Genomic DNA, 72,089 nt, shown 5'->3' with positions numbered 1-72,089 from the left:
TAGGTTGATGTTAGATACTGTGGTTTTTCTGAAAAGCTCTTGTTTTGTAATTGCAAGTTGCAACCACTTACTAGGTTTTCCTCACTTTATACAAAGACTGGGTGAAAGAGAAGATGATTTCATCATCTTTATACTAAATGACTATTAAATTACTCCACGGAGTGGTTACAGTATGTGATAGATTTACCCTTTCAGCCCACCATTTGAAAGCTTTTGTCTTCCTGGTCTCTGTTTGCCCGATTAATTTCTGAACTTAATAAAAGTCAATTAACTGTTGCTTTGGGAAGCAGGGAGAAATCTACTATTCCTTGTGAGCTGTGGTGGGTATTTTTGCAAGCCAGTCAGATGTTCTGGGTGAAGAACTGCCCATACAGCATCCTCTCAGTGCCTTGTTTGATAACTGCAGTATGAGAACATCCTTGAAGATGTCCACCTGTAGCTCCAGGCTCTGTCCTTGGGAATGGACTGGACAGAAGTGGCTGTTACCACTGGAGAATGAGCAGGATCCTGAGTAAGGAAACAGTCCCACCTGAATAAAAAGGGGAATGTCACAGAGAAGGAGAGAATCTGTGTGAGAACAACCTGCAGCCTTTCACTTTGAGAACTTAAAAATGTCCTTGGGAGGGGAAATATTTGTGGTAAGGAAAGAGCTTTCAACTTGCCAGATTAGGTTGTTATGAAAATGAAAGGAGAAAAGTGTGTGTGTGTAAGCCTGTGTTTAGACAGTTTTAGTCATGTGTGCATGTGGAGGTGGCTTCCGTGTTAACTCGTAACAGTGATGATAGCCCAGCTGTGGTACGAGGACCAGGAGGCACCCTGTGCACCAGTTAAACATGCCCCTTCACATGCTTACACTCAGAGTATGGAGCCCCTCATGCAGATATTTCTGCAAGAACCATACCAGGGTTTCCATCCAGATCTCTCCCCATGTCCCCTTTGCTACAGCACAAGGAACAGACATCCTGCCTCACCATGTGAGGGAGGTTCCACCTTATCCTTTTATAGGAGATCTGCAAAAGGACAATATGATGTGCAAACAACAGAAGAGAAGTCAAGGCACAGCTTTCTGTTATTCACCCTTCCTGAGTGTTTGTGGGAAAGGAGTGGTGCTTATGCTTCCTAGAAAGCTAAATATGTAGGGCTGCTGCTGAAATTGCATGCTGCCTTTGCATAATTTTAAGGTTTTCCCTAAGCACAGAGCTATAGTTATTTGCTGTTATGCTGTCCAGGAGTTTTCATTTAGCAACTTCCTTTAAATTACGACTATGTCTTACTTAAATAGGCTCGCTTTACAAAATTATATTTTAATCTTGGACCCAGCCTTTGTACTGCTTGTACCATTAAAAGTTTTCTTAGCTGCTTAGACCATTAAAGTCTCCTTTAACTTTGGACCCATGGAGGAGCATCACACCAGAAGGCATCTGTGTAAACCTGTTGTCTGTGGAGCTTTAGTCAGAGGTCCTCTTTCACAGCAGGTTAGACTGATGAAGTCTAGACTGATCAAATAGATGGCACGGGGTTTTGTGTGTGTGGGTGGGTGGGCAATGATGTGGGGGCAGTCGATCCTGCCTTGGGGCAGTTTGATGGGCTCTTAAGGACCCTCCTGGACTATTTTTTACGGTTCTTCAGTTCTGCTTTAAAATTCTAATTTTTTTTAATCTCCCCCAAAGCCTGTAAATTCTTAAATTAAGGAGAGTTCTGTTGGCAGGACTGTTTTAACGTAGTGCTGGTCTGCAAGGTACATAAATGGGAATGGTGAGGAGGTTGGGATGTCTCTAGCACACAGGTATGGTAGAGGAAATCAGAAATCCTAGAAGGATTGGACATATTTGCACTCTGGTCTGTATGCTCATACTTTATAGATCAGCTGCCGCGGGGAAGGCAGTGCTGGCTGCCCAGCACACTTCTGAAATACACAGTTCTCTGATGGGGCCAAGGACAGAATTCTGCTAGAGATGTGTCTGGATGAGGCTTTCCCATACAGCCACAGGGCTCTTTGGTATTTTTGTATATGGTTCTATATATAACTCCCTATATATGGCCAGACAGAGTGTGTTCTGCAGAGTGGTGATAACATGTGCCCTCTGTGGCTTCCCAGTTGCTATAGATAGCTTCCAACACAGACCATGGAAACAGCTACTACCACCAAACTTCTCTGATGGCTCCTTGCCTCTAACATTTGTTCTCAGAGTAAATAAACTCCAGCTTCAAGCAACTTCCTCTTGCAAAATGAGGAGTAGCTGGTACGAGTGCGGACTGCGATGGTGGACTTCTAAAGAAAAGGTGTAAGCTATGGTAGTGATTTGAGCTTCCCCAGCCACATGCCAAAGCCTGTCCCCTTCCCCTCTGCTGCCCCAGGCTTATCCTCGTTTTTATTAAACCCAGATACAAGGGAACAGCAAAGGCCTGTGTTGTATCCTGCTCTGCCTGAGATCCACACCCCTTCCCACTGAGGGGTGTTCCTGGCTCTGAGAACAAGTTGGGAATGGTGGGGAATGGGTGAGAAAGCTGCTGTAGCAGCTGCAGGGCACTCCTGTGCTCACTGGCCCTTTGCACAGGATCCAGGTGGGCCTTGCAGAGCCCCATGCATAGCAGGAGGTAGCTTCCAAACACATTTCTCCTCCTGCTCCCAGGTGCCCCTAACTCTGCATCTCTCTTACCACCCGCCCATAATCCCTCTTGGCTGTTGCAGACTTTCTTACCTCCCGTGACTCCAAGTCATGGCCCAGGAGCCACAGAACAGGGAGGCTTCACAGGTCCCTGCACAAGGCAAAGGCGACCGCACTGCCTTTGGCAGCAGCAGAAACCTGAGTAAACGTGCAGACCAGCATTTGAGATGTTACGCAGTGTCTGGCCCGCAGGGAGGGCAGTTTTTTAAGCTGAGGACTCCACAGGCTATGAAGATCAACAGTTCCCACGATCTCCTTTCTATAAAAGGCAGTTAAAGTCTGCAGCAGCTGTTGATCTGATAGCCAGTCTGGACTGGATCTCCCTCCCAACCCCTTGCTGGCTGCCCAGGCTATTCCAGCTACACACAGATAACTTCTGCCATCAGAATAAGCTGAGCCTTCTGGTGCTTGTTGATGCTGGTGAGATTTGGAACAGACAAGAATGTTGAAGAAAGTATTTTTTCTTTTTTTTTTGGCCTTTCAAAAATAAGTGCTTGGATATCAGTCACTGCAGTGAAGGTCTGTGCACTACAAACCCTGGCAATGGAAGAGTCAGACACTTCAGATGTGCTTTGCCTTGTGGTCTCAGACAGCTCTAGCCTGCACACTTCTAGTCATCTGCTAGTGTCAGTCAGGAACAGGTTGTTCTTGATTGCTTTAAAATAAATAAATAAAATCAAACCAGGCTAAAATGTCGTTTTGCCAATATAGTTTATTTCAGCCACCCCAGCTCTACATGAAAACAGTAAAAAGGTAATAAATAATGCAATATTCCTACATAGTAGAGGCAGGGTTTGTCTTGTCTTTAAGCAGCTTGAAACCCTTGGCTAACAAGTTATTTGGGGAGGACTCTGGGAGGAGCCACCATTGGCAGACCAGCATGCGTTTGGTTTTCCCCTCCTTCACAGCAGGGCAGAGCAAGCATGCATCCATGAAGCTGGTGTGTTATAGCTGAATCAGAGGGAAATCCATTCCACTCAGACTGCTGCATCAGGCAGCCCGTTTTAAGTGCTGAGGAGAACTGCTGAAGTTGCCAAGAGACCTGTAGAAGTCAAAGGAAGGAAAAGCAACTTGCATGGAAAACAAGATTTCCTTTCCTAGAAACTCCAGAACAGTGCATAAGTGCTTGTCTGCCCATGTTAAGACCTGGACTCGCATTATCAGGGAACGTGCTTCTGCATATCCTCTGTGTGATAAAAGTGACCAGGTTCACGCAGCAAGGTTTGTATGAGCTCACTCTGCACTGCAGCGTGTGTGGTACAGGAATGTCTTCCAGAGCAACAGCCAAGCACTCAGGGATGCAAGTCTCTTACAGATCACCCTGTGGCTGACTGCACCCTGTAGTGCTCAGCTTCACTTGGCATTGCAATAGATTTGAGGAACCAGCCAGAACCATGATTTGGGGGGGTGGCCCCAAACAGTGCTCTTGCTCCTCCCCAGATCCTTGGCAAACCTTGGCATTTATCTGACATCCAGGACAAATTGCTGTCCCAGGTCCTATCCGTGTTCCACGCAATGGGACCAGGAGCATGAGTGTCACCGTACTTCAGCTTTTTAACAGTACAAGTAGCAATTAGCTTTATTATGACTTCAAATAAACTCACCTAAGTGACATTTTTGGCCTTTTGCTCTGCACTGCACATCCCTTTATCTACATAAGCCAACTTTGTTTAAGCCACTGGTTCTGTGAGGGGTCACCAGCATCTTTGTCAACCTTCAGGGAGGGAAGGCGACACAGGAGCCCCCCATCATCAACCCGGTGCTGCCAGTACCCCAACAGCGCGACCCCTGCCTATGTGCTGATCCCAACCAGACACTGGTGCGAGAGGCAGGTGCTTGGTGTTGGGGTCTCGAGAGCCTAAGGCAGCCAGAGGGAACACAGGGACAGGGCAGGCTCATCCTGGTGTGGTGTGAGGCCAGGGGAGCGACAGTGGCCCGGCTTGCGCAGAGACCTCCGCTCTCTGCAAACTCAGTCTGCAGGGAGCTTAATCCACTTTCAGTGGGGATTAAGAACTGTATTAACCCGTGGGTAAATGCCAGGGGAGAATTGCATTGCAGGAACATGGGGCATGCCATTTTGAAAAAGGAAAGTTAACTCAAACCTAATCCTGGTGTGGTTAAGCTGAAAGAAAAGTGCAGGAGCCCAGCTGATGCATTTAAACCTTGAAGACCTAAATTAGACAAGCTTTGAAGAGAGGCATAATACTCTCGGAAGGCCAGCTGAGTCTGAAAAGCTTTCAGGTCTATGCCGTCTTCTTCAGAGTCCTCACTGTCACAGACACAGCTCATCTGCAAAACACACAAAATCACTAAAACATGCATCGCTGCAGTTGCATGCAGATCTCAGTAGCACTCAGCTTTCCCTTATCTTTCCCTCATTTGCATGTCTCTGATTTCTTCATTAGACACATTCTTTTAAGCAAATGAATTTAATCAGTAAATTAAGAGACTCAAGCCTGCTGTCTTTTGCTCAATCAATATTTGTTACAACTCTGGACACCCAAATTTCTCTTTATATTGTCAAACTTGATTAACTGTAATTGTAGCAAAAAATGGCAATTACATTATATATTAATGATATGCATCATTATGTACTTTAGCTGATTCCTTATAAATATCTAATAACATACTCAATATATTAAATATTTATAGTAGTCTACCTACTTAACCCATATTTCTTAAATGAGCTTATTCTCAGGGGCATGTGATATTGTATTAATATCACATGGGACAGGATAGCAGGAAATCATACATAAAGAATGTTTTACACAGCACAGTTGCAGTTTTCACTCTGTAGTTTATTTTGTGTGCTTGTGCCTCCCAAATACTGCGTGGATATGTTTACAGTATTTGGACGGAAGTCTTTAAATGAAGCAAGACGAGAAGCATAGAGGTAGGTATCTCTCGTGTCAAAAAGGTCTGCACATACTAGTACAAAAGTGTGGCTCCAAAATATAGTAGCATTGAAATTCCCCTTTTAATTTTACTACATTTGCCTTTGCCCAAGGGCCTAGAGCCAGGAATAAGGGAAATGTGAGGTACAGGCTGCGGGTGGGACTCTTTCTTCTGGACATCACCAGTGAATGATGTTGACTTAGCTACAAAGCAGCGGCACAAATGCTCCAGTATCTCATGTTGATTGCTGGCTGTTTGCCATATTTAGTGTTACAGGTTTAGTGACCTTTTTGGTTTTGCCAGTACTTATTAGAACAAAGTATTACAAAAATAAATAAAACCTGCTTCAGTCTGTGGTGACGGGGCTTAAAATTTTTGTCTCCAAGGAAGACTAGAGACATTTAGGAAGTAAAAATCAAATTCTCCAACAGAAAGTGAGGATGTGAATTGGCAGCTGCATTACAGAAGGACATCTGGGGATCCCAGGGAATCACAGGCTAAATCTGAATCCTGAGTGGGATTTATTAACACGAGTGTGAGGGAGGAGGTGTGGAAGTTTGTCTGCTTGAGATGGTCTTGGTGGAATCTCAGCTGAACGTGGAGTAGACACAGAAGCATAGGGTTCCCTGACTACTCACCAAAAGACTCCAGATAGTTGTGCTCCGTTTTCTTCCCCAGAGCTGCACAGATGGGACTGGGAAATTTAAAAAAAATTAAATCTCCCTGTGGTGCCTAAAGAACTAGAAGGAATGGGGTTTATTGCAGGGAGAGGTTTAGATCTGCATGCAGCTACTGTGAACTTTGAAATATGGTTTGGTATCATTTGTCCTGGTTGTAAAACCTTTACAGGCATCAGAAGGTCTCATCTATTTCACAGTAATCTTTGTTTTCCTGCTAGTGACAGTTCCAATTTACATCACTCCCAGCAGAAGGAAGCAGTTTATATAAAATTCATAAACTATTTACACGAATTCTCTTTAGAATTGCTTAAATTGGATGCAGGCCTCTGAACACTGCTAGAAGAATAAAAGCAGGTCACAGTCCTTACCAGAGGCATGCACCCATGGGTGTGCATTCAAGTGGCAGGTTTTTTCATGGTTTCAAGCATTTGTTCAAATGTACAATTTAACAATAAAGGAGTTCATACTGAATACTGGCACAGTTTTCCACCACCTTTAATATCTTTCTTGCCATCGCCATTGCTCTGGCATTGCAGTTGTTAGTGACATCGGAGTCCTCTGAGATGGAAGTACACAGTACACAGATCCATTTCCCCATGCATACTGTAAAATGGAAGCACACCTTCTCTCCTCCGCGCTGAATTACTTGTGCTAGCCCTTCCTGTATCCTACCTGCAGCTGGTTTCAAACACTCTTTAAGTGGACTTCCTCAGGTGGTGATGACCAACACATTCAAGCATGGTATACAGGTGCACACTGGGAAAAGACAGGGGAGCCGCACTCAGGAAGCTAAAGAGCTGCCAAGGGCGCATGCCTGAGTGGATTCCCCATGTAATGGAAATGAGAAAACACCTTACCATCCTAGGGGACCAGAAAAAAAAGAACATCTGAGTAGGCTCCACTGCTCAGATTTAGTTCAGAAGTAGAAACTAAGGCAGAGAAGGAGATCAACCAGAAAATCTAGAGCTGTCACTGCTGTCCTGGGAGAATCAACACAATTCACAGGTCAGGAAACATGAATTTCATGTATATTTTAATTTCTATAGTGATGTGCCAAGACAGAGCTCTGTGTTGCATGACATTTCAAGATTTGCAATACAGGGCCAGATTTTCCACTGGTATAAAATTATACAAGTGAGTTTATATCAGTGGATAATCTAGCCCAGGATCCTTGCATTTTTGAAGGTATACTTGAAGTTTAAGTTATAAAAAGCAAATTAAATCCTTCTCATGATACATTTTAACGTAATATGACATGCTCTGATACTGATAATTTCATAACAACTGAAGGTTTTAATTCATTTTGAGACATCCCAGTTCCAAAGAAAGGAACCAACCTGAAAGACAAAATGATGAAAAGCATGAAAAGCAAATTCATATCTGCAACTGATGCGGAACAGGTGAGGAGCTCCCAGCTATTTGTGAGATGCAGCCTACCTCGGTAAAGGTTGTGTAAAACACAGCAATGGGTTACCGCGAGCGGTCAAAGTCCCTGGGCCACCAGCTGCAACACGAAGCTTCTCCATCTGTCTCTGGCTTTCCAAGTGCACATTCCCCTGTCAGCCTGCAGCCACTCAAGACAAAGGCTAGTACAAACTTTCTTCCATGCACGGAAATGTCAACAGGATCCCTCAGAATGGCTACAGGAATCGATACACACTGCAGAGAATAGTCCCAAATTCCTGGCTAGTCTGGATCACGGAGACAGCTCGTGTTAGTGATACTGAACCGTCTGCAACACTCTGCCCAGCCTTGCAGGACTCTGCAGAAATAAACCGTTCTGTGGGGCTGATCCCAGACAGCACTGGCATACAGGGGCCAGGATCATCCCAGCAAGAGCTGCCTGGGAGGATGCCATTGCTGAAGCTGTGAAATCAATGTGAAAATGTTTTGTGGCATCCTCCTGCTTGCCTGTCACTGGCAGCTGCCCAAACCTGGAGTGCTAACAGAGCTAAAGCTGAAACAAGTCTGCTCTGAGAAAAGAGCATGAAAGAACCATGAGCTGCTTCTGTCTTCTCCGTTATCCTTCTTGCCCTGGCTGACTTCCTGACTTGAGCTACATTTACATTTCTTTACATAAACAGAGCACCCTAATGAGAACAACAGCACTCCCTCCTCTGGCGGACAACGCAAGTCAGCTGTGACTGGGGTGTTGATCAATTTATGGAAGCAGGACATGAGGAGGTGAAGGGAGTGGAATCAAGGATCATCCTTTCTGTCCCAAGTCCTCAAATTTCAGCCCAGGCTGGCCATAATCTACAGCATGTAGCAGAAATGGAAATACAAAATCACATCGGTGCAGCAAAAATTCATAAGATGGCAGCCAGAAATTCAGAGCATGCAGTTCAAAATACTGGTGGGTCTCATGGCCAAAGAATGCAAGATAAAAGTGCCTCTTCAGAGCAGGCACATGGTGCATGGACCAGAGGAGACCCTTGTCTCACAGGCTGTGGGAGACAGTTGTTGGAGGCCATTTAACATGAACGTAACAAAATGCAGTGGGATTCAGGTACAGACATGCCTCCAGCTGAAAGGGTGCTAGTGAAGTAAACCACTGCATGTTGTCTTCTTATGCTGTGGAACAGAAAGGGTTTTAAGTTCCTTGGCTTTTCACACAGCCTGTCATTACTGAGCAGTAAGGTCAAACATATGTTTGCTGCTTGGCACTCTTTATTCATTTGGAGATTCACAGTGATATTGTGGTATGAGCTTCCTTGACATGGGAGCACTGCTGTTGCTCAGGCCACCACCAGCACCATGTCCTACAGTTGACTACTGGACTTGAGTAGCTTGGGAGAACTGAGGAGCTCCTTCAGGCTGTCCCTTGTCCAGCGCTGCTCTCTGACAGCGCTCAATACTAACCCAAAGAAATGACAGTAGCAAATATTTCCTTCATGAGTGCCATTTGGTGAGCTGGGATTAGATCAGAGAAGCAAAACATCTCACATTGAGTTAAATTATGTATCAAGAATCTCTCAGATGCGTGAGTAATGACAGCTGACTGTCCTCTGTGCCACTGCCCATTGTTTGCCTTAAAGCAATATGTGGAACACTGAAAGCCTGCCTATATCCCAATAACAAGCTATTTGATTAATGAGTCATCTGATATATATAATTGTACAGTATTTAGTAACAGAAAAGTCTGGTAGCTATTCATGAGTTCCATTTCCTGAGAAAGAAATGGTATATTGTTTCAGTGAGTAACCTGCAGAGAGAAACTGGGATAACATTACTACTGTATCAGTATGCTTAGGAAATACAGCCTCTGAGGGGACACACTATACTGTCATAAAACACCCTTTGATATGTTTTCACCACACAGGGGTGATGTGCTCCATGGGCTACCTGATAGCTGCAGCGGAAGGGTGGCTTGTCCTCTTCCACCCCTCAGTTTGGGAGGGAGATGGTAAGAGGGCAGTCGATTGACCACTCACTTCTCTCACTCCCCCAGTCCTGGGCGCGGCTGGGACCTTTGGCTTTGGGGCAACCTGAGACCAGAGGAGGAAGAAATGAACCCTCTGCTGGCTGAAGTGACTTGTGGTACCTCCAGCAGAAGCTGTTGCGGTGGTGTGGAGACAGACACAAAGCAGGGGTGCGATGTCCGTAACATCTCGGACACCATTCCCCAGCCTCATTGCCCACTGTTTCTGAGTGGAGTTTTGCAGGCTCTCTCCTGGTACCTGGACCTCTTGCCTGGTGCGAACGTTTTGGTGGGCCCTGAGGGTTGCCAGGGTTCCTCAAGCAGCACAGTGTACTTGAATTGCTGTGACCAGTTTTTCTGCCACAGTTGTGTACAGGCATATTGTATCTGCCTCATCTTGAGTGGCAGCATCAGGCGTAGGCTGCAGAAAAACAGATAAGGAAAGTTTTCTTCCTGAGTTACCCCACAGGCATGCTACTGGCCACATACAAACATATGAAACAGACTGTGCACACAATTATGTACATTACATTAGAAGGTGCTCTTCACTGTAGATATTTTTAGATACAATTTTTCATCTAAATAGAAGTTTGGAATTTAAGAAAACCAGATGGAGCCTGGGGACAAATGCATCATGCTATGCCTCAGCACGCATCCCGCTTCAAGCTGTGCTTTTAAGTGTCTTTGAGAAGAGCCATACCCTACCTTGAGTGCTGCCCTGGGCAGACCTGGGCACGGCATCAGCCCCGTGCCATGGGCTCAGCAAGGACCTGGAGTACTTTATACAGTAACACTCAGATCTGGTGAGACCACAGGTGGGTACAACCTCGTCAGCTTTAACCTGGGTCTCACGGCTGCAGCATCTGAGTAGAAGAGACGATATTTCTGAGCACCTCAACATGCCCTGACGGTTCGTCAGTGCTGCTGGGTGGGAGGTTTCCACAGGCGTCCACGCTCTCGTGAGCACCCTCCGCGGGGGCGGGAGCGGAGGCGAGTAGATCAGAGGCGACCAGAGGAGATCACCGCAGGCTCCGGCGCTGCGGGAGCGGCGGAGCGGGGCCATGGCGCTGACATCGAACTGCAGCCGCTTCGGCTACCTCTTGGACCTGCTGAAGCGGGACAAGGTAGGGGCGGCGCGGCCGTGGAGCAGCCCGTGCGGGGACGCAGGGGTGGCCGGCGGGGGTCCCCGGCGGCGGCGCGTCGGTGGGATGCGCTCAGGCACCCCCCGTGCAGCTCCGGGCGGCAGCGGCCGCCGGGGCGGCGCCTCGAGGGGAGGGTCGGTTCCCTCTCCGAATTTTGGTGAGGGCGGAACTTGGCTCGTCTTTAGAGCTGGTGTGCTCGAGAGGCTCGCCTGGTCTTTGACGCGCACCTCCCGGGCTGTCGGATGAAAAAGTTAAAAATTACATGCGAAGTGTCACTCAGCCCAGTTAGGCAGAGCTGGGCATCTGGCGTTTTTGCAACCTTCTGCTCTGTGCGTAACAGTTTGCCCTTCTGCTAGTCGATGGATGTGGTGCCCTAACACAGGCTGCGCCCATGGCAGGCTGATACCAGGGGCTTTTTCTGTTTTCCATAGCTGGACCGGCTGCGGGCAATACTGGAGTGAGAAGTGGCACCGCCAGGAAGTGATTCAGAGTTTGCAAATACTTTGAGGGAAACTAGCATGTGCCTTTCGTGTAAAAAGGCAGGGGTGGGGAGGAACCAGTCGTCTTGTATTGGTGAGCTGCTGATTTATGTAAAAAAAAAAAAAGGGAGCACTTCTCCTCTCCCCCCAAAAGCTCTGCTATGTCCAGTTTAACAAAAAATGAAGTAGTCCCTGTATTTTTAAACATAAAAATAAGTATGGTAAACAAAGGGCTTATTTGAAAGGCTGTTTATTCCAAATGCATCATGAAGACCTTGAAGTTCATCTCCAGAGGCTGCCTTGGCATCTTGTTTTTTGTGCCCACGCTTCCTCCACCTCCCTCTCTCCCAGTCCTTCTTCTAAGTGTTGTGGATAATCCTTCAGAGTGTGGGAAAAAGGAGTTTCCTGGATGATTTTCTGCTTCAGCTCAGTCAGGAGTAACCACACCTGGGGCTCCAAAGGAAAATTCAGTTGGCCAAGTCTTGTTCCTGTCTATTTTACACAATGCACAAATTCATAAAGGGTTTCAGGCAAGAAACTCCTTTTGCCTGTGATTTCCCTGTAAGAGGGTGATATGGCTATCCCTTCTGTCACAGTCTGTGCTGGTAGCTTCAACCAGACAGCCTCTGGAAGAGCATATGCTGTGGCAGACAGCTGAGCTAGCACTTTAGTGTGAAATATGCATGTTTATGACAAACAGTGCTGTTCTTTACACACAGAGCATCACACTGCCAAATCCCACCTTCAGAGATACTTGATGCACCTAAAGAGGAGCAGTAGCAGTTGTGTGATGTTCATAGACTTTCCATAGGGGCAGTCACTGCTTGAAGCTCTCCAAGGGCCAGCCCTGAGACCGCTCATTCTCCACATTCTCCTTTTGCATTTCTTTACCTCTGCACAGGGACTTTAGGTTGCAGACCCTTTGTAATTTATTGATGTTATCCAGGAGCTTGGAGGCATTCTGCTGGGATAATTAAGCTGCTTTCTCGGGTGACATAAATCATGCCAGCAGAAGGACTCTTCTGCATGGTAAACTGTATTTGCTCAAGGGCAGGGTATTAGTGCTTAGAGGTCCCAGCACTCCAGTTTTCCCTCTCCTGCTCTCCCCCATCAATAAAGCTTTTGCAACAGATCCTGAGAGCATTAACATGCTCTGAATTAACTGCTAAGCATCTAGCTTTCACCAAACAAAGAACTATTAGAGCAACAGGACCTAATAACAATACTTCAGAGTTGCATACTCACCTCTCCGCTGTGTGGGGTCCCAACAGGTACTATACATCAGCTCTTAGGCCCTGGGCACGTGGCCTCTTTTGGCACTCATGCTGTTAATCCACTTAGTTTGCAATCTCTGCCAGGCCTCGCAAACAGGGCAAATCATTATATATTGCTTTTCCCTGAGGGAATGTCACTTCAAAAACCCGTTATCTCTTTTAATGATTTGTATTAATTATTCCCCTGTGACTCTGTTTCAGACACACAACTTGCACATTGTACCTGCAGCAGAAAGATGCATGTAACGCTTTTAGGCCCAGCAAGACAGCCCTTGTGTAATCCATATATCCATAACATCTGTTTAGGCTCACTACAATACTCTGAGATATTCTGGGCCTCTGAGGCACCTGTCACAAGCATCACGGCAGCATCTGAGCACTCCAAAATATCCCTGTGATACAGATCAACAATTAACTGCATTTTGTGGCAGAGGCACTGAGTCAGAAGGGAATTGTACAAACTTCCTTCAGGACCCTGAAATTCCAGTTAAAATCACAGCAAAGACAGACACTCGACTATCTCAGAATGACATAATATTCCAGAAATGGTTTGGGGCATTTTTTTTTTCCGTCTCTCTTCTTCACTGTCTGTAAGTTTCCTTTTGCGGTGTCAAACACATGAATATCGCTACAATTATTCACGCTCACTCCATTCAAAAGTTGTTTTACTTGCATATATCTATGTTTTCTTCATTGGAATGCATCTGCTTCTCTCGTAGTATTAGCTTCAAAGAATTTTTAGAAAATTCTCTTAAGAAATATTTGTGTCTGTTGGGGTAACTGATACCAATACTTATAATCCATTTTGTAGAACCTTTTTGCGCATTTTCCTGTAAGTGAATAAAATCAATAAACCAATATAAACCAGTGTGAATTTCAGAGAAAGGCTATCAACACTGACACCGTCCTTCTGCACTAACTGTTGATTTTGTTGAAATATGGATCTTGGCCTACTTCATTTTTTTTTAATCAAATCCTTAGTCCTCTCTATTTTTTCCCTCACTCATTTGCCTTGTTTTACTATCTGTTCCTACCCTTCACATGGTTTGCAGAAACTGACAGTTTGTGATTCATAAGGAACAGCTGGACAAGCATTTCTCCTCAAAAAAAAAAAAAAAAAAAAAAAGAAGCAGAAATAGATTTAGAGAAATAGATTTGACTAAAATCAAGCCCCAAACTCCATAGGACGTGAATATGAGAAATTAAAAGAAATAATTTTAAGAACATTTTAAATTCTGCATGCTCTCTACCTGGAGCCTGCAGGTGACACTGATTTCTTTCCCTCTCTTCTGCCTGCTTTCATATAGTGACTGAGGTTCAGCTTTTCGCCAGGTAAGGGTAAGGGATAGAGCTGTATAGGGATACAAAAAACTATTTGCATGAGGAAGTGGAAATAGCTCAAAGTTTACTAGTGGCTTTAGAGGCTGGTGCATTGCTCTGGGCTGCCTGACTCAGCTGAACTGCAGTTCTGCTTCTCATATTTCAGAAGATAAAGCTTTACATATTTCTTGCTCGTGTGTCTGTAGCTGCTCTTTGGATCCCCTGCAACTGCTGCTTTCCAAGTGTCCTGGCATGAAGAAGAGTACTGTCCACATGCCAGTAAGTGGAAAAATAAAGATACACTGAGCCAACTTAACACACTTTGAGATGTGCTAGCTATAAATCCTACCCAAAGCTGATCTGGCAGTTCGATTAGCATGGTTTTATTGGCTCCTGTGCATACCGGTGGCTTGTGTGATGTTCCAAACTTGTTGGGTCCAGCTGATCAGGTTATGGGATCTGTTAGGAAACCCATCCAACTGTGGGGGTTATGGGCCTGGAGCACATCTCTGCATAGCAGATAAACAACCAGATTAACAGGATTAGGGCTTGATATTTTTGTTTTATGTCAAGAAATCCTCAAGTCACTGTTATTTTCACTCTGAAACACCCGAAGTCTATAGGCCCTTGCTGCTATTTAGTGTAACCCAACTGAAGTGTCACCATCAAGAAAACAAAGGTGAGCCTGTATTCCTGAACCAAAACAGGCACATTTCTCTTAAGCAGCATAAATTCCTACCTGACTGCTAAGTGAATGACAGAACTTTCAGCCTGCATGACTGATAAAATCCTGGGGAAAACAGTGATCCTCAAGGTTCAGATTTTAAGGACTAAATAGAGAAGCAGATTGCATCACTGACAATTTACAGAGAGTGCGATGCAGGCTAAAAGCCCACTGGATCCATTCTGACAGAAAATACTTCAATTGCACAGGAAGCAAAGTATCTCTCTAGGAACTCAGTGCCCAGGACTGTCACGTCAGCAGAGGAGCAAACCTCACTCTTCATGCTCCACATCTCTGCATTGGCTCTGCTCTGACACAAGCCCAGTGCAGGGCAGGTAGCAGCAGTTCAGACAGTGGAGTGCAGATGAGTGGGAACTGGCTCAGGATCAAGCCATGGCTGCCAAAACAGCATTAAAAAAAAGTCTCAGAAAGCTTTGGTCTGAGGATTTGATTCCTGAAGGCAGGGCAGGTGTTGCCAGACTGCCCTGGGCATTTTGGGGCAGGGCTGTGTTGCTTCATGCAGTGGGACCCCAATCACTCTGAAAACCAAGTGTAGGATGTTTATGGCTTGTTGAAAATCAGTGCTGCATCCTTCTTTGAATTGTACTGATAGTTAATGCAAATGAGCACCCAAGAGACTGCTGCATACCACTGATTAAATTAACAAGCACATCTAACCTGAGGTAGGAGGTAAAACAGGATGACAAATCCCCATCTGCCTTCCCAGTTTCTGTCTTGTGCTGCTGTTTTGGGAATGCAAGGCATGCCAGCCAAGCCCCAACAGACCCCTCCTGCTGAGGGGGCAGGACTGAATTACAAAGGATGTGTTGAACTATCTTGACACTTTCCAGGTATTACTTGATGTAAAAGGAGTCCCTTATTAACAGAAAAGGTGTCCAATCGATGAATGCATGTGTCTGCAAATGAAGCAGAATGGTAGTTGTTCTGACTTCTGTGGCCACACTGTTTTTATGGAACCCTTCTGCAGAAGCTTACATCATCAGCTGCTTCTAACAGTGGTTTGCACTATCTTTTTAGTGCACCAGTGATTCCTAACTGTTGCATTTTTTTTTTTGTCCCAGTGCCTTAAAGCTACTGTGGATTCTGGCAACACAAATGCAGCTGTCCTGGGCTGAGGATGGAACAAAGAACTAGTAAAAGAGTATGAGTAGAGTTTTGCCTTTTGGAGATCTTTGAGGACCTTGTCATCCATGTAACATCTTCATGTGGTGGAGGAGGAGGAGGAGGTAGTAATGAAAATCCTGCTCTAAAGTACCTTGAAGCCAGAGCAAACAGACACACAAACAAGCTAATACTTTAATGATCTATTAAGGGATTGAACAAAGAGTCACCCACAAGTCCCAGCCATAACAGTAGTTGGCACTCTGTTGCATCTGAAGGCTGTGGGAGGACAGGACAAAAATACATGCGCCAGATTTGTCCATGCTAGCAACATCCATCTCCGCTGGCACCTACACGTCTGGCACAAAGAGCAGAATCGTTTGCCTTGCTGTGCTTCTGAAGATGAAATTTCTTCACACTGTTTTAAAGGTGGCAGCATAGCCAAAGGGGCTTGGTTTTTGCCTATAGCTGATTGTACATTTGGCCCCAAATGAGCCACATCCACTGCCAGCAATGGGTAATGTGCTATTGTAGACAAGGGCTTCTTAAGAGCTACATTATTTAAAGCCTGCCTGTGACATTAGGAAATTTGGGGGTAGTAAAGGTGGTTAAGGGATAATATAGTTATTCAGAAGTTTGCAAATCATTACTCAAAACATAGTTGGAAGTCTCGTGTTCTTACCAACCCGTTCTCCCTTCAGCTCTAAGTGAAATGTTTCAGTTTGAATATACATACTGTGCATTGCTGGCATTTCAAGCACAGTAGTGTGTATTTCTATGAGGGTGGTTTCTAAAGTAAATGCAAAATAACATCTTTAAACCTCTTTTCTACAAAGTTCTTCTTTGTAATCCCAGACATGCAAAAACATCACCTCTGTCTTCATGACTTCTGAGTGTAATTTTCCATTCATGTGTAGGCCACTGGAAGCCCAGATGTAAATAAAGACCAAAACTCAAATAAGACATTTCAAGCATGTTTGTTTTACTGACTCATGTAAAGGGTGATTCTGAGGGGAAAAAAGATCTCCTTATCCTGATACTAGGTTTTTAAATATGCAAGTAGTTCAAATTTAGGGTTTGTTGAACTGCCAGCATTTCATCTCTCACATAGTCCAGGCTCCATCTGTTTTAATTAACCAAACCTCCTTCCATTGTGTAATGTAAGGACATTGTGTGTTTTTTACTCTGAGTTTCTTAAAGACTGATTTTTCTCCCTTAGCCTAATGCTAACTACAGACAGCATCTGCAATGGCTGTATCTGCACCCTTGCCAAAAAACGAAGAAGCTGGTGGTGAAAGGGTATTTGCTGCACCTTTTCCAATGGAAACATGCTGTATGGGGAGGGTAGGAGATGCAGACAAGCATAACCACTCCACCACTTCTTTTTTCAACCTAGCTGCCACGAAAGCCGCCTGGCGCTTGCCTGCTGTGCCCTTAAAATGCCCCGGCCCAGCTCGCCTTCCCACGCCCTGCCTATCGTCATGTTTTTGTCCCCACGGACAGACACACACCTGTGTGACATCTCCATTCCCAGAGGAGGCTATTAAAGGAAGGGCCTTGAGTGGGGAAGTACTAGATACTCCCCGCCGCTGGAATGGGCGACATTCGCAGTGCCGCGTGGCGAAAGGAAAAAAAAAAAAAAAAAAAAAAAGAAAAATAACCAAACAAAAGCCCCCAGATTCTTTAAAAACGCCGATTTCCCGTGCGGACCGGAGCGGCCGCCCCTGGCGCTGGGACGGTCCCGCCCGAGGGGCGGAGCCCGGTGCCGCGCCCGTTCGCCATCGTGCGGCACAATGCGGTTATGCCGCACTCCCGCCCCGCCGGCTCCGGGTCGCCACGCCGGGCTGGCAGCTGCTCCCGCGGAGCCTGCGGGCGGAGGGGCCGCGGGGATGGAGGGCGATCGGCTGGAGACCCCGGTGAGCGCGGGGGGAGCCGGGGACGCACCGTCGGGTCGGGGTTTGCCGTTCGCTCCGCTGTTGCGCCTTGTGCTGCGGGGGACAGGGCTGGGTTCGGGGTGTCTGCTCTGGCCCCGCCCGGTACATGCCGGCAGCCTCGTCGCTGCCGGGCTGGGAGCGGCACCGGCGGCAGCGCTGCGGTGCTGGCACGGCGGGCAGGGCTCGCACGGGGCTTGATCCGTAGATGGGGCTTGATCCGTAGACGGGGCTCTGTGCTGCTGGGGAGACGGTCCCGGAGGCGCATGAACGGGGCGGGTGTGATCCCGTGGCGAGCTGAACGCTGCAAACCCCGAAGGGAACGCGCGGGCGCTGGGCAGCCGGTGTCTGCGCTCGCCACTTGATGCTACGCTGGGGTTTCGCTTGCGGAAGGCTGGCCCGGCCCGTAGTCCGGCCTCGGAGCGCGGTGCCAGATGGCTGTGGAGTCATTAAATTACTCAAGGGCTGCATGGATCCACGGGCTGCTCTTTGTGTAGCAAACAGACAGATAAATAAATAATGTTCCAGACTCGAACTGTTAGGGTAATGAAGTCAAGGCAGCTTCAGTCCCTAAATGTGAATTACACGGCTCGAAAGCCTGTTGTTTAACCAGCCTGACACTTAATTTCTTTATATATATATATTTTTTTTAATTATTAATAATATTTTAATCTCCCTTCTTGAAAAGCGAGAGAGCAAGGTCAGCTAAATGTATGGAAGTTAAATGTATGGATTCCTATCGTTGACAAGTATGGTTGCTTTCATTTCACTAGGTCCTTAAGTGGAATTAAGACTACTCCCCACCTCTCCTCCCCTGCAATGCAGACATGACCTAAAGATGAACTGAGTTTGCCTAGTGGCAGTGTTAAGTTCAGCTGAAATGAATGTTGTCAGTGCTTTCATAAATGTTAATTGAGATTTGTTTGCAGTGTTATGGAGAGAAATGTCTCAAACCAGCTAGCACTGTGTGCAATAGAGTATTCTACAGAGGTGGGGTTTGGTGACATACAGCTGTGCAATAAGTCTCGCTGGCTCATGTTTTCTGTGCTTACGCTTGTTTTTCCTTCTTTCTTTCATGAAGGTTGCCATTAAGGGTATTGAAAGGGAGCTCATCTGTCCAGCATGCAAGGAGTTATTTACTCATCCACTTATCCTTCCTTGCCAGCACAATGTCTGTCACAAATGTGTGAAAGAAATACTTTTTGCATTTGAAGACTCATTTGCTGATGGAGGCTCTGAATCCTCTAATCAGAGTAGCCCTCGAATTAAAATCTCTTCTTCTAGCATGGACAGAATTGACAGGATTAGTAGATCAGGTACGTATCAGAATTTTTGTGTATTTTCCTAATTTTATGTATTAGACTCACAAGCTGAATGATATCTGCATTGGTAAAATGTCTTCCCAATAGTCCTGATGTAGTTAAAGAGATGACTTAGGTACAGTGGAAGCCTTGTTCATTCTGTGGCAAGAACAATGGGAATATGCATAAGGACAACGCACTTTATTTCATATATAATAGATTTGTCTTTGTGGCATCCTGTAAATCTTTGTGAAAATTGTGTTTGTTTATTCCTGTATTTCAGGTATACTGAGATGCAATAGCATCACCTTCAGTAGCATTGAGATGTAGATTTTAGCAATTTTATTGCCTGTCAGTAGTGTGGTTAAGATCGTTCTCTCAGGTTTTGGCCAGCTGAAATTCAGTAGTTCCACTTCCTTCTGAGCTTCTGCAGTCTTTGCAAATGATAGTTTTGTCCCACCCACTTCATTATGCTTCACAAGAAATCATTTTCCATAGATGATAAATGTTGTATGGTTGCAAAACTGGAGGACAGATGACTATAGGAAGACTGCACTGTTTCTTTCAGTGTGATCAGCTCGCAGCTTTAAGGTGCATGTCGCTGTAAGGCTCTTCAGGCTCACACTAGAGAGATTTTTACAGCTGTCTGTGTGATCCACAGGTGCATTAATTTGCTTTTACACAGATATATCAAAAGTACTTTGCGCCTCTTGAAAGAAACCTCACCTTGGCTTGTAGGCTTTCTTCTGACATATCCACTTTAAAACCACAGTCCACAGTGCTCTGGAAGAATCACCCACAAGACAAACCCTAAAGCTGTATCTTGTATTTCATGTGTTACTAACACTGATCCTCCCCTTCCCAGTTCCTGTTTTCAATATTCAAGGTTTTTATTTCACCTCCTTCTTTTAAGCATCTCCTGAGTTGATCAGTACTGGTACTCTTTCAAATCAGTTTGATAAGTGAATGTGGTGTTCACTGTACCCTGGCTGGTAGAGGCTTTTGTGGTTTGAGGGAATCTGCAAACCACATGGCTAGTTAGCTTCATTATAGTCCAGTTTTCTGGACGTGGGGCACATACCCGCACAGTCACTGTTTACATACTTAATCTTCAGCTGCTTTCAAAGCCCTCTCTAGCTATGGTGTTACGTGAAGTTGAATGAAGAGAGCCCACTGCTAATTGCCTTCTCCCAAATCCAAGTCTATGCCACTTCTGCCTCACTAAGCATAGTCATGTTCTGGTGTGGCATTGTATAGATGGAAGTGGTCACTGGTTTCCACTGCTGCTGTCCGCTTCATGTTTTTATAACATGGACATTGGAGAGCCCCAGGTTGGGTGCCTGGGGAGTGGTGGATGAAGCATGAGTGAGCTGACCTCCCTGTGATAACTGGGGCTCGGGAAGTGAGGGAGCATGGGCACAGTCCGCCCTATGCACCGAGGAGGCAAAGTTCCATTGGGAACCTGACATTCAATTACTATTAGGTTTGCAGAGTTCAATTTGCAGTGCTTCCATAATTGTTGGCAGCCCTTCTGGCATGGTTTAGTGTTACTGCTTCGTTATGTCCTTAACGACAGGGCAAGACGGACCCGTTCGTGGTACTGCTGACCCCCAAATATATATATATGTGTACAAAAGTTGTTGCAGGGGCTGTGATCTTTAAATCCACAGTCATCTGCTACCGTCCCAGCAAACTGATGGGAATTTATGTGTGTTATCTCCTCCACTGAGCTGCTAGTAGAGGGAGATGAATGCCTTCCTGAAAACTTCCTACCTGTTCGATCAGTAGCAAGATAGTGTTGAGACTTGCAAACAATGGGCTTCCCTGTGTTGCCCCCAAAGAGCTTGGGCGGAGCACATCACAGGAAAAGTTTTATCTCAAACAGTTCAAATTTGCAAAATGAAAAGCATATGGAAATGGGAAGTTTAAAGGATACATTTGGACATTCAGGTTATACTGTCTTTGCTTCTGATGTTATAGGCATTATAGCTTCATTGCCCTGTGGGGTGTGAGATTTCCTTTCAGATGTTTGGTACTGGTTATGTTCAACCAACTTGCATCTTAAAAATGTAAGTTCTCATCTTGCATCTGAAGTACTTATACTCGGCACTGCCTTGCTTAATTCATTTTGTGATCCTTAGGGGACTGTGTAATAAAACAGCTCTGTAAGAGAGAAAATGTACCAGAAAACATCTGAAGTGGAGCATCACATATACAATGAAAAAAACCACTAGAATTTCTGGTAGGCATGTGCAGGGCATGTCCCTGTCAGGACATTATAGTTGTGCTTGAAAGTGTGTATCATGCATCCCTCCTGGTCTGGGTGGGGTGGTGGGTTGGTTTGGTGGTGGTGCTGGGTTTTTTGTTTGGGTTTTTGTTTGTTTGTTTGGGGTTTTTTGGTTATTTCTTTTTCCCTAGTTCAGGAGTTTCATGAGGAGTATCATCTATTTAAAATGATTTGGGCATTTAAATTCTTGAGATGCCAGAAGGAGCTGGTCCACATTCTGTATTTGTGGTGCACATACAGCTTGCATTTACGAATACAATTTATCTTAATGGAAAAAGGCTGGAACTGGTAGAACACTTTATTTTTCAGTTGAAATGGAGTGCATGTGCTTCTTAAAATCTAGTGTGTTTGTTTAAAAAAAACCACTGTCTATATCATATGTAAAATAATTTTTGATTTGAAAATACATGTTGCATATAGAATGACAATAAAGGATATTTCTTACTTTAATCCATTTTCTGTCATGTTGGTGCAATTAAAATGTTCATGTAATTAGAGTAAAGCATGTAATGTAGTTATGTGGTTATGCTGATACTTGCGTAGCAATGATGGATGATGTCAAAACTGAATGTTTGAAATCTCTCTCCCTGCATTCCCCCCATATCTCTTCTTTATCCCTTTTTCTGTTCTGCTTAAATACTACAGTTGTTTCATGTGCTAGTGAACAAGACATTCTTGCCTTTCAGCCCTGCAGTAAATTAACAGCCACAGGAGAGAAAACAGTTGATGCTTTTTACTTGAACCATTGTAAACCAATGGTATATCTCTTATTTTGTATTCTAAACAGCTTTTTGTTCATTGTTTGCAGCCTCACAGAGGAGGTCTTTTGGGTGCAGAGGTAGAAATGCTTCATTTCTTGTATTGGCTAGAGGTAGTCTAGCATTTAGATCTCGAGTTAAATATTGTTGGTTAGCATATCACTTTTTGTCAGTGGTCAAGTCCACAAAATTACTTTTTCAGCGAGCAAAGGTACAGCAAAGGACTTCTATAAGGAAAGCTTTTCATTCTGTTTAACACAGACTTAAAGGTCAACTGGACCAAAATTCATTTGAAGGTTGGATTATTATTTTTTTTTCCCATGGCCAAACATATGTCAATGGGTAAAAAACCTCACATTCTCTTTTTGCTTTAAAACAAAAATCCAATCACCTTCTTGCCCCACGCTTTTTATTTTTTAAGAGTTTACATGCTCAAGTTTCAATAAAACTCCCTACTGGTAGTGAAGTGTAATTATTAGACTGATCTTTGTAACTTTTAAAGGTAAAACAAATTCTTCATTGTACAAAAGCTGAGCCCGCTCAATTTGATAAAGAAGCAGATTGAAATTTACATCATGTTAATCTGATTAGGTAGTTCTGGATATGGCAGTCTAGCACAGCACATGAATATATGAGGAAAACAAAATATTTTAAATTTATACACTTGTAATGTTTGGCATGCTTAGGGACACAGTCCAGTTGAAGGACAGCCAGTGTCTCTTTAAATGTGTTTGATTTCCAAAACTGAGCTAGTCTAAGCATCTCAGCCACTGTGTGGGCTTGTTAACCTAAGTGTTTCTTTTCTTGTTGTGATACTCTGTCAAAAATGGAAAAAAACTCCATATCTCCATGTTGCCATGATATTGGCAGGCACATGAACAATCCAGAGAAATATCGTGTCCTTCAAGAAGGCATGAACTGAGCTACATACAAGTCTGAATTTCACACTCAGTGGAGGACAAAGCAGCTAATCGGAAGGGCAAGTTTAAGTTGCTTCAGTTGAAGACTGAAAGTGTCATAAACCAAAGATAGTGTAGTATACCGTCAGAGCCTTCAAAAGCTGTCCTTAGCTGCTCTTTTTGCAGAAAGCACCCTTGATTCTGGGAAGATTAAAGTATCTGAAAGCATTAACTGAATTTCAGAGGGTGGCAATATACATCTGTTTTTAAAAACTTTTATGAGAATCCAGTTGACTTTTAAAATCTTTATTTTTTTAAAATCTCACACATTTAACTTCCATGTCTTCCATAACCATAGAATTCTGGTGATATCTGTTTACTTGGAAAAAACAAGTTCATTTTTAAGATGTCTTATCCCTTTGCAAACTATCAGCTGCAGGTTTGGCTTTTCAACATTTTAAGTGGTTGTACCCCTGCTTAGGAATAGGACATTTAAACACTGTCTTTAAAAGACATGGTTATGATTGCTCTTTGACTTGAGTCTTTGCAGTCTGTATCCTAATACTTGTGAGTTCGGAGTCCGAGCGTGAGCACATGTTGTGCTGATTTTTTGGTTACCGATTTGGCTATTCGTTGCAAGTGAAACAGTGTTTTTACAAATCACAGTGGAAAATCTCTTGTGACAATACCTAATATTTCACAAAACGCATACTTGTTTGTTGTAAACTGAATTGGCAACATGAAAAAAGAGAATATGGGGAGGACGTAAGTTTCTCTGAGCTCCACATCTGACTAAAAGATCCATGGATTTTGCTGCTCTGTTTTTCTGTTTGGTTGTTGGGTTTTTTTTCAGTTTTATCAAACTGAACACAAGACAGGTAGCTCTCCAAGTAATTTATCACTTCATCAGTGCTTCCTTTTTAAAATACAAGCATAGAAATCCTACAAGCAGAAAGCAGAGTAATTCTTACTGCATGTTAATATTTTAACACTTGCTAGGCAAAAAGAGAGTGTTTCCATACTTTAAGTATTCAAGTGGAAAAGCATGCCAAGAAACTTAGCAAGTAAACTTCCAAGGTTTAAAATGGGAAAAAGTCCACAACCCTAGGCTGTTAGAATGCTGTCATTGAAAAGGGACAAGACATCTGAAGGTGGGCAGAACTCCTTCACACTGATTGCTTTCTGTAACCAGTGTCACCAGTCTTCACAGAGCATGGCTCATGGTGATGGTCTCATTTCGGTCCACCATGGGCAGAATGAAAGGCCTCCATTGGGATGCAGCTGAATTCACCTTTGAGTTAAACGAACACTCCTTCCACATTTGAGCCACTTGGGCCAGACTACCAAAGCATGCTACTGGATACAAATTTCAGATTATGTTTTTAAACTTGACCACTGCACCATGTTTGTTGGTTTTGGTTTTGGTTTTTCTTGTCATCTTGCTTTTTCATTGCTTGCTCTCTGCTATAGTGTACTGCTTGCAGGCAGTTCTTTTACACATGACACTGTATCATTATTTTCTTAGTTTTAGGAAATGTAAGTACACCAGATGCCTTGCTGTAGCTGTTGACTGCATGGTACTGCATGCAAAATCATCTTTTTGTTTAGGCCATTGCAGAAGCGCCTGTAGGATTTCCCTCTGTTCCTGTGTGCAGTGCTAGCTTGGAGCATACTTTGGAGATACAGTTTGTGTTTCACTGCTGTTGCCATGCATTGCATGTGTGTGTTGCTGTGTATGCCAAGTTACAGGTACTGCAGGATGTGCAGTTTGGGTAATTAATTCACTTCAAATAAGTACTAAAAAAAATTTCAAATAAGAAAAAAAAATCTAGTTGTTCTGTTCAGGACCTACAGAAGGGCATGAGACCAGCTGAGTTTGAGAATACCAGTTCGTACGTACGTATTCCTGGTCTGGTCATGCATAACTACCATGGGGCACAATTCAAAGATTTTTCAAGGAACTAGTTCCTTATTAGGAAATTTTTAAAAAGACTTTTAAGGGAATAGAGGTTTTGGACTGTTGGATGAAGCAGCCGCAGGAGAGCACCACAAGGCAAGTGTCTTTTGAGTAGCATCAAAGGACACTTCAAAACGAAAGAAAGCTTCAACACTTCCAGAGATAGCAACTCCACCACTTGCCTTGGCAGCCTATTTCAGTGCCTGACAACCCTTTCTGTGAAGAATCTTTTCCTAATATCCAATCTAAACCTCCCCTGGTGCAACTTGAGGCCATTTCCTCTTGTCCTATCACTTGCTACTTGGGAGAAGAGACCAACACCTTCCATGCTACAACCTCCTTTCAGGTAGTTGTAGAGAGCAGTAAGGTCTCCCCTCAGCCTCCTTTTCTCCAGGCTAAACAGCCCCAGTTCCCTCAGCCGCTCCTCAGAAGACTTGTGCTCCAGACCCCTCACCAGCTTTGTTGCCCTTTGAATTCTCTCTAGTTTGCTTCATCACTTTATTTTTTGAGGGAAGGGGAAATCTTACCTGTAGCTGTTTGGCAGGAGTGCAGCTTCTCTGCTACCCCATTTTGAAATGAAAAGAGAGAGACATACCATGTGTAACCATGCAGATCTCTGGTTCCCCAGTTCAGAGTAGAGGAATCTCTCAGATGTAACCATCTCAGCATCCCCTTTGGTGTGCAGGGCCTACTTAGCAGCCCTGTTTTATCAAGGCCATTCAGCAAGGGCCAAGTCAGCCTCTGCATATCTTGACTAAATGATTTGGCTGAGATTTCATACTGGTAATATCTAGATCGCTTGTTTTCCTCTTGATTTTTTTTTTTATAGTCCCTCTTGGGACAAGCCAGATAATTTTAACTCAGACAAAGTAAACTTCAGGGAGCTCCACGTTGGCTATATTTGTCTGGGAATAATGAGCCTGACTCTGGGAATAAGCATCTTTCACTTCAGTATATTATGAAGCGATGGGGAGCCAGTTAGCCCAAAACCAACTGGTTTCCACAAGGTTTTGTGCTTGAAAGACTGCAGCTTGAGTGCATCCAAAACTAGACTAAGAAGATAGGATTGGAACAGTTAGATTAATTTTAACATAGAACTAAGTTTTAGAGTAGTAGTTTGTAATGTCCCCTGGATTCAGACATTACACTGCTGTATCGTGGCAAATGTGTTCTCTTTGGCTTGGCAGACTGCATATGAATTGGTATTGTACTGGTTTGGATGATGTGCTATGGTAGTTTGGAATTGGTTCATAAATTCCTGTGCTTCTGCCTTTAGAATTTAAACCTCTTCTGTTTATGCTTCTCCTAAATCAGAATTTGGTGTCTACACAGGAAGAAAACGCAATTCACTGACCCTTCGATCGAGTTTGTTTCCTTGTCCGGGTTGCCAGCGGGATATTGATCTTGGAGAACGTGGCATTAATGGCTTATTTCGCAACCTTACCTTGGAAACCATTGTGGAAAGATACAGACAGGCAGCCAGGGCAGCCATTGCTATTATGTGTGATTTCTGCAAACCTCCACCTCACGAGTCCACGAAGAGCTGCATGGACTGCAGTGCCAGCTATTGCAACGAATGTTTCAAAGTACACCATCCTTGGGGAACTGTGAAAGCCCAGCATGAATATGTAGGGCCAACCACCAACTTCAGACCCAAAGTAAGTAAGAATTTGGGTTTCAGTGTATTAAGAACATATTTGAAGGGGACCCTACAAGTAAGGATATTTTTTTTCATTTGGGAAATGGTTTGTGTTACTTGTGACTTGAGGATTTTTTTTCTTTTTGATAAGACTTAGTGGTCTTGAACATCTAAAATTCAGGTCAAGGAGGATGACACTGTGTGGTAAACTTAAAAATGCAACATAACTGCCTGCCCCCCTCACCCATTCCATTAAGGCTGCTTCCCTTTGGATGTTTTGTACCTGAACTTGATTAATCTCAAAGCATCATCTTTCTCTCCTACTTCCTTGCATCTAGCAATAGCAAAAGGTGGAGTTCAGGTCTGTGATGTTCTTACACCCTGTTATTTTTTTTTTTTTAGCAATAGCAGAACAGCAAAATGTAATGGCAAGTTTTCTATACACACTCTTGCTGCTGTATTCAGACAAAACAGAGTGATTGCAAAGTGCTGTTACCTTTGTTTCTTCTGCCAAGTGTGGTGCAGAACATGGCACTGCCATATTGAATTTAAGTTTCATGATGGGAGGAACTGTCACAGCTGCCATCCCTCTAAAAAAGGACCACAACAGGTGGTCCAGCACTTGCTACGTGTCTGTGGCCAGTGATCTTGCTGGAGGTCCCACAGATGTCGGAAATGCTGATATTCAAGGTGTCCTGATTAATTTTGATTAAATTAGGTTGATTTGATTAAGGTTCAATGTACAAGAAGCCTTTGACTGGTGGTGTACCTTCTTTCAGAGGCTGGAAAAATTTGAAACTCAAAAGTTAGCAAGCTGGCAGATAGTGAACATCCAGAAGTCCACTTAGTGCTGTCTTTCCTTAACTCTAACACATTCATTCCCATTAAGAACAAGCGTGTCCTTGCTGTGCGTTAAAATGCACTAGCTGTCTTTGTGAAATGTCCCTTTACTGGATAAACAGGTAAAAGTTTGCATGTTGTCTTACAGCTATTAATCTAAAATGCTGTACAGCACCTTGAAAACTTTGCTTCTATGGTATCTAAATGTTCACTGCCACAACATTACTAATTAGAAGTACCATCTTTGTGTACCATATGTTGTTATTCTACATGGAGACTGAATCTGGGTTTAAAAGTCAGTAGTTGAATTCTGTTAAAGTAGAGTTGAAAGGGGTAGAAGTGCTTTAGATCATCCTGACCTTGATGGATCAAGTGTGTGCCTATGTGTGGGTTTTAGGTTTTTAAAATTATACCTGCAGATGTACTGTTTAAAAAAAAATAAAAGGGGGAAAAATGTAGGTAAATCAACTATATATAGATCTACTTTGTAAACAAGCTTCCCAACAACAGTAAGCTGATCTTTTACTCCGCTTTTATACTTCTTTGAGGTCTGTTTGAGCTTAATATAAAGAAAGTGCATTTTTCATTGCGCTGCATTGTTAAGACCTGAACTGAATACATGGAGTATTTGCTGGTCTCCTCAACAGTGTTCGCAGTCATCACTTTAATTTACAACTGGACTGGAGAGCACTTTGTAACGTGCATGGTGGGGATGGGGGAAGCACATACTGGGCTGATTGTTCTTGAATTATGAAAGAACTAGACAAGGTAGTCTGCTGACCCCTTCTGTTTCTAGCTTGTAGGCTGTAATTCTTCTTACACGAGGAGATGAATAAAAATACATGGTTTCTGTTAGGTGTGACTGCCCACTGCTGTGGAAAAATTACCTCCACATACTAACAGCATGATTACAGTTTTTGGAGATGTCTGCCTGTCCCTCTGATTTTCTTCTTAAATCCAGCAATGACAACAGGATAGTTCATTGTATATGCTTCTTACTGACAGTCTTGTGTACCAAGGTGCTAGTGAGACTAGTGTCTTTGGCCTTTTCACCATAGCCTATGTCAAGGTTTAAGGCAAGGTGGCAATAAACCGTGGCAGATGCTCCTTGTTACCCTCTTATCTCCCACCACCCCTTTTCCTTTTTATCAGAAAGATGATAGGAAAGATAATAGGGAAGGAAGAGAGACTTAGACTTCAAGTTGGAAGGTTTTAAAGGGTTTACTAATGCTACTAATAAATAGAGAATATATACAAACTATACAAAACCAATCTGCAGTGCTCAATGTGGAGCTGGTGTCACTCCAGCAGCAGAGCTGGGTGTGCGGAGCTGGCGGCTCCAGCAGCTGCAGCTCAGGCCCCCGGAAGTCACGGGTGGGACTTCACAGCAAACCAGAAGCTGGATTTCAGGAATGCGGGGCCTGAGGCCTGTAGATCACAGGCAGACAGGCACGGTCCTCTGTAGATGGTGGCCACGGTCGAAGAGAAGCGAGACGCTCGTGGTCCCATCTTACATAGGGGGTATGATGATTATGGGATGGAATACTCAGCTGGTCAGTTCTAGTCACCTGTCCTATCCACCCCTCCTCAAACACGCCCCTCTCACAATGGAACGTGGGAGAACTTATCAGTCTTTCTTAGCTACCATAGTAATAAATCTAAACATGAGCTTCTTCAGCATTCCGTTGGTCTCTTATCAGCACTGAGTACAGCATCCTAGGAAAAATATGCAGGCTAAAACTCAGAGGAGTACAGCCACCTAGAAGAACTTAGCTGAAAGAAAAATCACTAAAAGAGAACTGGTTTTGTTTTTAACAAAACCAGGACAGCCTAAGATAACATGTGGGGCTTGAGAACTGGTTTCAGAGATGGTCTTCAATTTTAGCTTAGTGTGTCCATATTTATGCTACCCACAATTTTCTATTTTTGTGCCCTTTCCTGTGTGTGTGTGTGTGTGTGTGTGTGTGTTAAAAGATGATATTTTAGAAGCTCGACTATTGGCATTGCTGTCTTGTTCTTCTCCTTGATATGAAACTGAAAAGTTGTCTCAAGAGCTTTTCATTGTTAAGATGGAGTAGATGGACCCAAATATTGTCTTTCAGTGCTCTGGAATGAGGCAAAGGTTGGGGCTTTTTTAACACCCACTCACCCTGCCTTTTAGATGGTTTTATCTGTTGCTTGAGCTTGGAGTTAAGCAGCACTTTTTTTTCCTCTTTGAGCAGTTATTGCAACATGTTCAGTTTTTGAAAGATGTAGTTTTTGGGTTTTTTTGGTGTGTTGTTTTTTTTGTTTTGTTTTTTTTGTTTTGTTTTTTTTTTGGTTTGTTTGTTTGTTTTTCTGCAATGCTGTTTAAGCTGATACTAGAATTAGCACTCAGCATAAAAAACTCGTAATTGGAGTCAGAGAAATTGGAACACTGGAGCCTTTTGTCTTTAAACTGACTGTGACTGGTGACAGCGGCTGCATTTCATTTGTTGCTCCAAGAGTGATGGCTGTGTGGCTGATCTGAGTCTAGCTTAGACTTGAGTCATTGCAGTATTATATCAACTCTTGCTTTAAGAAATAGTTTGTAGCCATTTCAAGAGAGAACTGAAATGCTGGCATGGACACAGTTAAATTTTATGGGCTGGGTGTGTTTTATATTGCATTTACAGCTCTGAGCAGCAGTGTTAGGGAGCTTGAGACAAGCAAACAACTTCAGCGATTAGCAGAATGGTTTATTGCAGCCTGGCATGGAGTCTGAATGATGTGTACACTGACATTGCTACAGGTTTACTCCCTGTAAACCTCGTGAAACTGTGTGTTCATCTGCTGGCTTTCACTGGAACCGCCAAATGTAAAATGTGGAAGATAAACTGAATCTAAAAAATCCACAGGTGGAATCAGATGCTGCTGTGGGATTATTGAGTGTTTTGATGGTTTGTTGAGCAGCTCAATTTTTGGAAGTACACCTGCATTCTCTCTGCTCCCCCCCCTTTTTTTTTTAATTTTCTTTTCCTCAGATTTTGATGTGTCCAGAACATGAAATGGAGAAGGTAAACATGTACTGTGAAATCTGCAGAAGGCCTGTTTGTCATCTTTGTAAGCTGGGTGGAAGTCATGCAAACCATAGAGTGACAACCATGAGCACTGCCTACAAAACCCTTAAGGTAAAAGTAAATATTGCTGGACTTGGCCTTGGGAAGGGGAGGAGTACTGAATTTCTGGTGTAAGGGCAAACTCACTCTGGCCTGAAGCCAGGACTTGTGTTTAGAGGACACTGAGCTAGTCATGAGGCATGCTGTTGTGCAACATCTGTTAATGTATAGATTAGCGAGACACAGTGCATGTCTGAGAAACTAAACTCTATTTTCTATAAGGCTTGAAACATAACCCTTTAAAAATGCTTCCACCTTATTTTAGCCAATTGTACAGCAGTACTGGCCAATGCTGAAGGTTTAAGCATTTAGTACTTTACAGTCTAGCTCTTACTCCTGCATGTTCAAATAAGTGTCCTTGTGGTTTGATTTAGCTGATACTTCAGAAGCACTCCTGGAAAAATTGCATCTGAAATATCTGTTGGGACCTTGTATGTTTCTGAAATTGCATAGCTGTTAATTTCCTGAGGACAGTACAACAGGGAAGACTTGCAAGCATTGCTTTGTTATTAGAGAATGATTGCTGCTATCTCCTCTTCTTCCCCTTCTTCTGCTCACAAGAGAGAGAAAGAGAGAGCAGACCAGCTTTCCTTGTGCTCTTTGGCCTCCTTGCCTGTTTGCAAAGGCTTTTCCTGTACAGCTCTTAATTCTTGCAACTGAGGAAGTGCAGAGACATTCATAAGTTTGTCCTTTGAACCACTCATTTTTGTAGCAAATCTTACTATGAATGAGTTAATAACTAACAAAGCTTTTCTGTAAGTTTCAGTAATGTCCTGAAGCCTCATGTTCCTAGCCTAAGAGAGAGTGGCTCCTGAGGCCGGGGAAGAATGAGCCACCTGAGGCTGTTTCCTCTTGTCCTTAGAGGCTGTGCCCCCAGTCCTGCTTACGGCAGTGGCCTGGTGTCCCTGACAGTCATCACAGGTCACTGAGCAATTCTCCATGGGGCTGTTGTTCATAACTGGTGACAGGTGTTTGTGACTACATAAACCAAGCGCTAGCTGGACGACCTGCCTGTGTTGGTTGTCAGTTTTATCAGCTGTTTGTACGGGCTTGCTATTTTATTTTAACAGGAGAAACTTTCAAAAGATATTGAGTACCTCATCAGTAAGGAGAGCCAGGTGAAAGCTCACATCACACAGCTGGATCTGCTGCAGAAAGAAACAGAGGTAAGAGTGGCTTGTAGTGGTCTGGGGATGGCCCTTGCAGAGACACAGCAGGGACTCTGTTTTCAGTAGAGTGTTTAAAATCCTTTGGGTTTTTTCAGTTAGCAGGTAAAACAATTTCTGAACAGTTGATTTTAGTCTTGAATCACACATGTTAAGACCTAGTGCTGACAGTGTGGGAAATTTGGACAACATACAGAGGGAAGTTAAGTTTTGGGTGCTGCCATAAATTTAGTTGAAATAAAGCTTATTTGATACCTTAACCAAAGAGAGATGAGTTAGGTTTACAGCTCTTGTGTATTAATGGCGTTGCACAATTGATGCTGTTTCTTTACCTTGAGGATGTTGCAGTAAGGTCAGAATTAAGGGCAAAGTTGCCCTGCTAAAGAGTCAGAGCTGGGAGCTCACATACAAGCTGAAAAACGCGACGGTGGAAAGCGCAGGAGCTCCTGGCCCTACCTGTATATTGATAGAGGTTGTCTCTGTGTTTTGTAGTTCCATTTATCCAGGGCACTAGTCAGAGGTGGGACTACAGTTCTGAGGGCATATGTGAGAAACTGGACTGGACTGATGGTTCAGGGTGATAGGGGAGGGTGAAAGAGGACCTGGCTCTTGGGCATGAAGATTTCAGAGGCTGACCTGCTTTTACAGGGGTTTTCCATGAGCTGTGGAGTTATGCATAAATTCCATGCATAACTCAAGGCATAATCAGAGGAATACTTTCCTGCTCTTCTTTCTGTGTGTTAAGATAGTAAATGCTTGCTAGCTTGGGTGAAGTGCTGATCGCATTTTCAGTGCTGGAGCGCATAACGAAGTTCATTAGCCTCATCTGTCAAATGGATTACAAGATTGCTATGATATCTTGAACAACCATAAGTATGTTTCTGTACACAGCCACAGTGCTGTGGAAACTGTCTAAAATGGCTTTTGTTCCCTCCTAGCGCAACAGTGAAAGAGCTAAAGAAGAAGCACTTCAGAGTTTTGAGAAATTATATCATGTTCTAGAAGAGAAGAAATCTGCAGCTCTTAGGGCAATTGAAGCTTCTAAGAGTTTAAGGCTGGAAAAATTGCAAATGCAAGCAGAAGAATATCGAGGGCTCCTGGAAAATAATGGTCTTGTAGGATATGCTCAAGAAGTGCTTAAAGAAACTGATCCATCCTGTTTTGTTCAAACAGCAAAACAACTTCATGTCAGGTATCTTAATTATCTTCTGTTTGAGGTATAGATACTGTTCCATCTTGTCTGGTCAGTCATATTCTTTTGTTACCTGCTAGCAAAGCACTGAATGCAGTACCTTGTATTGCAAAGGCTCAGAGATGGTCCCGGTACAATTTAGTAGAAATTACTACGTTACAGTGTGCATGAAGAAACAGCACACGGGGAGGCTCTGCCCTACAACAACATGTTGTCCTCGTTCCTTTCTGTGGGACTGCAGTGGAAGGGTGGCCCATTCGACTCACTGTCACATTCCTTTGCTCAGAGATTGTATTGGGCATTTGCAAGTTAATCTAAAAGGTGTCTTCTGGCTTTAAAGTCTTTGATCTTAATAGTTGTTCTCCATTAGTGCTTCACACCTGTTTTGTTCTTTGAACATAATGTTACAAATTGTTAAATGCTCTGCCAACTGAATGATTATCTGTTCGTTATCTTTACAAAAGGCCTATAAATTTTGCATTTGAATTCTGCCTAGAAAAACAGAGGTTTCTGGGAGACATCAGTAAGTACATGAAGACAGAACTTTTTTTTAAGGCAAAACCTATTCATTTTTACTTCAAATAATGCACACATGTGAATTGCTTTTCATCTCTTCTGCCATTCCTCTGCTTCTGCACTTTCAGAATCCAGAAAGCTACTGAATCTCTGAAGAGCTTCAGCCCAGCAGCTGAAACTACTTTTGAAGACTTTGTGGTAGACATAGCCAAACAAGAAGAGGTCCTTTGTGACTTGTCATTCCATTCCAATGGTAAATTCAGAGAGCACTAGGTCTTTTTTGAGTTACAGCTTTAAAGGCTTCTCTGGAAAGAGACAGAACTTATGCAGGGCTGCAGTTGCAGAACTCAGTCTTGTGACTTACAGTGTCCTTCTTGCCTCCGTGATCCAAAAGGCATTACCTGGCAGCAAAAATAAATAATACAACTTTCAAAGTAAAAACAGAAAGTAAGGGATTTAATGAAGTGCATGAACAGAACCATCCTCATCTGCACTCTTTAAATGAGTGAAGCAGATTCTGCCTCCCCCCACCACCTCCCTGCTGTAACCACTCAAAGGGCTTGTATGGCTAATTATGAAACAGTGTCTATAGAAATGTGAGCTTTTTTTCTCTTGAATCTCTGGCATTCCAGGTCTAGAAGTAGCAGAAATCAATGAAGCACAGAGCACAATGTACAACAAAGCCCTGATCAGTGGGGAATGCCCTAGGAAGACAGACTCATCTGCTATCTATGTTCTTGAGTATGATAAGCTGAGCAGAGAAGAGGAGAGCATGATGCGGCAGGAGATCAAAGTTTGCAGCAAGAGCAAAGTAATATCTGATCTTGGTGAAGACAGCGATCAAAGGTATAAAGGGTCCGTCTGTAGCCCTTGGAGACGAGAAATTATTATGCATACTCCTCCAGCTCCAGGTAGGTATTGGTTTTTCTTATGTCCACAGGTTGCTGAGTCTGTGTCTGTCAGTGTGAAGAGCTGTAGGTGGTTTCCAGTAGCTCCCAGACTTATACTGTACTGTTACCAGTTGCATAAATGTTTAGAAGCACTGCTAACAAGCAGGTTAAGTAGGTAGTATACTTAGACTGTGTGAGCTTGCATGATTCCTGATAGCCTTTAAAAGTGAGAAATTCTAATGCCAGTGTGACTTAACATGCAGTTTATAAGCACAGAAGGTCAAATATTTAACTAAGAGGATTATTTTGGTTTTCAGTTTTCAGTTTTCTTTTTGATGACAAATGTGGGTACAACCAGGAACGTCTCCTCCTGAACCCAGGAAGAACCTCTGTGGAAAGCAGGGCTGGATTGCCTCTGCTACTGGGATCTGAGCGTGTGCAGGTTGGATGCTACACAACCCTGGATTACATCATCGGCGACACCGGCATTGCCAAAGGGAAGCACTTCTGGGCTTTTCATGTGGAAGCCTATTCATACCTGGTGAAAGTGGGAGTTGTTTCTCTCAGCAAGATACAGAAATTGTTCCATAATGCCCATGATGTGAGCAGCCCAAGGTAAATTGTAGACTTTCACTTAATACGTGTTTTATATAAGGAGGTCACTTTTTAAAAAATGAATTATGAGTCCCATCTCAATTAGTACACAATGTGAACCTAGCCAGTGAAAAGTCGCTTGAAGAATGTGGTGGAAGCAGGTTGTCCTGTTCATCCCCTACGGTTAGTAGAAAGATGTTCTAATTATCCAGAGTCCTATTTTCTTTCTTTTTGGGAAAGAAAGCAGGTTCCTATAGAGGTCGAGATATTTCAGTTAAAGCAAGCGGGTTAAAAACAAAAAAGCGTCAGTTGCAAGATTGAAGCAATGCTTAATTGTCAATAGTAAGACTCTGCCTTAATTCCCTTAGCCTACTAGGTTTGGCAGCCGTTCAGAGGTACAGTGTTCACTGTGCATATCTGTGTATCTTCGGTATAGCTTGCATCATGGTGGATTCCAAGTCACTGACTTATCCCAGGCCATACACATGCATGCAGTACTGGAATGCTACTAGGGACAAGTCAAAGTACAATGAACAAAACAGCAAAAAGATACATCTCTCAGTTACTGTTACAGTAAGCCTGGATGTGTCTAGGAGTTGCAGGCTGGGAGGATGTCTCCTGGAGACTCTTAACCTTTCCAGGAATCTAACAAATGTATTGGTTTACTCCTGTATAACATGCTGCAAGAGTAAAAATGCCAGTGTCTTTTGCTGCTTAAAGTCAGGTGGAGCCTTTTTGCAAAGTGAGAAATAAAATCCTGATTTCTTTTTCCTTATTCACACAAATATCTGTAAAACTTTCATTGACACACAACCAACCCCCCCCCCCCCGCCCCCCAGACACCCCCAAAATGCAAACTAAGCTAGGGATTGTCTACACAGAAGGATGTGCTTCTCCAGCCTGTCTTTATCTGGGGATGGAAGTAGGGGGTGAAGCATGTAGACTGAACAAATCTGGCTATGAACTTTCCCCAGTAACCAGCTGGCAAACACAGGTTCAGGGAAGCCTCCAGGTAGAGCACTTTTTTTGTTGTTTTTTTTAACAACAACTAGAAACCAAACAAAAAATTTCAAACAAAAAATTTAAACCACTACTTTTTGTGTTTTGAATTTTAAAGGCAATGTAATACAGGAGCACTGTGGAAAACTCATAGGACAAGGGTAATGTTAAATGTATTTACTGGTGTAATTTAACGTTATGTAAATAAAGTTAAACATATCTTGCTGGTAATTATTAGTCATAGTCACTAAATTACTTCTCAAGTTAACTAGTTTACCTGTAGGTTCATTAATGATTACCTAGCATGAGTAGATTTAGATACATCTGCTCATTAATAAAGCCTTCTGTGGTTTCGTCCTCATTAGGGTTTAGCTGTTATTAATTTTTCTAAGTGACCCAAGTGAATGGTCTCCACCTACTAAATGCATCTTCCCTCTTACCTTAGGTATATTTTTACCCTGCAAGGCTTTGCAGGTGTGGCAGGATGCAAACCCCCCTCTGTCCCCCTCCCTCCTTCAGTATGGAAGGAGTAGGCACATCTCCCTCTCTCTCTGCTACTTGAGGCTAACAGCTTCTTTTGTTTGGCCCCAGAGCACCCTGGCCAGGGCCCTTAGGAGAAGGGAGTGCCGAGGCGCCAGGGAGCCGCTGGGCGCCTGCGGCCAGTGTGGGGGATGTTGGGAGGCTTCAGGGGCACCCACAGCCAGTGTGGGGGTGCAGAGAAGCTTCTGGAATGCCCACAGTCAGATCTGATCAGCCAATATAAAAACGGGATTCTCGTCGAGACTCCGCCCATTATCGCGGGTCTCTCGGAGCACGAGCAAGATGCTGCCGCCGAGAGCCTCCCCTCCCCGGGATGGAGACTCCGCTTGCCTTGCCGCCACGGCTGTGAGTAAAACTTCTCGCAGGATTGCAAGTGTATTTATACTTTCCGTGCACATTTGCACGTGTAACTTTCCGTGCTTAATATGAGCACGTGTAAAATTAATCCTTGCATAATCGCGGGTGTATTTTCCTTCCGTGCTTCCACATAAGCATGTGTAACTTTCCGTGCACATTTGCACGCGTACTTTCCGTGCTCAATACGAGCACATGTATAAATTATTTCCTCACACAAGTGCGAGTGTATTTTCTTCCTGTGCTTCCACATAAGCACGTGTAATATTCCATGCACATTTGTACGTGTAAGTAAATTAACCCTCGCAGGATTGCGAGTGTATTATAAATTTACCCTCGCAGAATCACGAGTGTACACTTCCCATACTCACTATGAGTACGTGTATCTCTTTAAAATAATCCCACACCGTGTTTGGCAAGTGTGTACTCCTCCAGGACTCAGGGACGGCTCCGGCATTGTTTTGGGTGAGGCCATGTGCATGCACTCTGTGGATCGCCTGTTGTATTAGTTGCTGCCCCTTAATTTTCCTCAACTGATATCCGAACCTGTATTTAAGTCAGTTTTGGAGTGTTAAAACCCTGTTTCTCACCAGTTTAATAAAAGTTGTTTTGGACCCTGTTGTCCCTTAAACTAACCTCGGCGTGCCTCCGTGACAGCAGGTGATCATGTGTTGTTACCTGTCTTACAAAAATGTTTTCTCCAGTTCACAACACTGATTCTGCTTCAGAATTTGATAAAAGCCAATGGTTGTTTTTCTGTTCTAGACATGAGCAAGACAGTGGTCATGACAGTGGAAGTGAAGATGCCTTCTTTGACTCATCACAGCCTTTGACACTGGTCACTTTAGGCATGAAGAAGTTCTTCATCCCCACAACATCAGCTGACACCAAGGATCCAGCCAGCAGAATCCTTCCCTTACCATCATACTTGGGCATCTGCCTTGACTATGATGAAGGCAAGATGGGGTTTTACGACGCAGGCCACATGAAATGCCTTTATGAGTGCGAGGTGGACTGCTCTGGCGTAATGTACCCAGCATTTGCCTTAATGGGTAGCGGGGCAGTTCATCTTGAGGAAGCTGTCACAGCAAAGTACGGGGAGTACCATGATGACATCTAGTGCAGTAATTTCCTCACATTGCTGTCCTGAGATGGAAAATAAGAGCAGAAGAGTCCAACCTTATTTTTCAGTCCTGATAATTACATTCTACCTACATGTTGCTCACAAACCTCTGGGCTGTGCTTTCTTTTTTTTAAGATAACTGTCCAGATACTTCCCACACCAGTGGGAAATCACAGAATGTTCAGGATTGGAAGAGACCTCAAAAGATCATCTAGTCCAATTCCCCTGCCGGAGCAGGAACACTTCTGGGAACTCTTCTGCCTTTCTTGTGATCTGGATGATGGCGTTCTCCACAGACTTTCTTCACAGGGCGAAGCAGGGAGGAAGTTTGACTAGCAACCAAATCGCTCTTCAGGGTAGAAATCTGCCTTTTGTGTAACTGAAGTCCTTACATAGTTTTGCATTTAATGAAGTCAAACCCGACAGTGTGTGATTGCTGTTCTCCTTTTAAGAAATCTGCCTGAATGCCTCTGAGGGGTCAAGTGCTTTCCAATATGCCCCTGAGCACCAAGGGTTTGGCCTTTCAGCACAAAATAACATTTGCAAAAGTATAATATAAAGCAGGGAGAAAACAGAACTGCAGCTGAATATTTAGGTTGTGTTTGGAAAGAGGAGGGTAAAGTAGAATCTGATTGCATGTCGTATACCTTTAATATGACTGGATGCTAAAACTCTCCTTCTGGCACCTGGTGTCATATAGTTGGTGGCATAATGGTAAGTTTCTTTACTCTTTCAGGCTTTTACTGTATGCTATATAAAGAAAGTGCAATTCTACCTTAAACATCAGAACTCAGAATCCTAAATCAGAAGTGTTTGCGTGTGTGAGTAGTATTACCTGGTATTTAGGCAAAGGCAAATGAGTTAGTGACATGAGTAATAATATGTGAATTTAAAAAAAATCAGGTATTGCTTTAAATACTTGTTTCTGTAAGTTAATTTTTTTAACTAGTAGCTTTTTTTTTTTTTTTAGTAAGAATGTTAAAAACGCACTGATTACTTTTTGAAACCCAATTTCTGCCTTAAAGGATGTCTTCCCTCAAACTTCCTCTCATGTTAAAAACTGTATCATACAGTAGTTTTTCATAGAATAACAGAGACGCAGTATAGTGTGGGTTGGAAGGGACCATTAAAGCCCACACTCCCACGGATGGGGCATCACAGAATCACAGAATGTTTGGGATTGGAAGGGACCTTGAAAGATCATCTAGTCCAATCCCCCTGCCAAAGCAGGAACACCTAGATGAGGTTACACAGGAATGTGTCTAGGCAGGTTTTGAATGTCTCCAGAGAAGGAGACTCCATAACCCCCCTGGGCAGCCTGTTCCAGTGCTCTGTCACCCTCACTGAGAAGAAGTTGCTTCTCATTTTCGCACTCCCTGATGGTCCTCAGTCTCTCGACTGCTCCTTAAGTTCCACCACCATGCTGAGCAGATCTTGCACCTGCTCACACCTCACACAGGTGGAGTGCTGGACTCCCTCCCCCAGCAGCAGCAGGCTCTGGCACTCCCGGCAGCCAGAGACCTGAACAGCCCCGGTTTGGGGTAGGCCCGCCATCTGGATCGCCACAGTCTTTTTGTGACAAGCTCTCTGTCTGGAGGAGACCATGGTTAATGGCAGTCTGGTACACTGGCAGCAGGTGAGATGGTCTAACAAAGCAAGGGGTGACAGCACCCTGCTGCACGGGCTACCACATGTGCTGCTGCAGCACAGTGTGAGTGGGACTCACTCGTTTCACATGCTGGTTGCACCTCCCAGTGCATGGTGGGCAGCATCACTGCTTTTTCAAAGCAAGGGGCCATCCACAGCTTCTCTGAGCAGCCTGTTCCAGTGCCTCACCACCGTTGTAGTGAAGAATTTCTTCCTTGTATCGAATCTAAATCTACCTTCTCTCAGTTTCAGCCTTTCTTTACAGGAGAGATGTTCCAGCACTCTGACCATTTTTGTGGCCTTTCTCTGGAACCCGCTCTGTGCTGGGGTCCCCAGAGCTGGACACAATACTCTGGGTGGGGTATCAGGAGAGCAGAATGAAGAGAATCTCCTCCCTTGCCCTGCTGGCCAGCCAGCAGCCCAGGTTACATTTGGTGTTATGAGCTATAAGCCCACATTGTCAAGCTCATGTCCAGTCTTTCATCCACCATGGTCCCCAAGCCCTTCTCCACAGAGCTGCTCTCCATCCCCCAGTCTGTGTTGATACTGGGGACTGCCCAGACCCAGGTGCAGGACCTTACACTTGGCCTTGTTGAACCTCATGAGGTTCACACGGACCCACTCCTCAAGCCTGTCAGTGTCCTTCTGGATGGCATCCCATCCCTCTATCAAATGAACTGCACATCTTGATGTCATCTGCAAACTTGCTGAGGGAGCACTCAGTCCCGCTCTCTATGTTGTTAAGGAAGATATTAAATAATATTGGTGCCAGTATAGACCCGTGAGGGCCATCACTTGTTACTGGTTTCCACTTGGACATTGAGCTATTGACTACAACTCTTTGGACATGGCTATCCATCCAATTCCTTATCCATTGAACAGTCCATCCACCAAAATGGTATCTTTCAAGTTCATAGGTAAGAATGATGTGGAGGATCATATCAAAAGTCTTACAGAAGTCCAGGTATGTGACATCTGTAGCTTTTCCCTTGTCCAGTGATGCAGTCACTCCATCACAGAAGGACACTAGATAAGTAAGGCACAATTTGCCCTTGGTGAACCCATGTTGGCTGTCTGTAATGACCTCCCTGTCATCCATATGTTTCAGGTTATCTTCCAGAAGGATCTTAATTTGGGAACAGATCTTAATGGGAACAGAGGTGGATTGCATCTGTTTATAGAAATCTGTGTTAAAAAACATGTGGGTATTTGCACTGTTAACTTGTAGAAAAATAAGGATATAAAGTGCAGGATGTTTCTAATACATACTTGGTGCTTTCTAATTTGGGGATATGCTTTCTAATTTGGGGATAGTGTTGTATTTTGATGAATGTGTGTGAAGTATGCTTACTATTTACATGTATACAACTATAGATCTGTGAAATGGGACCTGAAAATCACAATACACTTAAATGAATGTAGGTAATAATGTAAAAACTTTGTGTGCTTTTCTGTCTGAACTGTTGTACTGATCTGAGCTGGAGTTCATCCCTCTTAGTGTTCTCTCTCTTAAGGCTCTGCCCAGTGGCCACTGTCAGAAGAAGTTGGCAGAAATGGTAATTGACAGGAATGTCATCTGTGCCAAGGTGAGCATCACAGCCCTTTTGGGGCTAGAAAGGCCCAGCTAGGACAACTACCTGTCTGGATCTTGCCTGCAAATGTTTGTATCTCAGTAAGGCTGTGTGGAAGTATCTTCCACAGCTTCATTGTGTGCTTGAATGAGAAACACTTTGATGTCCCAGGCAGCAGGTGTGAAGCAGTGGGTATGTATTCTGGAACTTTCTCCTGCAGGAGAAATGGCAAATTGTCACTTGCTAGTTATCCTTTAGGTAATTTCTTTTTGTAATAGATAGTTATTATAGCCTTTCTTTCCTTCACGTTGCCTCTTGCTAGATGGAAGCCATGCTGTACTGGTGACCATTCTGCTGCCCATCTTTCTCCTCTTGCTTTCTGAGGCTGACTGAAGGAGCTCTTTAAACAGACACTGCTGCTGTGACAGATGACAAAATTCTGGGTTTTGCTTCTTTCCATAGTCCTAAGACCATATTTACTGTTTTGTTGATATCAAATATTAAGCTGACATTTGCACAGTTTCTTCTACAGTGTTTTCCACACAACCCAGATGGCTAATTGTAAACAAGATGTGCACATACAGGATTTCCCCACCTTGTGTGTTATTTTGCATTTGTTAATGTTGAGTTTCATCTGCTCGTTTAGGTAGTCATTTACTCCCTGTAACTTTTCAGTCACTTCCAGGTTTGAAATGCCCCTGAGTAGCTTCATAGGTAACACAAATGTGATCATTTTTTTCTGTTTGCTTACTCTTCTAGGTCTTGGAGCAACTTAAGTTGTAATGAGACACAGCAAATCGCTTTCTGCTGTTAAAATTTATTGTTCCTTCCACTTTCTTTCCACGCAGTCATTTATTAAACCATGATTAGCTAGTAATTACTGAAAACTTTTACATGTTTGTACACTTTGTTCAGTAGATGGCTCATGTTCTTGTGTGTGTGAGCTCCATAGTCAAACAGACCCAGGAGACAGGATTCTTTGTCAGTACCTGTGACTCCTCCCATTTTAAAATCATAGAATAGTTTGGGTTGGAAGTGACCTTCAAAGCTCATCTAGTCCAACCCCCCTGCAATGAGCAGGGACATCTGCAACCAGATCAGGATACTCAGAGTTCTGTCAAGCCTGGCCTTGAATGTCTCCAGGTATGGGGCATCTACCACCTCTCTGGGCAATCTGTTCCAGTATTCTACCACCCTCATAGTAAAAAATTTCTTCCTTGGGTCTAGCCTGCATCTCCCCTTCTTTACTTTAAAACCATCACCCCTTATCCCATTGTAACATGCCCTGCTAAAAAGTCTGTCTCCATCTTTCTTATAGGCTCTTTTTAAGTACTGAAAGGCTGCAATAAGGTCTCCCTGGAGCCTTCTCTTCTCCAGCCTGAACAACCCCAACTCTCTCAGCCTGTTCTCATAGGAGAGGTGTTCCATTCCTCTGATCATCTTGGTTGCCTCCTCTGGACCCCCTCATACAGGTCCATGTCTTTCCAGTCTTGAAGGCTCCTGAGCTGAACACAGCACTCCCTTGACATGCTGGCCACACTCCTTTTGATGCAGCTTACGATATGATCTGGACCAGTATCATCAGGCTTTGGCCTTTCCTTATTTTATGGAAATATTAAATAATTGAACACTCTATCTTAGATATGAAGACAGCCCCTCAGACTCATTTATTAAAAAAAAAAAATAAATACTTGTTTGAGAATATAGAAGAAATTAAAAATGTAGTGGGGTTTTCTACTATAGCTTTATCCTGCATTCATTTAAGATGTGCTCTGCTATGCAATTACTTATTCTACTGTACAGAGACTGACACTACTTTAAACAGTTATCTACCTTTTGATATGTCTGTATTTATCTCATTCTGAGTTTAAAAAATGATTTGGCTTCTGGTGTTACTTGAATACTTAGGATGCATTCATTACAGTACTCTATGGTGCTTACTCCAGCTTATAAAGTAAAAAAAAAACGAACACGTTACAGGCACTGACAACACATGGTCATGTTTTTCCCCACTGCAGTGGAAGTGTCACCTTTCAGAAACAGAGTTCAGCAGTGCTTGCCTGTCCAGGTACTTATTTTTCCAAAATAATTTTCTTCCTACAAAACAGCACTTTACAATGTAGACTAAGCTAAGAATGGTGTGGTATTGTGTGGATCTTTGTGCAATATAGCTGTTTAGTGACTACTGTGTGATTTGCAAAGCTCCATGCAGGTGTGAATCGTGTAGACATGTTTTAGATATCTAAAGCTTTAACAAAAAGGCCTTGTTTTAAAATATTCTGAAATGTGAATGTGATGTCTTTTTTTTAATAAAGGCTGAAAATACAGTGACTTCGTGATTTATGTTATCACATCCCAGTTCTGAAGTCTGCCAGTTGAAATTTTATTTCTTACAATAGATGACAATAGGTGACTTGTGGGGGGAAAGCAGTGTTTTTGGTTCTCAAGTCTGCCCATATACCAATACCTTTAATTTTAGGAGGACTAAAGAGTCTAGTTTGGACCTACTGCCACGTCAGGCCTTTAATTAAGATGCTGATGTTAGGAACTTGGCTGCCTGAGGCTCTGTTTCCAGGCAGGGAAGAAAGGGTGTGTCCAGGAGGAACTTCGCTTTTGGGCATTTTCAAGGGAATCTACCCCTTCCTTAGTGGAGGAAGCAGATGGTGCTTAGCTCTCCAACCTGAGCAACCCAGCCAAGAGACTGAAGTTAGGCTGGATGGACCTGCCTTGCTCTGCAATTCTGAAAATGGGGGCTACTGCTTAAATCTGCGTATCTCTGAAAATTCAGTTTTTATGTTTGTCAATGCTGCTGCTTTCAGGTGTTATAAGTTCCAGCTTCTGGTGGTTGCTGCCATCAGGCCTGCTGTGTGTGCACCCGTGAGCTGTATTCACAGGGAATGTCCCATGAGCTGTGCTAGTGCAGTTAAAGCAGCCACACAGTCAATAATTGTATGTGTATACTTTAGGAGAGAAGGGCTGACATTCCTGGGAAAGCTGGAGTGTTGAAACCAAGTGCAGTATTCTGCTGAATTTTTTCAACTTTATGATTTGACTGCTATCCTCAAGTATGTCATTCAAAGGTATAAATGACAGGTTTGTTTATTCATAGAATCATAGAATATTTTGGCTTAGAATGGACCTTAAAAGATCACCCAGTTCCAATGCTCCTGCCATGGGCAGAGAGCCTTTCCACTAGACCAGGTTGTTCAAAGCCCCATCCAACCTGCCCTTGGAACATTTTCAGGGGTGGGGCATCCACAGCTTCCCTGGGCAGGCTGTTCTAGTGCCTCACCACCCTCATGGGGAAGATCTTATCAATCTAAATCCACCCTCTTCCAGCTTAAAACCATTACCACTAGCCTATCACTACAGGCTCTTGTAAAAAGTCCGTCTCCAGCTTTCTTGTAGGTCCCCTTCAGGTGCTATAAGGTCTACCCAGAGTCTTCTCCAGGCTGAAGAACCCAACTCTCTCAACCTGTCTTTGTAGGAGAGGTGCTCCAGCCCTCTGATCATCTTCGTGGCCTTACAGTATCACAGTATGTTTGGGATTGGAAGGGACCTCAAAAGATCATCTAGTCCAATCCCCCTGCTGGAGCAGGAACGCCTAGGTGAGGTCGCACAGGAAAATGTCCAGGCAGGTTTTGAATGTCTCCAGAGAAGGAGACTCCACAACCTCCCTGGGCAGCCTGTTCCAGTGCTCTGTCACCCTCACTGAGAAGAAGTTTTTTTCTCAAATTTAAGTGGAACCTCTTGTGTTCCAGCTTGATCCCATTACCCCTTATCCTATCATTGTTTGCCACCGAGAAGAGCCTGGCTCCATCCTCATGGCGCTCACCCTTTATATATTTATAAACATTAATAAGGTCACCCCTCAGTCTCCTCTTCTCCAAACTAAAGAGACGCAGCTCCCTCAGCCTTTCTTCGTAAGGGAGGTGCTCCACTCCCTTAATCATCTTTGTTGCCCTACGCTGGACCTTCTCCAGCAGTTCCCTGTCCTTCTTGAACTGAGGGGCCCAGAACTGGACACAATATTCCAGATGTGGTCTCACCAGGGTGGAGTAGAAGGGAAGGAGGACCTCTCTCAATCTACTAACCACCCCCCTTCTAATACACCCCAGGATGCCATTGGCCTTCCTGGCCACAAGGGCACAGTGCTGGCTCATGGTCATCCTGTTGTCCACCAGGACCCCCAGGTCCCTTTCCCCTACACTGCTCTCTAGTATGTAATTTCCCAACCTATACTGGAACCTGGGGTTGTTCCTGCCCAGATGCAGGACTTTACACTTGCCCTTGTTAAATTTCATCAGGTTATTCCCCGCCCAGCTCTCCAGCCTGTCCAGGTCCCTCTGTCCACGCCTCCTCTGGATTCTAACAAGTCCATGTCCCTCTTATGTTGGGGGCCCCAGCTGGGCAGGGCGGGGGGAGGTTATTGCTTGAAGCTGAGTAAAACCAACACTGTAGAGGCAGAAGGGTGGCTAGAGAAGCACTGGAAAAGGGCTTGGGCTGAAGAATAATCTTGGTGTCACGTCAGCAAATTAATGCAGGGCTGACTGGCGTCTCCTGAGGTGCTTGCCATCAGGGGAAGACTGATATGGGTTAGTGGTCTTTGGCTCAGCTCCTATTCAGTAACAACTTTCTGGAGGCTTATTTTGAGGTTCGGAAAAAGAAACTGTGCATCTGTTTGAGAGACCTACAGTTTGTGCTAGAGTCTCAGATTAGAAAAAAAGCGGCTTTGACTTGGCCTGATGGATATTTCTGGCTCCTTGGCAAAATAATAAGGCCTTTTTGTGTATTTATTGCCCAACTATAAACATTGCACTGGGCAAATACAACTTAGCATGAAAGGATCCATTTGTTTTAGCTAGCGTGCCTGGTTTGACAGGCTTAGTCCTTGTTCTTAACCCTTTTGTTTCTCCTGCCTCCTATCTCCCATAAGATATTTGAAAGGGAGAAATGGGAGGCTCAAACACTATCAAAAAATGGTTCTTTCAAAACATTTTTTTCTGCTTATTTATTAAATTCTGCCCCCCTTTTGATCCATCACACCCAGATCAGCTCGGCTGATCTTGGTGCAGTAACTGGATTTCCTGCTCTTTTCTCAGAAGAGGAAACAACTACAGCAGCAGTATCTGCTCCTCCATGTACTGCAACTGATATAGGAAGGAGAAAAACAAAATACAGAGCAATCCCTAAACCTACCAGAAGGAGAGGAAGTGCCCTAGGTAGATAGAGAACCTTCAGCTTGGAAAAGAAAGAAAAAATGGTTTTGGAGGAGAGGAAAAATGACTATTTTCTTCCTGTTCTGCATGGGTGGCGAGCAATGCAGGGAGCCAGGCAGGCAAAGGAGGGTCTTGCTGGTGCTGCTAGACATGTACAACCCACAGCACAACTTGGCACGGTGTCCAGAAATGGCTGTTTCTGGGGCTGGTAACCCACTGTGACCTGGTGGGCTAAACCAGGGAATTTTAGTGGATTCCTCCCATTTTCTGCCTATATTCATAATGTGCAAATGACAGTTTCTCCCTGAGCTTAAGTAAAAACATTATATTTGGCCTTTGTCTGTGTCAGTTGTTTTAAAAAGTGTCCATCTCTGACAAAAAACTTGTCTGAATGTTTATCCATCCTGTCTTAAAAACAGCTGCGGTATACCTTTTTAAGAGTAGATTTATATTAATGCAATTTAAATGAGTTGTAAACTCAGCAGGCCACTGAAACACCATAACTAAACCAGTGGAGTGACAAAATTTCATTAAGAAATAATCTCATAAATACTCCTTCAAAACCAAGTTAAGCAATGGACGAAGACGATTAAAAATTAAGGATTCACTTGAGAAGTCGTTTCGTAAAAGAACTGCAGGGATCTCAGCTAACTACTTTGCTATGGAAAACAAGCAGCATGACATTTCATTCATCACTGAGACTACCTATATGTAGTAGCATTTACATTTGTGTATGTATTTACATTTGTGTGTATGTGCATGTCTTTTTTTGTTTGTTTTTTTTTTTTTTTTTTTTTTTTTATCTGGAAAGTTACCTGACTACTCATGAAACTGTTGGGAAGGTCAGAAAACATTGAAACTCATTCAAACAGTACTGACAATTGTTCATAGGACCATCTTGTTTGGGATTTTGCATATTACTGGGCCAAGTGTGCTCACTGCATCCAGGTATTTAGACTATGGGAGGTGACAGAGGATGGTCCTTTCCTATGCAGCTGGGGGTGTATGGGGTGAAGGGACTGTTTACCATGGGGCAGAAGGACCTGGGGCGATGCTGGAGGCGCATCTCCTGTGCATCTGAATGCTAAGCCAGAAGAATATGTGAAGGTGTGACATTGTACCCCAGTGGAGTTGACAGGATGATTTTTCCTCAGCCTTTCCTCACTGATCCTGGAGACACCACAGACATTTATCACCTCCCTACCCACTGTTTCTTGGGACTTACAAGAGGACTCTGGAGTTGAGAATGATGTTGATTGGTTGCGAGCAATTGCATTGTGCATCAGCGTTTTGTATATTCTTTTACCATTGTTACTGCTTTTTTCCTTTTCTATCCTATGAAACCATCTTCCTCTAAACTCTCTTGAAATCTCAGCCCAGGAATTTTACCTTTTTCCTGATTCTCTCCCCCACCCCTCTGCAGCAGAGTGAGTGGCTGTGTGTGGTGTTTAGCTGCTTGCCAGGTTAAACCACAATGCTGTGAGAGCAGGCAGTACAACAGGACACATGGGCTTAGGGAGCCTTTTGTCAGGGCCCTGCCATCGTGTTTGTTGGGTCCCAGCTGCTGATTTTGGAGCTGAGTGAGCAGACCCTAGAATGTGGGTAGGCTTCACTTTCATTGACTTTCAGTGTCTCCCCCTTCATATAGTTTTTTCCTTTTCCTCAGGTTCTCCTGTCTCACTAGTTGCTGGAGTTCTAGTGTTAATTCAAGCAGAAGGGGTTTTTTTAGAGAAGTAGTGCGAAGAACGTGCCCTTGGAGAGCATACTGTGATACCACATAATCACTTGTAAAGTTATTATATATAGTAAGGGAAAAATACCAATGTTTACTTGGTAACAGTACTTATATACTGCCTGGTTTAGTATTTTATTATTTACAATGATTAAAAAAAATAAAATAAAAAATGACAAACCTAGTTTATAAGCTTGATTTTTAAAAACCTTAAAGAAGACTAACTATTATTTTTAAAAGTGTAGTCCATACTGTTTAAGAAATACCGATTTCTTAATTGTGATTTTTGTGGTTCTGGTCCAACCATTAGCCATGCCCATTTTTTTTCTCAAAGAGGGAACAACAGCAATCAACATTAGCACCAAATCTCAGCTCAAGCCTCCTGCTGCCGCATTGTGTCACCTGTTGACTCTCCCCCTGGTCACCTTTGGGGAGATCTTTCCTCACAGGACCTCTTGCTGCAGATTCACCCCAAATAAGGCTGCTCGCAGGTGTTGGCAAGACTGGAACACACAGCAGGGCAGCAAGGAAGAAATGCTGAAATATTTTTAAGAACGCACAATCAAAGCGTATTGGCTGATAAGCAGAAACTAAAACAGGAGAGATGGGCTATGTGGTTTCACAGCAGCCAGGGGCAGTATTTCCTGGGAGATGAGCTGAGTCTGTTTTGTTTGGCTTGTATAGTCAGTGTGTGCTTTGCCTTATACAATCTGCAGTCTCACAAATACCCATTTACTTCTCAAGCAAGAGGCACAAGATTTAAGATTGCGTGAAGTGCTCTTTGACGTGGGAGCAACCCCGGCTTTAATGTGTTTTTCCAGTGCTGCTGGTAGCATCGGGGTGTCCTCCACAGAACATAAAAGAAACGCAAAGGCACAGGGGCTGGCTGCTTTGAAGTGAATCTGGGAAATGGTTTCATCTCCTTTGAAATGCAAACCTGGTGGCAAAGCCACTGCTCTAGTGGCTGCCGTTCCTTTTGATATGGCACATACAATACAAATGAATAGTAGAGAGTGATAATCAAAAGGCTTTGAGAAGCAAAGGACCAGAGAAAACACGTTCTTATTTTCCACTGCTGTTATGCTAAGAGATACTCAGCCTGTTGAAATAGAGCTCAACAAGTAGATCTGCAGACAATGCACTTAAAAGCTTGCACCTCCCCAGTGCAACTCAGTGGATGATTATACTGTGTTTCACCATTGAGTTCAATATTGCTCACATTTACAATGTGTTTGTAATGATAAAATTAGGTTTGGCTTTGCCAGCTTCTACAGAGATTGTTGAGAAATCTGCTGGAAGTTCTTATGTTGTCAGAGTGAACTCTTGATTTGAGAAGAATGTTCTTTATCAATAAGAGAAAGAGTTCTTATTCACTAGTTGACATTTGTTCCTGTTGTGGATTTAGCAAAATGTGACTTTCTTACACTCAGTTATTTCTTTTTAAAATTATACAAAACCTTTTTTCCCCACTATGGCTCCAGCATTTGCTGATGATACCAAAAGGAAAAGCAAGTTCTATTAAGAAAACAAAACCAAACCATCATCAACTTTTCTAATTTCAAAACAATATTAAATTTTATTAGAAAATACTGAAGTCTAAGAAGAGACCACAATACCCTATGGGGTGTACCTTCCTGAACTGAGACATCACTAAGAAAGCAGATGTTTGATGCAGGCATGATGATTTCGCCTTTTCAGTGCAGACGGGATTTTAACCATGTCCTTTAACCACAGCATAACTATTTTTATGGTCTGGATTTATCCAGTTCACAAAACATTTATTTATTAAAACCTATTGCTGGATTCAACAGAAGAGAGAGAAAACATGTGTTGAACCTCAATCAAAAAAGATACAATCTTTCTTTCTTTGAAACATAGCTAATTCCCTCCAGGAAAGCTCAGCTCTCCTGTATTTAAGAAAGTGTACTCTACTGACAAAACATCAACTGATCATTTGCTTTTGCAAAACATCTTTCATAGAACAAGATTTTCAAAGGCAAAGCCAAGCAAATGGGATAAAACCGGCTTTGAGAAGGTAATTTAAACCCATCTTGCTTGCATTAGCTTCAAGACCTCATTGCAGCATTTCAGCAACTTCATAAATTCCAGAGCAGGCCTTGGAAGAAGCCAAGAACAACACATTTCCTTCAATGCCAAGTTAGCTTTCTGCTGTACGGATGCGAGTATCTGCCTGCATGGATGTCATGGAATGATGAAGATCTTTACTTAACAACAGCTGTGATCTGTAGCACATTAAAAAGAATATCTAGATTACTGCAAACAAAATAATCTTAGAGTCCTTTGTGTTCCAAAAATCTCAGCTGTTGCCCTTCTCACTCACCTGTGTGTTTTACTTCTCATAGCATGACCATTTTTACACATAGTGTTGTTAGACAACTGGACTTTTCACCTCTGAGATTGTGGCCTTGGGTAATTAGCACGACCTTTTCTGTTTCTACTGGAACACTCAGATTCAGTTTGAAATACGTATTTCTTCAGGTGAAAAGCCACGTTTCTGTGGCACTGTACAGTCTGCAGCCTTCCAGGTCTGATGATTAATATAATTAAGTTATGAGCTTAGTTGCCTTAAGTTGCTGTCATTGGCAATTACAACACCTCTTGTGAACTGCTGTGGGTACAGTGCAGCCAGAACCCTTCTCAAACAGAATTCCTAGTGAAGCAAAGCATTCAGTCCCTTATTCTAACTCATTCTATTTTCATGAAGTACTGGAAATCAAGAAGTAGAAGTTGTAAGTTAATGACTTGCTATTTATCTATTTTAAGAGAAGCAATCAGCAAAATCTGCTACAAGAGATGGACTGAAAGTATGTTGCATGCGAAAGTTGCAGCTCTTTGCCTGGTTTGATTTTTACCACAGTTTTTACTACCTCTCTGAAGATTAGTAGAGGGCAGTGCTGTCCAGACATGCTGGGCAATAGGTAACTTCCCCCCAGAACGTCTATGAGGTGGATGTCTGGGTGAACTATTAGGGAAAGGTTAGGTGAGACCACACAGAGATGACTTCTGCAAGAATACTGGTGGGGCCCTGCCTGCATCCTGGCCCCAGCATGGCTGGCAGACAGCTGAGGGGCACGGCAAAGGCTGAGACTGCTGCCCCACTGCAGCTCACCCAGTGCCACCCCCTGCCACAGGGCCACCTGGAGGTCCAGGAGAAGTCTGTGTGCCTATGCTTATGCTGACAAGCAATCAAAGTTTAGATTTGTCTTCTTTTTGTTTGATCTGATGACAGACCATAATGCCATAAAGAAAAAAACAATTGGGTCAAGTAAGAGGCTAAGGACTGTGCATTTCTACTTGGGGTGCCATCACAGGCAAGGGGCTGGGGTAAGAAAAGGGAAAGTTGAAAAGCAGGATGCCTGCTTACATTTAAAACCTGTGGGTACAATCAATACATTGCACTGTTTAAAGTCAGTGACTGAATTGTTGCAGGTGGTAGAGGTATAGACATTAATTTGTGATGTGTGGATAGTGGAAGCTCTCTGTTAGGGTGTCATTCAGTGCAAGCAAATACAAATTAGCTACTATAAAGGTAAAACATTTCTAAATAGCAGTGAGGAAAAAAAAAAAGGAACAAATACTAGAAGAATGAAGGTTAGCAATATCTGAATAGTCTATCCCAAAAAATATCTGGTCTTAAGCACCCACAGTGCCAATCATTTAAAAACCTGATTGCTTCAAAGCATGAGGTATTTGGTTTAACCTTGGCTTCAGTGTGTCTGGCCATCTGTTTGAGACAGGTAGGGTTTTTTTAGGAATATGACTCTCTCAATGACTTTGAAAGGAGTCATGTCTAAATGTGGCCCAAATTTGCTTTCAAAATGAAATCCTGCTATATCCAGAACCAGCCTTTCCAAGTTGTGTTTCAAGAGACCCAGCCAAAGAGTAGGATAGCCCCGTGGCAGGTTTTTAAGTGCAGCAGGAGTTGCTATCCAGCAGGAAGGGGAGGCAGCCTTACCGCGTCTTCCTACTTCAAAAACCACGTCAACAGACCCCAAACCTCTACGGCAACAAAACCCCCACACCACTTTGCCTCGTTTCCCCTCCTGGCGTTTTCAGAAGCATCAACCAGGCCGGCGACCCCGCCAGGCTCCCGCTGCGCTCCGCCGCCGCGCTGCCGGGAGAGGGCAGCCCCGCACCGGCCGCAGGCGCTGCCGCCGGGCCGAGCGGCGCCGCAGGGACGCGCTGCGCTGGGGGAGGCGGCGGCTCCGCGGGGCCGGCGGCCAGGGCAGGGTCAGCCACCGCCTTCTCGGGCTGCAAGCGTGGAGACAGGGCTGGGCTGCTGCCGCGACAGCCCAGCGTCTCTCGTTGCGGGAACCCAGAGGGCTCTCACAAGGCGTTTTGTCACGGTTTAAATAGACGCCTCTGTTATAGTCAAATATGACTCAAAGAAATTTAGAATAACACCTATTAAATGAGCAAAACAGCGCTAGGACTCCGGGAAATCACTGCCCCACCCAAAGGCACGCAAATTGGTTACAGAAAAAAAAAGTGTTTATATACCGTCTGTAAGCACACGCCCCCCCCAATCTTCTTTCTGATTGGTTACATGGGTTGTTATGCAGTCAATCGGTCTTCCCCGCACAGCGAAGCACATCCCCCTCCCCATAAGCACACAACACCTTTCTCGCCAAAACTTGCAAAAACAGAATGTGACAAACTATGGCAGTTTAACATTTACACAACTCAGTGAATCGTCAACTACTAACATATTCTTGGTTTGATTAGCAAATTTACTTTAGTTATGCAATCTATAACACCTCCATCTCCCAGGAGTAAAGCCAGGGCACCCTCGAGGCTGTGCACCAAAGAGCAGCTACAGGGGTAATGAACAACAGAGGCAGTGGTTTACAAAGTCTCCCTTGTGGCTTTGGGAGGTTCCCAGCCTCGTGGGAAGTACCTAGGAGTGCTGAAGCCCCTCCAACAGCTGAAATTGCTTTGCCAGCAGGTTCCCACCCAGAGCAGAAGATGACAGTCGCCCTTGGATTGCTGAAGAGCTGCTCAGTCTTTGCTTACCCACATGTCCCACACAGATGGGTGACAGTTGAATCTGTGAACTGCACTGCTGGCAAAACTGGGTCGCTACCCATGTATGTGACTATCTGCGGGCCATCTAGATGTGGTGGGAGATGCAGGACTGTAAATCCTGCACCATCTGCTTTTGTTGCACTGGTATTAAAAAGACTGGTTCAAAGTGCAGTGACAAATCACAGGATATACATGCTAAGTATACATTAGGTATTAGGCAGGATATACACATTAGGTATACACTTTTTACACGGATAAAAATGTTCCTGTACCCTAGTTCATTTAACTAAGAGAGATTTCAAAGGCTACCCACCAGGCAAACACATAATACAGATGCAGTGAAGACAGGTGTAATGGAGGAAAAGTATATATGATCACTTGGTAGTGCTGAGGAGCAGGCCTGTTGACAGCAAAAGAGATTTCTACCTGAATTTGGTTAATGCATGTATCTAACACACTTCAGGCCTACAGCTCTTTAGAAATGCCTAAAGCACTCAGCTTTGTGCCACCATACACAGTAGTGACCAAAATGGGCACTGTGCAACAGGTCTGCTTTCTCAGCTGCTGGATCAGCAAGTGATCGGGGGCTGCTTGTGAAAAGGGTATATACCTTGTCGCGTGCTGAAAGAAGAGTAGAGTTCCGAGTATGCCTTTGAAATATCTTTTTCTTTTTTTTCACGTAAGAGTAAAGTTGAACAGCTACCAAATTCCTTCCCTTCTACATCCCTCCCACATTCATATACAGAGGCGGCGTCCCGTTCACAGTGCCAACCGTTCCCACAACACCTATGCACTGCCTTTGCTTCCCCAGCCCCCACTTGCCGAACGCAGAGGGAACAGTATGGTTTGTGGGCAGCAGCACCCCAGGGGAGATGAAGCAGAGCCTTCCTCTGGCTGAGCAAGCAGGGACTATGCTCTGGTTGTCTCAGCTAGAGGCTCTCCTTTGCATATGTTCATTACATTTCCAGAAGGACATGCGGCTTGTTCTAACGCTGAACACTCAATTTGCAGTCACTGTGCATCTGAGACAATAAATAATTGTAAAAGAAAGGCACTTGAAGAAGACCACGCTATCAGTTCTTATGTTACTGATGAAAATATAGGTGGAAAGGGGACACGACACCCATTTACACTGCAGGCTCCTCAGTTGAGAGGACAATTTCTAAATTTGTTGTACAGATGGGCCTATAGCCATCTAAAACAGTTTCTTGGATATCTGAATCTCTTTGAACCTCCTACTAAACAATACAACTGTTCAGGTTTTGCAACCTGCAGGTTGCTGCTGGCCAGCAAGTATACCAGCAAGAATATCTATGATTTTTTTACTTTCCTCTTTTTGCAACACATAGAAGGTTAAAATGTTTACATTATCAGCTCAGTAAACGATTGCTTAGTAATCAAGTGTCAAATATCAGAATAATTGACCCAGAAGATGACAAGCTATGGTGTGAGGTGGGACCATTGATAACTGTGTCCCAACAAAGGGTTACCTAACATATACTTAACCCTCCCCAGCATGGGAGTTTCCACAGAGTCCCTGACAGTCCTGGTAGTGTCTCCCTCTCATGCAGCAGTGTGACTTGCTAGATTAAGTTTTATGTAGGATGAAATTGAACAAATCACCCCTTTGTCTGTGCAGAACTCTCCTAAATTTTTAAGACCTTTATCAAATCCCTTCCTCCTCTGTAATTTCTTTTTTAAGCATGACTCCCTCCCAAAAGTCATGCTTTCTAGCTTGCTGATTGCTTCCCCCACACTCACCCTGTTTCTAGACCCTCTTAAGTAGCTTCTATTTTTACAGAAAGACAGCCCCCAAACTGAATCTAGAGCTGGGGATAGAAGATAATTGCTTTGCATCTCTCATGGATGCGAACCTGTAGGATAGATTCTGAATTACTGATGTACCTTTTCCCAGTCTTAATGACTTCCTAGCTGTAAATTTCAGCAGATATATGCTTTTTTCTTAAACAGGAAACAAAATGATTTTAAGAATGAAAATGCTTCTCTGAAGACAGTCCAGAAACCTTCTAATTAGTTAGACACAAGTCATTTATAAAAAATAGTGGTTTTTTAAGGAGTTGGCCAGAAGCCTCTTATTTCACCTACATTACCAAGCCAGTATCTCAAAATGTGGGACTTGGTACCCCTGGTTTTATAAACTGTGCTCTTTGAGGGCTGAAGGAGAAGAATAGACTGTTTAAGGCAAGTTCAATTATTGTAATGTCCACGAGTCTTTCATAGCTCACATTTCCATGCATTTCCGTGGGACCCAGCATGTTGGGTATTTCCCCATGTGTTTTACCTGCTTTTCCTGTATTTGTGTTGTATGGGCTTTTTTTTGTCTTTGTTTGTTTGTGTGTGGGGGGTTGTTTGTTTGTTTGGGGGGTTTTGTTTGTTTTTGTTTGTTTTTGTTTGTTTTTTGTGGCCACTTCCTTAGCTCCACTTAGGAGCATCATGACTCAACCCTTCAGTTAGCACAGAAATTGTTGCAGTCACCTCTTCCTCAATGACACATGTGCACTTCTTTCTGTGAAGCATCTGGGTCTTTTTTAAGGACTATGTTGTCAGCACCGTGACATGATTCAGTGAAGAAGGCTGCTAAGTCACATTTTCTCTAAAGAATAGTGATGTAATTCTGTATTACAGTTTTCGGCAGCAGAGCTGGTTTAAGACGTTTATGGCCATACTGCCACCAGCTGCCCCTTCCTCACATCCCCAGCCAAGTGTTTTTAAAGGGATGATAGCTGATATTGCATGGATGACAACAAATAAGCAACACACAATGGGAAAGTGGTAACCTCTACAGCAATGAAACCACATTATGAAAATGTAACCTGCAATTATGTGCTAGGTACTCTATATCCTAATACTGAAGTTCAGGATATGCCTTAAATTCAGTACCTGCAGTCATAATGGCCAGCACAAATGCAGCTGGTGATGGAGTCACCAGGTCATCTGGGTTTTTAATGCTAGTGTGGGGGATACCATCACACAGAAGTGGAGAGCACTGTGGTGAGGGTAGGGAGCCCACTCAGTTGCTCTTGACCTTGTCCATGAGTCCCAGCGACCTCAGGGCTTACTAGCTCCAGTCAACAAGAGGGAGTTAGCCAAGGCATGACACCAAAGGATTTGGGTCAGCACTCCTGTTAAGAGGCGGCAGAGCCCTTGAGTGCACTGAGCTGTGACACCTTTCCCATTTTAGGAAAGATACTTGATTTCTTAACTGTTATTACTCTCTGAAGACTGATATGTGCACAGAGGGAATGGAGGTTTTGTGAGCTAAGTATTTGTCCCTGATGCTGAGAACACTTTGCTGATTAAATGAGAAGTAATTCCCTGGGACAAAAAGAGCTGTGTTCACTTACATCAATAGTGAACGTGGCACTGTTTCGTTAGTGACTGTGTGCCTCTGCATGGCAGATCTACAGTTTGGATGTTGATGTCCTCTCTAGATTTGGCAGTACTTTGAAGCTCCTTTTAAAGGAAAAAAAAAAAAAAAAAAGGTTCTGCTCCTATTCCTGGTTCTGCTTGAAGTGAAATTCTATGCTGATGTCATGTATTTCCTAATTCAGGGACTCTCTCAATCCATTATCAGTAAATGTCATTTCCTTCAAATAATCTTACTGCAGTTCAACAGACCAAGACAAAAATGTGTGTCTGAACACCCAACCTGACCGATTTTAACAGTTTTTCTTCTTAACTTAGTTCCTGACACAGCCTAGATACGTGAAATTCATTCTCCTGGCAGCTCACACATTCTCTTTAGGGCTGCAAAACCAGGAATGGATATTAATAAAAGAAGGAGGAGACCACTAACATCCAGGTTCACAAACATCAAAAAAGCAGACAATCACTACTGTCTTAATTTTTGGCTCTCCCTGTATTGTTAGGATTGCTCTTGTAGCTGGGTGGAAGGTGAAAATAGACCTTTTCAACACAGGAAAAAATATGCTCTGTTCCAGTACCCAGCCCTACTGCCATCTCACCACTGTCTTCCACTGCTTTTAATTTTGAAACTCCAACGTGGATGAAGGACATAGTGGCCTAATAGATAAGCTAAAGAGAAGTTAAAAAGCACAGTACAGGTCACTTCAAAAGAGAACCTCCCAAGTCTGAAAGGCTGCCTGTGTCATGATCTTTAAATACACGTTTAGTACAGGATAGTCAATACTGTTCATGTATTTAAATAGATAAATAAATAAATAAATAAATAATAATAATAATAATAGATAACTGAAGCATAATAAATTTATTAAACCATCTGTTTTCTGCAATGGATGCCATTGGCTAAGATGCTGGAGCATGGAGGAGAAAAGTGTTGAGCTGTCAGCAAGCAGTGACGCCATGAAAAATGCGTTTTATTTGCAGTATGCTGGCAAAATAAACATGAAGTCTGGGCCTTACAGGCCTCAGCAAAGAGCTTCACCTCTGACTTTAACATGGCTGAAACGCTCCTCACTGTTCTCCCTCTAGCCTTACAGGGTGCAATGGGCCATATCGCACTGGGGCCTTGTGACCTTGGTGCTAGGGTTAATTAATTTCTTAGCACATCTTCACTGGAAATGTTACATGACTTTGTGCATTTTTGCTTTCATGTTACGGAACAAAGTGAGTTTAACTTGTGAAAGCTCCCTCTGAAGATGTCAGTAACATGCTCACTTTGCTGGATTGCCCTGAAAGTTAGAGATAAGTCTCTTACATGAGCAGTCAGGTAACAGCGTAACAGGAAACGTAACAGCGATGCCCATCTGAGGATATCTATGTCTCTTACTTTCAGTCACTTTCATTTAATGTGTGGTATTATCAAGCCCTCTACCAGTCCGTCACGCATTTTGTTGTAAGTACTGATTATCTGAGAGACTAATTACTATTCCAGTCTATTGTCCCCTCTCCAATGCTCTTTTCTGATACACTAGATTTTTTTCTTCTTATTATCATAATCACCATAAACTCTGGAGAAATAAGGGTTTTGATGGGTGTGGTTGTTGAGGGCATAATGAAGAGGGCTCTTTTGAAAGCAATGAGATGGTGTTTGGAAGAAAAGGAGACAAAACCCAGGGTCCTGAAAGGAAAATTTATTTCTAAGTCAGAAATTTAGGCCTATTCCAGTCTGAAGGAAGATGTGTGGAGAAAGGTAAATCCAAGAACAAACAGCCTGGTAATGCTGTAAAATGTTAAGATTCAGGTATAGGTTCAGAAGAAAAAGATCATGTAAGCATTGCATAATCCAGAGTAAGGGCAAATTATATTTGACAGGGATTTGCTTATTTTACTCAGTGGTCTTGCCATACCCCTAGTCTGCAGCACCAATTAAGGGGCAAATCCTCTTCCCTCCCCTGGTTATACCGACACATGCTGCTTTCCCAACATCCAGGCTCTTCTTCACAGGGAAAAGTGAGAAGTCTGAGGAATTTTGCAGAAGTGCTTGTTGCAAATTTCTCAGCACAGGACTGACTGCACCCTAATATGCACTAAGATTTTGAGGAGTGAATCGCCAAAAGTAGTGTATGGGAGCAGCAGGGATTAATGAGATACCACCTTCAGCCCTTGAACTTCCATCCTTTTGACTCTGATAAGGGTACCAAGATGACCGAAAAATGCTTGTGTTTGTAGTAGATATCTCTGGGCCGTGTCTATGATTTCTTGTAAATTTATAACTAAGTACATTCCAAGAGACTAGGGACAGCGTGAAAGTCATAACAATATTTTTAGAAAGGCAAGTGAAATGACCTGAGTAATTTTAGGTCAATCTTGCATTGATTTGTGGCCAAGAGACAGAATGGTTAAAAGACTGAAGTAGAATTAATGTCTGTCAATAGGGCTCAAAAGAAAATAGTTATTGTCAAATGTACAAATGTATCAGGTTTGGCTGATAAAAGTATAATGGTTTTCTTGGCCTTCACTTTTTTGAACACATGCCAGTCCACTGTATTGGTTCCACAGCCTTGGTCGTTGTCTGCTTTAGGATTTTGAGTAGATTCCACTTGTTGTCCCTAGTTTGGTGGCCTTTATTTGCAGCTACCTGACCCTTGACATGCAGCTGACCAGGCAGCCTTGCCTCTAAGTCACAGACACCTTATCTGAGAACCTCAGCTAGCTGAGCAGCCTTTTGCAGTCCTGCAATTCCCACCATGTCTGCAGCATAGACATGTGTATTTTTCCTTAGAAATTATTCTTTATGAAATTGCCATATTCTTCTGTCATCTAGTGTGGATGCAGTTACTCATGTACATTGTTCTTACTGGCAGGTTAAACCAAGTTTAGATGCTCTCACATTGAAACAGATGATGAAAATGCGTGGGGTTAGGAAAGTGCCACAGGAATGGCCATATAAAGGGAGATTCAGCAGCTTGGTCTCCAGTACTTTTACGGTACAAAAGTGCTTCTCTAGGGTATTGTATCTAACTCTTTGTATTCTTATAATCTATCAAACAAAATCATAATGAGAAAGCATAGAAGTGAAAATGAGAAAATGTGTGCCTTGGGCAACCCTATCAAGGACTAAGATAAATGGTCAGTGATCTGGGAGGCTTATGCCAGTTGGCTGTTGTGTTTCTCCAGGATTGGCCCAAATTTTGGGGCTTCTGGCAGATGGTACTTACTGTCATTTTGTAGCTTCTGCTGTTTTGACTTCAATACACTTACGAACCAACCAAAGCTACAGCAGGAAGCACCTATCATTAATTACAGAAGTACTTGTCTTGATTCTTGACTGAAATGCCTGAGCTTATACTAAGATAAACATCATGCTAGTTCCTCAGCTGTCAAGTATTTATTTAGCACCATCAACTCATCTGTGGCTACAGTCATTAACACCAGTTCAATTTAGCTTATGAGGATGCCAATCAAAGAAAGGCAGACCGCTGAAATTCATTTATGTCTGGTATCTATATTGCACATCAAATGGAAAATCTTTATCAAAGCAGACATGTCATCTCTTGGGAACAAAGAGAATTTTTGACTTCCCTCTAACTTCAGTAAGTTTTTCACTTACTCTTTCATAACATGGCTCACTAGCTTTGTCACAGTGGCCTTGTAATTTGATGTTCAAATCCAAACATGACAGAATGTAAAAAAATAATGGACCCTTCCTTATACCCTAAACCTCAAAAGCCTTTTTTTTAAACCACTGCTTTGACTATACCTACTGCTTTAGTATGGAATAAAACCAAAGATACTTGAACACAGAAAGCTATTTTGTCAGCTCTACACGGCCAGTATTTGACACAGACAGAGGAGGACCAACATACACAAAATTCAACCAGCTGAAAGGATAATCCTTTTGGAAGTGCAACTTGCCACATCTATCTAGGGCATGAAGAGTGCTGTATTTCAATAAGATTTCCACAGAGACATTGAACTAAAATTCAACTAACATTGAACTACGGTTTTTAAGGCAGTGAGAATTAAGCACATGCATAAAAGTTTTGCTGACTGCAGATGTACCTGAAAACTTACCTGAATAGAAATAGCCAACTAAACCAGGGGCCTGTAAGATTTCTGCTGGTATTGCATCCATAATAAAATGTGTTCTATGGAAAAAAACCCAAACAAACAACCTACTATCCCTCTCTTTGTTCAGCATCTCTAAATCCTTACTTGTTTTTACCTGCTGTCATCTGATATTGCAGCAACAAAAGCCAAGTCTGTTTGATAAAGCAGAGTCTGAATTTCTTAGCTTTATTGAGCAGATATGCAAGATGTCTAGTAATTTATTTAACTAAAAAGAAACACATATTTAGAAAATTCTGCAGATTTACACTACCATAAAATTTGCTAATAGTTTAAAGAAGTTAAAATTATATACTTTTAGGATAATCATATGTATTATTACCACTCAGTCTTGCAAGATGTGTCTGCATTCACTGTACTCAGGAGAGTGCCCATCTTCATTATGATAATTTTGTAACTCAAACTATATTTTGTATCTGAGCATTTTTTGTGAATAGCTACAATATCTACTTATTCAATCTACTTATTCACTTCAGTGGCTCACCAGAGACATAAAAGATTTCTCATTCTGCACCTGAAAGAGTGGTTGTGCGTGACTTCTCCTCTGCTCTCTTCCCTTGCAAATACACTTGCCTGTTTGTTATGGCTGGCAGTTCTGGTCTGTTGGCCAGTGAGTTCAATGCATAGTTCAGAAGCATGCTTTCTTTCTCCAAAGTTGCTAAAAGAACTTGCAGTAGTCAGTGATCTACATCTGTATTTCGCTCAGGTTCCTGATGGACAGCTCAGAGAAAACAAGGCACTGGGAAGAGTTTCTCTGAACTCCAAAGGCTTTGGGTTGAGTCTTCAGTGAGGGAACACCAAGAAAAGAAAAAATACATTTCAGTTCTAATTTCGAGTAAAGAAAGCAGGTTATTAGGTCATGCCAGTTAGCTATCTGATGGGAATTGCTCTTTCCTGCTTTCTGGAGTTCCATATAGCTTTTTGTCTAAGGGGCATGTACAATTAATGAGCTCCTGAAACAAATTAATACAAAATTTAACAAACACAACAGAGAAGACATTGAAGCATAGAAGACTATAACACAGCAATAACTAAAAAATAGTAGAAGAAAATATAATAGCAGAGGCAGGCATTCCCTCCTATTAATCTTGGCTGTAGCTTTGAATATTAATAAATCCAAATACCTGCATCTTTTAAGTTGGACTTTACCTTTTAGGAAGAGATTTGTGTCAACAAAGTCAAAATCAGTTTTCAGCTGCAACTCCTTGGCTGGTCTGGGGAGCTATCTTAGTCCATGTTTCTGTCTTTCCTCCTTTTTACCAGCTTGATCAGATGGGACTGATGGCTTCTGTCTGAGACTGCAGCATGGAATCAGTGAGATGACAATCAATGAACTCCATTTCAGGGTTCCTGAATTTCTACCTGGTGTTCGTGAAACATGTGTTGGTTTGCCAGAACTTGGCTTATAAATTGGGTGTTAGAGGAGGGAAGAGAAAAAGAAGAGGCTGTGAAAATTGGAACTTTCAAAAAATATCCCATCACAGCAGAGGGAGGGAGGTGATGGGACTGTGGATTTTGAGAACCATCCATGTAGATTGCAGCAGAACTTGGAGTACCCTGGAAGATACGAGAGCCGAACAAATTGCCCCACTTCAGGAAGGGCCAAATAGCTCCTGAGTCCGTGTGCATCTTTGGGGAGCAGCTCAAGTAAGCAGGAGTCTACCTTAGGCTGTGCCTAAAACATGTTTGTCATAAATGATACCAGAACTGTGGGAAATAAAACAGCAACACTCCACAGACAGCCCAGTTCTGCACACATGTCAAGCTCTGAATTTTGGTAGATCCAAAACCAGCCTACTCCATCCCACTGCCTGCTATAGGTGGATGAGATTCATATTCATGGTTAGAGGCCCATTTAACTTACAATATGATGGGTGTCAAATAGGTCCCTTGGAACAGAACTGTCTTTCATTTCAGAGTGAGTCTTTATATCTGTGAAGAAAATAAAAATCTAAAGAAAAAGCAGGAGCTGAAAGCAATATTTCTGCGATCTGAAACAATTGTAGTGAAAGGTGTCAGGTGCTACATCCATCTCAATAGACCAGAGCTGCAACCTAAAAATGGACGTTTAAATCTCCACAACTATAGCCCAGCCACTTCAGTGGGAAAGTCTCATTCATTTCCATGCAAGAATTTCCCAGATACTAAACTCTTCATTTCTTTCCGCCAACAACTCCTCCAGTTCAGCTGTTAAATATTAAAACAGAGATCTGCAGGGAGCTGCCTGTCAAAAACGTGGGGACGGAGCAAAGCAGGAGTAGTTGGACTTTGAAAACTATTACATACAAACCATGACTGATTTTTCCAAAGTCAATTTGTGGTGTTTTTAAGTATTTTCCTCCCTCATAAAGAATAAATTGTTGCCGTAATTCACATTGTTTTCCCAAACAAGGGATCCTAAAGCAGGATCTAAAAATTACATTAGCATATAACATGCTGCAATATCCTACTGTGAAAGTTCAGACAACAACATTTCAGGGCTGATCCCTCAGTCTTGATTCACAGGTGGTTATCCTTTCTCACATGAGTAATCCCATTCAGCTGACAATAAAGGATGCCAGTTTAATGCTAAGGATTCGCTGACTTCTAAAAGTTGTGGCATTTTCTGCTTGCTTGTTTGCTGGTTTGTTTTTTAAGGAAAATTTTGCTTTATTGCTATTTTTAAAGATACTCCTGGAGGAAATGAACCAAAAAAAATGTGGTGCACTTTGGACTGTTTGAGAAGTGTTTGTTTTTGTAATGCTGTTCTGATGATGCTTTCCTTGATTTATTCTGTAATATAGATATAAATGTAGCAGTGCTGAAGCCGTACATGAGAGGAAAAGAGATCAACTAAATCTGGAAATATTTTAGCACACTGTGAAATGTAATAGGATAGTATGGAAGCCTGAGTCCTGAAAATACTTCCTGAATGTCTCTGTGCTCTTTCACGTTTTAACAGCTGGTACGCTATTAAATATTTTCTTAATAATATTTTCCTAACATTTGTATATTCTATATTAATATTCTATATAGGAATATTCTTAAGTGCGTTTTCTTAAACCCCTCTTAGCTTTAGGTAGAGAAACACAAGAGGGCACTTTAGACCATTTATTTATTAAAGCTTGTATCAAAAAGAATCTTCTCCACTATTTTGATCCCTTAGAGAGTTAAGCCAATGAAAAGTCATTTTTAGTACGTTTTTGCCTAACAGAACAAAACCACAGAGCATTTGTAAAACTGCCAGGTGTGGTGAACGAGGCAAGGGAATGATGAGAGAGAATCATGAAGAAAATGCACGCTGTGCCTTGGGGATGGAAATTGGCCCTTGTTAAACAGCTGGTGATCAGGCCTACCTGGCCTGTGGCCTGAAGCACTGGGATTAAGCATAGATAGTTATATGCAACATGTAGAAGACGCCTTATAAAAAGTTTTAGAAAATGATGTTGCTGATTAGGTGACTTGCTTCCCTTTAGGTCAAAATCAGTCTGGAAGTACTACATCTCTGGAAATGTAAACACATGAAGAGTAAAATCAGAGGGAGTTTTAGACCTTTTTAATGAAAATTTCCTTAGGCACAAAGTTGAAGCTGAAGGCCCGGTAGCAGTAATTCTGCAGTGGAAATTCTCCTTACCTTCTGAGTTGGACAGTGATTATGAGAATGGAGTTATTCTGGTGTGACAATATTCAGCTGTACAACAGCTGCTATTTTTGTCAGTTGATGCATAAAGAAAATTAAAAGAAAAAACCCTGGGAGAGGGTGCAAAGTTAATGGCAGTAAACTCTTGCCTCAAGCATCAAGATTTTTATTTTGCTGCCGGTAATCAGACACTGTCAGCAGTACTGCACAACCAGAAAATTCCTTTGACCTTCCAGCAATGTATGATGTATCTCGAATATGAGAATATGAGCCTATCCATTGACAAACTTGTTTCCTTAGTTCAAGCTGTAGAGACATATTAAGGGACTGTTTGAGTGATAAAGGTTGCCAGTTGTCACGGTTTGATTGCAGGGTGACAATAAACCGTGGCAGATGCTTTGTCAAACCTTCCCCTCTCCCTGTTCCGCGCCCCCCCCACCAAGGAAAGGCAATAGGTGGGCAAAGAGAGGGGCAAAAAGAGAGAGAGGATTTGCAAGTTGGAAAGAATTAAAAATGTTTTACCAATGCTACTAATAAAATAGAGAAAATAATACAAAATACACAAACCCAATGTCGAATTGTCCCAGTAGCTCCGCGCTGCTCCAGCAGCTGCAGGGCAGGGACCCGGAAATCCTGGGCTGGATTCCTCAGCAAACCGGAACTGGATTCAAGGACGCAGGGTCTGTCATTAGCCCTCAGATCGCAGGGACGACTCACAGGGTCCTCCCCACATGCCGGCCATAGTCGAAGACAGAGTGAGACCCTCGTGATTGCCCATTTTTATATGGTGTTATGACATGGATGGGATGGAATACTTAGTTGGTCAGTTTTAGTCACCTGTTCAGTTCGCTCCTCCTTGTCCCTCTCACTTACGGGACGTGCATCCTTATCAGTGACCTGCATTCCACTGCTATGCCTACCAAAACATGTGTCCACCTACAGAAAAGTGCAGTTACTAAGAAGAACTTGGCTGAAAGAAAAGCTCACTGAAAGAAAAACTCTTTAAAAGAGAAACTGGTCTTGTTTTTAACAAAACCAGGACATCAGTTCAATTCCTAATGTCAGCTGGGTTGAAGATACATCATATTTCACAGCAGCAATATGACAGGTAGTGTATATGATTGAAGAATCCCTTGAATATTAAACAGTGCATAGTAAAGTCAAAGGGAACTATAAACCAAAGTAAAGACACCTAATTTATTCTGCATCACACACCAAATATAAATACAGGCATACATGCAAGGCATCAAGGAATATTTTTCTTACAGATGAAGGATTCAGACATGAATTGTTATTAATTTTTTGAATATTTAACTCTCATATGTAATCAACCATGTCTCTCCATATAATTATATGTTTAAAAGATGCTAAATTACAAAAGTGCTATAATGTCTTAGGCTCAATATTGACCTGATACATTTTTTTCAGCCTGTGAGATTCAGTCTAGTTTTATTTATATTGTTTATGAAGTGACCAAAACAAAGTTCATAATGGAAGCTCACTAAGAGATGATAAATGCACACCTGGAAGAGAATAAGTTTTAAACCTGTATTATTGAAATTCATTATAGTGCCCATGGTTCATAAGGTGTTTTTTGAAGCATTCTGCAGCTGGCTGAGAATCTTTTCTAAGTGCTAGTAAGCTAATTGGAGCTGAGTTGCCAGAGGCCAGAGTGAGACAGGGTCATGACTCTGCTTTGAAATTACTGACAGGGTGGTGTATGTTACTATGATAAATTTCTCGTCGTTCTGCTAGGATGAAAACTAAGTAGCATGCAAAACATATTGTTTAACTATTATATATATAATACAGGAATATACACTCTATGCATATTACAGACAGATAGAAAGTACCGTGATGCATGTGTATGCTATATATAACATAACATTTTAGCTGTAACGCCATTGTGCGATTTTCATGTCAGACAAAAACAAAACAAACCACCAAGACCATTCTGGAAATCAATCTCACTTGCCCTTTCCAGTAGTCACAAACCTGCAGGTTTACTGCAGGGAGACTTCCTGAAATTCTAGAGAAAGCTGGAAAGCAGAAAAAAGCCAGAAGGCAGTATGGCCAGCAATTGTGGAAACCTACTTTATTTCTCTGACTCTGTCACCAGCTAGCTGTGTAACCTTGAGGAGGTTGTTTTCATCACTTAGCGGCTGAGAAAAAAAAAGAAGTGAAGAGGACTGAAGAGGACTCTGGCTCAAGAGATGAGATAGCATGAGCGTTTGTGCAGAGGCAATATGATTGTTATCACCAAACTCTTTGAGCAGCACGGACACCCCCACTGATCGTTGGAGTCAGAGGTGGGAAATGACGGGCTGGGAGTGGGACTCATGTTGATTAATTGCATCTTGCAGCAGTGCAGCCCTGTGCCAGCGCAGCCTCTCGGCGCGGTGACCCGCGGTGAACGGCTTCCCCAGCTGGCGAGGAGATGGAGCGGCAGCTGGCAGGGCCGAGCAGTGCAGCACTTAATTATGTCCAGGCGGATTGCCACAAAGTAATAGGATTAAAATGCAAACCCATTGATGCCTACTGATATTAAAAAAGCTTTCTCACACCACATCTGAGAGTTACCTGAATTGATGGAAGTGCCAGAGGTAAAAAGCTGAGGATTTTTGCAAACATTTCCTTCCTTTCCCTTACTACTTAACATATGAACCTCTACAGACTGCAGGAGCATGGCATTTTGCTGCTACACTTTCACCAGAGTGCCCATGAGCACAGATGGATATTAAGACAGGTGTTAGTTTTTCTGAGTTGTGTCCCTGCAAGAACCAAGGTGCTGGTCTCTGCCTGGCCCCGTAGCTGTGCCCCCATGGCCACGTCCCCATGGCTGTACTGCTGCTCTGTGCCCCCTTTGGTGCTGACATGGCAGCAAGCAGAGGTTTGTTGCCTCTGGAGAATAGCTGTACCCTTAGCAGTTTGGCACATTCGTTCAGGATTCCCTGGAAGATTGAACTTAGGTGGAAAGATTAGCTGACACTGCCATTAGCTTTCAGCTAGCAATATCAGAGTGCTCATAAATTATCTTCTCAGTAGCAAGGCTGTGTCAATGAATTCAAGTTCTAGTACATTTGAGAGATACTTTTTTAAAAATCTGGAGGAGGAATAAAAAACACATGGAGGCCTTTCTCTGTACCTGGGCAAAGCCATCTGGGGTGTCTTGGCCACTGGGCTTGAGGATGGCATCACTGGGCTCAGTCTCCCCCCCGGCTGGTGGCAGAGGGGGCCAGCAGGGCTGAGGGCAGTTTAACGCCAATTTGTAAAGTTTCTAATGGGCTCATGCTCTTGGCGCGTTGGGTGTGTTTGTTTTGGCTCTGTGGAGAAGGCTCTTGATGCGGGGGATGATGAAGGGCACAGGTGTGCCGGGGCAGCGCAAGGGGGAGAAAATGGCAGCACTTTCCCTGTGGAGAGGAGCAGCTGCTTCAGCCTTTGCCATGGGACAGTCAGCTGCCTTGAAAACAGAGACAGTCATAGTCATTTTGCTGGTGAATGAGTTGTTAGTGAGGTCTTCAAATGCACACCTTTACTCTCAAAAAAAAAGAAAAAATAAAAGGAAAACAAGGCAAAGAGGTAGATACTTGCTCTGTGAAGGAAGTTCCGCAGGCTTAACGGAAGTTGCTCAGGGAGAACCAAGCATGCCGACTGCCATGCAGTCATGTTGGCCCTTGAAGAAGCGCTATGAAAGCTGCAAGCATCAGACAAGCCAATGGTCAGGGCATCGAAATGGTACACTAAACATGAGTTTATGTCATCTTTGTAGAGAGAATCAGCTTTCCATAGACATATAGGTGATGATGAACGGTGGTTGCCAGCAATGTAGGAGAAGTTGGTGTCTAACTCTTCACAGTGTCACTCAGAAATTCAGAATAATAATATTTTCCTTCTCTGTATGCACTTTCTCCCACATAGTCTCCCTGATCTTTCTTTTTTTTTTTTTTTTTTTTCTGTGTCCCTGGTGGTAGGTGGGTTGCATATTGAACAGCATTTTACAATACTTAATAATTTCTTCAAAGCACTGCTGAGAGGGGTGTAATACAATGCAGGCACCATAGTGTTTACTGAAAAGGCTGGGGACTTTGCTGGTTATTAGCTCTGTGTGTGCTGCTTTGCTGGCAGCGGTCTGCTGCAGTGGCTACCTGGACAATACTGTACTACTAGGTCAACTGGGAGCCTGGAGAGCTTTGGTGGGGCTTTGTTAGTGCTGAGCAGAGTAGTGGGTGGGGAATTGCTGCATTTTATTGCTCTGCTAATCGTTACTTTTTAAAGAGAACATCTTTTGAAAACTGAAGTTCTTAAAGGAGCATTTAATTTCGTCAGGACTGCTATTACCTTCTGCATTGACTATTAACCAACTCTGAATAATATGCTTATTGAGAGTTATTTGCTGATTGACAGGGCTAGAAATGTACAGGTTTTTTACAAGAAAATAGCTGGGCACTTGTGAGTGAACGAAAGACTTCCCACCTGCTGGCAGTTATCCTGTTCCAAAGGGCTATTTCTCACCAACATACCACTGAGCAATATGTATGGTAGTACTTGGGCATTAAAATAAACTCTCATTTGAATAATCAGTATCCTGTTCAACTTGTACGGTGTGGACAGTGAAGGTATTGCGATCCAGCTTGCAAAACCTGGATGTCCAGCAACTGAAATGGGAACTTTCATGCAGAAAACCTGCTGTGTACCTCAACTAGGGCAAATATACCTCAAATATACTACCTAGAGGAAAACATAAGATATAGGGTGGAAGGATGCTGTACTGCTGCATCAGGACTCACAGACTGCTGTACATGCAGATTGCTACTTGGAAGGGCTGCACTGGATTTTTCTAGGTGTGATTAACCTCTAGTCTAGCTAGTCCCTTGTAATTTTCTTGGCCAATTGTTCCAGTAATGCTTTTCTTTACAGATAAATGGCTGCCACTAAGTAAGCTAGATAAATACTCCAGGTCTTACAACAGTGGGGTTCCTGGTTTTGCTGTTTTCTCAGTCTCCTTGAACTTCTGTTTATGGAGACTGTTAGTTACTTTTTCTTATTTTATGTCACTGACATTCCCAGGCCTGTCCTTGTTGTTCTGGGTCACCTCTACAGGGAGTGCAAAGAACTGTTCAGGGCCAATGGTGAAGGGTATTTCAACAGCCCATTCTGTAAAAATACGGGGGCAATAATGGGCAGCCCTATGACCCTTTTTTTGAACACTGCTTGATGACCTTGACCATGAATTGAGAATATAGTGGTAGTCTTCTTAACAACAATAATTATTTAATCTTTCAGCCAGCAGTGGCATTCTGAGGCACTTTTTAGCCTTGATTTGGCTCCACGCCCAAAGGGCCATCTAGTGTGTTGGAGGTCCCTGGTAACATTTTTTTATCTCTGTTTTTTTGGATCCTACCTGTAGAGAAACTCTTTATTTTTAAAAGTTCAATGCCTATAGCATAGTTATCAACAGAACAGTGCAGCAGACAAAAATCACTTAATTAAAAGAATTGTAACAGTGAAGTTTCAAGAAGAGCTGTGGTGTGGAGACTACGGTATGCACAGTAGGGAACCCTGGGGATGCCCTGTTAATAACTTGTAGCTGGATCACTGGATCCGTTTGTCTTCCAGTTCAAGGGGATAGAAATACAAGAAACTTGCTTTTAATGCAAACATATATTTTTCCTTATGCACTGTAGTTATTTTTACTGCTATGGAGAACAATAGGCAAAACATATCCACTGCAATTAATTGCAGCTGATGCAAGATGGTGCAGCCATAAAAGATGAAAAAAAAAAAAGAAGAATCAAAACAAAAGAAGCAATTTGGCTTCAGATTAATGCATACATTCAAAAATTATTCAGTGTGAGGGTGTACCAAAGGTCTTAACACAAACCAATTCTGACACATTATAGCCTTTCTTGGAGGTTTAACAAAGCCAGTGTTCCTGATTTGTTGTTTCACATTTATGATTCAGTAAAATGGATGAAGAATTGAGCAGTCAACACACCTGTTAGTAGTGAAGTTTTAAAAAAAGCTATACAAAAAAATACACAGCGTTCCTTTGGCCAAATGTCCAAACATTAGCTTAAGTGACTTGCCTATCATACAACTTTGTGAAATCAGGGCCAGTGTTGTTAGGTTATTGTCTATGGGGCAGCCTACTAGGCAACAACTGCAAGATAACGAAAGCAGAACAAGGGAACTGATTCAAAAGGTCAGATTTGCATTGCAGGAAACGGACTCAATAGATGTTTTTAACATTGGAAATGTAACTTCAAATTCACAAAGACAAAAGTATTCTCCAAACTGAACTAGTTTCCTTCCTGATTCCAACTCTGTACACCGTATAGAGAAGAGCGATGTTTCATTTTTTTCTCCCTTTCTAAGGAAAATCCAACTGGGAGAGGTAACTCTGACCCACTACAATCATCAATTACTGGCATTTGGAGAAAAATGGGCAGCGCTACATGATTTACAGTCTGCATGTCACTTGGTCATTAGCAATGTTTTGAAATAGTCCAGAAGGTGTTGTGGTATTTATTAATGGTTTCTGCTATAACTGTACTTGTTTTATCCTTCTGTATTTTGAGAACTCGCTGTGTATAAGGCTGAAGATCTGTTAGCTGGAAATGTAGTTGAATGTCTGCATACTGGTATGTGAAGTCCATCAGTTATTTAACAGACAAGGAGAAAGCATGTATGTGTGGAGGTGAGAGAACGCAAACTTTAACAAGTTGAAAGGATGGTTTTGAAAGTAGAGTGTTTACTTTGGGATCATGGTTGGTAGTATGTTTGGATGTGTTTTCTCCGTTTCATTTGCCTTAGCTGCAAAAAGGACAAACCAAACTATTTTAAAAATGTGCATTATAGGTATTATTGGTGAAATGTCTGGACACAGTTCCAGAAACTTATGACAGAAAATCATAGATTAAATGCAAATGTGAATGCCATTTATTTCAATGAATGGTGTTATAATCAAACTTGATGCTTTAAATAAAATCTGAAAAGACAAAAACCAGTATTAAAAGTGGCAAAGAATAAAAATCTGCATATGTTGGAAATAGTGGATGATAAATTACAAATCTGTGGCTATTGTTAGAACATAATTTGAAACTGTAGCAATAGTGATGAGACTGTTTGAATACAGATGTAAGAGTTACTATATGCATAGTTATAAATTGCGCTGAATACCCTTGGAATAAAACATTGCTTTGTTAAGAACATAATGTGGTTACATTTCATATAGAAGACTGCTTATTTTGTGTATTCAACAGGGGCATTTGCAACATAATCATGCTAAGAAATAATTTGGGAGACTTCTGTAAACCGAGAAAGAACAGTATAAAAGGCATTATGCTACTGGAGCTGCCTGGCCAGCCTCTAAAGAGTTTGCATTGCCTCTGCCAAAGCTACTTGGGATCTACCGTCTCCAAGTCAAGAGTGGAGGTCAGACCTGAAGACTCTTCTAACTTCACTGTAGGTAAGGGCACATAGATTTTAAGACACAAACAATAGCTGCCAGTCAAAGCATAGCATCTGAAGGAACATTCTGCCAGCACAGCTGTGTGCTCAAACACATTTTCTTCATTATGTTTTCCTTTTGAGTATGAAGTTGCAGCTGAGTTACCCTGATACAGATAAGTGACACTTGTGTTACTCCTACAGGTGCTGAATGGTGGGGAAGCATGCTTTTTGCAGATCCAAGAAAACACCAGCCTGTGAGACCAGATCCAAGAAAACCCCAGCCTTTGAGACCTTGATCTTTCTGGTAAGTTGGCTGAACGTTTGCATGATTTCAAGGTTGGCAATTTTTCTTATTATCTCTGAGAGATTTGTGACTTGCAGAACAAACATTGGCTTGGGTCATCTCCTTGGTCTGACATGATGTCTGTGTTAGCATCATGCT

General features: G+C 42.9%; 1 protein-coding gene across 1 annotated transcript; it reads left to right on the top strand.

Moving 5' to 3' along the window:
* The first annotated feature begins 17,564 nt into the window (after nucleotides 1–17,564).
* TRIM36 (tripartite motif containing 36) lies at nucleotides 17,565–43,394 on the top strand. The gene is made up of 10 exons (XM_082075614.1): nucleotides 17,565–17,642; nucleotides 18,739–18,973; nucleotides 26,192–26,517; nucleotides 30,341–30,487; nucleotides 31,546–31,641; nucleotides 32,580–32,833; nucleotides 33,478–33,602; nucleotides 33,982–34,260; nucleotides 34,557–34,854; nucleotides 37,492–43,394. Exons 1-10 carry the CDS (start codon nucleotides 17,616–17,618, stop codon nucleotides 37,844–37,846), a joined length of 2,142 nt encoding a protein of 713 aa, XP_081931740.1. The 5' UTR covers nucleotides 17,565–17,615; the 3' UTR covers nucleotides 37,847–43,394.
* The last annotated feature ends 28,695 nt before the right edge of the window (nucleotides 43,395–72,089 follow it).

This window comes from Streptopelia decaocto (genome assembly GCF_964273445.1).
Source record: "Streptopelia decaocto genome assembly, chromosome: Z".
NCBI classification, from domain to species: domain Eukaryota; kingdom Metazoa; phylum Chordata; class Aves; order Columbiformes; family Columbidae; genus Streptopelia; species Streptopelia decaocto.
This window is presented reverse-complemented; position numbering and strand designations above follow the sequence as displayed.

Excerpts from the sequence above, each read along its gene's own strand:
- TRIM36 (XM_082075614.1), top strand. The coding sequence starts at position 17,616 with ATGGAGGGCGATCGGCTGGAGACCCCG. Across the intron at positions 31,642-32,579 it reads TGCTGCAGAAAGAAACAGAG|CGCAACAGTGAAAGAGCTAA; the intron begins GTAAGAGTGGCT and ends GTTCCCTCCTAG. Across the intron at positions 32,834-33,477 it reads GCAAAACAACTTCATGTCAG|AATCCAGAAAGCTACTGAAT; the intron begins GTATCTTAATTA and ends CTGCACTTTCAG.